Below are 65,304 nucleotides of genomic sequence, written 5' to 3'. Positions count from 1 at the left end.
CAGAGATCCAGGCGGGGATAGCAGCAGCAAGCCTGGGGTTTGTGATGATAAAATCCGAACTAAACGGCGATATCCCCGTAGCCACGGAAGCTACCCCGCGGCTCAAAGAGGCTAGCAGGCGGGCTAACGAGGCGGCGGAGAGAGCGGAAGAGCCGAGGCCGGTGAGAGTGAAGATCGAGCGGGTTGACAACACCGCTGTAGCCATGGAGGCTGTGCCACGGCCCGGTGAAGCCTCGGTGTATCCGGAGAATAAGGGGGAATACAGACGGATGAAGGAGGAATACAGACTGATGAGGGAGAACCTCGGGCGGGAGGAGAGCGGAGCCGAGCCGGGCCCCGCTGGCAGACAGGCGGGGAGTGACGAGGCTGAAGCACGGCACGCGACGGCGGGGGATGGCGCCCGCAGAACCAGGAAGGACGTGCTCGTCCCGAAATACAACGGTAAAGGCGAGTGGGAGGCATACTGCAAGCAGTTTGAGGAGGCTGCAGAATGGAATGGCTGGACGAGAAGGGAGAGAGCCAGCCATCTCGTGATGTCCCTCGAGGGCGAGGCTACGGCGTGCGTGTCGGCAATAGCGGATACAAAGGACTTGGATGTGGTGATGGGGGCCCTGTGGAGACGCTTCGGACGATGTGAAGAGCAGGCCATCGTAGCCGCGGAACTGTGTAACAGACGCAGACGGCAGGGTGAGTCGCTGCGTGCACTGGCAACAGACATTGAGACTCTCAGCCGGCGCGCATACAGCCAGCTACCGACGGAGGCGCTGGATGGGTTAGCCCTAAGCTACTTTGTCCAGGCCATCGAGCCACGGGGTCTAAGCCAGAAGGTAACGCTGGGACATCCAAAAACACTGGGAGCAGCGCTGGAGTTGGCGCTGGAGATAGAGACAGTAGAAGGCTGGGATAAGAGCAGCGGCATAATGGAGGCCGCCCCAGTGGTGAGAATGGCAGCGGAGAGCCAGCTACAAGAAGAGCCAGCGTGGAAGACGGCCTTGGCAGAGCAAGGCAACATGGTGAAAGAGCAAGGCAACATGGTGAAAGAGCTATCTGAGTCGGTGCGCCAGTTAACAGAACAACTGCTCCGAAGCGCGACCCTGCAGCCCACCCCACGAGACAATACCGGGGCCAGGGGGCCCGGGGCCATGCGCTGCTGGACCTGTGGACGCCCCGGGCATCGGGCCAGAGAGTGCCGCGGAGGAGCGTGGAACCAGGGAAACGGCGCGGGGCCCGTCTAAGAGGGGCGAGACGGGCCCCCTACGTCATATTCCCTATGGCCACGTCACCGTTGGAGGGGGCCCAGCGGTACAGACGGGGAGGGGGGGCGTCGCCTTCCCCCGAAGCAGACGACATCGCCGGCGCTGTCAACATGCAGAACGGGCCGCACACGATGAACGGCTGCCATGTTCAGGTCCGCCTGCAAGGGAAGCCCTGTGTCGCCCTGGTGGACACGGGGTGTACGGCAACGCTGGTGAACTACAACATGATGCCAGAGGGAGCGCTTCTGGAGCAGCCAGCGGACCAGCTGCTGAGGACAGTATCCGGTGAGTTGATGCCGATGAGGGGAAGGGGGTCCGTGATGATAACTGTGGGGGGACAGACAGTGAACTTTCCGGTATGGGTAGTAGAGATGGCGGGGCCCTGTATCTTGGGGGAGGACTACTTGACGCTAAACCAATGCACAGTAGACCTAGGGAAGAGCACACTGACGTTTGCAGGGGGGCCGGTAGTCCAGATGGGTCACCCTCCCACCGCTCCAGGGGAGCAACCAAACGTCAATAACATCACTGTATACCGCGTCACAGTTGAGCACGGGCCCCACGCGGAGCCGCAAAAGAGACTGTGTTGGACATGTGGAGAGCCGGGCCACGTGGCGAGGTGGTGCAGAAGCGGTCCCGGGAGACGGACCGGGTATGCGGGACAACGACATGGTCAGCAGGGAGCCTGCTGGGCATGCGGCGAGATTGGACACCTGGCTAGAGAGTGTCAAAAGGCTGTCGGGGACCGGAGGGCAGCGGGAGAAGAGAGACGTGCAGGCGGCGGACAGGTGAGACTCTGCGGGACTTGCCGTTCGCCTGGGCACTTAGCCAGAAACTGCACTGCGCCCCCCACGGTTGCTGTGCGGAAAGCCGAGGTGGAGGAAGACGAGGAGGACTGTCCAGATGTGGATCTGGAGGACGACAGAGCGACCATCAAGGATGTCGACGTGAGTGAGTGGAAACGCAGGCAGGCGGAGGACGCGGAGATCGGTCCGGTGCTTGCGTGGGTGGCGGCCGGACGCCGGCCCCCTGTGAAGGAGACTCACATGTTTTCCGGTGCCACGAAAGGACTGTGGAACATGTTTTCCGACCTGCGGCTAGATGAAGACGGGCTGTTGGAGAGAACAGAGCACGGGGTAAAAGGGAGGCAGGCGGTTGTACCCGGTTACCTGCGAGAGTTGGCGCTTAAGGGGGCACACAAGGGCCCTGGTTCCAGTCATTTTGGGCCCGAAGAGACACTCACCCGCATCCGTGGACATTTCTACTGGGGCAAACAAAAGGAGGATGTGCGAAGATACTGCGATGCGTGTGAGGACTGTGGGGCACAGAGGGGGGACCGTGCTGACTTACACTGCAGTGCATGTGTTGACTGTAATGTGCTTCAGAGGGGACAGAAGCTTTAAAAGGGGGGATGGAAATAGTGGTTGAAGTGGGATAATGTGAGTAAAAAAAAGAAGGAAATAATGAAAACTAGACATTATGGAGTGCCTAATGGGAAACTAGACATTATGGGGGTACCTAATGGAAAACTAGACATTACGGAGTACCTAATGGAAAACTGGACATTATGACGGGGGTGCTGAAAAGAAAAGACTGGTTGTTGGGGAATTATAATTTGATGTGGTGATGGGAAAAATGTTGTGTTGGTGTGTTTTGGTACAGGGGGATATGTGTGGGTTGTGGGTGTTAACGTGGGCGTTAACCTTATTGTTGGGTGAGGAGTATGTAACGTGTTCAGGTAATCCAAGTATTACCTGTAATGTGATGTGCAACCTAAGTGTCTGGATCGCAGCTAGGAACTGATGTGTGTGGGTGTGTTCCTAGGGGGAAGGGGATATATGTGACCAGCGGCCGGGGCGGAAGCCAGTGAGTGCCATGCGGGCGAGGAGACCGGTTGTTATGGGTAGAGCTAGCGGTGTGAAGCTAGCTGCTAGGAGCTAACGAAGCCTGTGAATAAAGACCCTGTACCAACTACAACTCTCCGTTCTTTGGCGTATCAGCGATACGCTACATTATCTATCTATCTATCTATCTATCTATCTATCTATCTATCTATCTATCTATCTATCTATCTATCTATCTATCTATCTATCTATCTCTGACAGAAAGGCGTAATCCAACGACGTTGCCACTTGGGTGGACGTAACCTCGCGTCACCAGGCTCTTCTCGGGGAGAAAAGGGTGGAGTTGCAACCATGCAACTAAATGACCATAAAGTGTGACGCTGTTACAATACAGTAGGTGGCGGTAATGCAACAATTAAGAATGCCAACCGCCATAAAACACCAGAGGAGGAGAAGAAGAAGAAGAAGAAGAAGAAGAAGAAGAAGAAGAAGAAGAAGAAGAAGAAGAAGAAGAAGAAGAAGAAGAAGAAGAAGAAGAAGAAGAAGACTGTTGCCCAGCGACCAATGGCAGGACGTCTGCATGTTTGCTAACGCTAGCTAGTGCTGTCAGATGGAGTAGCAGCATCTGCAGAGCTGCACATGTGGGCTGTTTATCTTTGTGCAAATGCCTCCAAAATGAAAAGGACCTTTGCAACTTGTCCAGAGAGACACGGACGACATCAAACGACAGGTTTGTTAGTAAACTATGGTTGAATGTAGCCTCAACGAGAGACTCATCAGAATGACTGATGAGTCTCTCGTTGAGGCTAGGTTGAATGTAGCCTGGTATCCAGCTCCATATGAATCACAGTTGTCATCAGCACCTACTCTTCATTCAGCACTTTCATTGGGGCTGGTTACCAGGCTAGGCTGAATGCAGTCGCTTGAGTCTTGATCTACGAGCTGTGCTGTGTGAGTTCCTTTGTACCACGCTTCTGTATTTCACTGTGATGTTCTGTCGACACCAGGAAATGAAAGGTACCATGTAACGTTACAGGCGGCTGAACTGAAACAAAGTTTGTGTAGTAGATCCTGTCATCACTCTACCAGATAGGAGAGGTACTATGCACACATGTATCCAGATAGAACAACAAGTCAAGTCAGAGCAATTCAACAGCCCAGTATCATTCAATTCAATATAAGAAAGAAAACTCAATTTCTTAGACTTTTAAACGTTTAAAAAAAGGATCAAAACACAAGTGCTATGTTTTTGTTATCAAATTGGTTTGAACTTCAACAAATTCAATCATTCCATATACAAATTCAGAAAACAGAATTTAAATTAAATCGTCTGCTGGGACAAATCAAATCACTTTGAATCAAAGTCATTTACACAACCAAGATATTTTCTCAAGACTAGAATCATCACAGTCGAGTCCCGAGTCACCAGAAACCTAGCCCCAGAAGTGACCCTACTACTGTACTCTGTATATTATATTTAATATACTCGTGCACATAGCGTTCCAATAGGCAATAAAGGGGAAAGGCTGTTCAAAACGCTCTCCTACCGGTCTCAGACGTCCGATTGCAGACCGAAGATATGATAGTCCTCCTACGGAAGCCAGTAATTTAGCCCACCTCGGCAGAATTTTCCAGCCCATAATTGTTAATACTTGGCCAATAAGTATGTAACATACAAAATAAAATTAACAGTAATATCTTCATTTAATGTAGAATGCAAAGGACATGTAGCTGGCTTGTTACACTCGCATTCCAGGAATATTGTTATTTACCGCGGCTCTTACTGTGGCTGGTTGGATGCTCCAAGCCAGCAAGCAGCACTCTGCTTTGGCTTGGAAACGGCTACCCGCCCGGAGGCACCCTCCCGGTCCTCTGCTCCGAGGCTCGCGCAGTGAGCCAGCCAGCGTCTACGTACTCCACAGCGCTGTATTTACATGATATTGTGTTTGTACACAGACTTATTGAAACGTGACCGGTAGCTTTCAGATTTGTCCGGTAAAATACATAATTATGCGGTGCGGAGCGGTGCCGGCTTGTTCTGCCCCAAATCGAGTGGGATCCATAATGTGGATCACAGGCTATGTCCTGCCTCTCTAGCCTGTTTCAGTGGGAATACGTCACAAAGACCCATTTCAGCTTGTCTTTAAACTGTGTGTACTAGTCATTTGACTCGAATGGCCACCTCTGCTCTGGGCTGTTTCTCTAACCCAGGTTGACAGTCTGCTGCAGGATGTGCAGAAGAGTCGGTGTGGAGCCACTGAAGAGGCGTTTCACAGGTAAACAGACAGACCGACAGACAGACAGACAGACAGACAGACAGGCAGACAGGCAGACAGACAGACAGACAGACAGACAGACAATGTGTCCAGTTAACAAACAGAACATGTGATGTCCATGACAATGTGTCCACTTAACAAACAGGTGTCGAGAATTGCAGACCTCGGCTCAGAAGATGATGGGAACACTGAAGAAGCTGACCAAGGTTAGTGCCATACTGTCATACTTTTAGATTACACTTAAAAGACGTCACCGGAGAAAAAAACGCTGATTTATTTGCACATGATCTCAAACATATTTGAAAACTGAATTAAAATCAACTCTCAATAACTGTCAAACTAAATGAATTCAAATCAACTCTCAATAACTGTCAAACTAAATGAATTCAAATCAACTCTCAATAACTGTCAAACTAAATGAACGCCTGCAAATTGTTTACAGTTTTGGGATATGTGTGAGATCATGTGCAAAACAAATCAGTGTTGTTCTCCTTTTTTCTAAGATTATTTTTGGGGGTATTTTGTCTTGATCAGATAGGACAGTAGGCAGACAGGAAAGGTGGGGAGAGAGAGAGGATGACATGTGGCAAACGACCACGGGTTGGATTTGAACCCGGGTCGGACACGTGAAGAACAGCCTTTGTGGTGCGCGTTCTACCAGGTGAGCCACCAGGACGCCCAGAAGTTCTCCTTGAAGCCTAAATAAGCTGTAAAGAGTTCAGCAGTAGAATGAGCCTCAAGTTCTGCATCACAAAAATGACAAACAACTAATATGACCTGTTTTCTTTGGTCTTTTCCAGACAGTTTGATGTAACCCTACTATATTGTGTTGTGTCTGATCAAAGCTGACTCTTAACCTAAACTGAAACAATAACCTGCTGTCTGTGTTGTCGTCAGGCCGATGAGCCGGCTCCGGTGGGGAACTACGAGCAGAGGAAGCAGGAGGAGGAGAGACGACTGCAGGGCCTCATGGAGCATCTCCACAGCCTCTCTCTGGAGCTTTCACCTCCAGGACCCAGCGCTGCTGCACGGTAGGGGTGGGCCATATGGCCCTGAAATAATATCACCATATTTCAGGCTATTTCTGCCATAACCATATTCTTGACAAAATATGTTATTATTAGTTTGCAAAACATGCAACAAAAAAAGTGTGTTGTATTCACCTTATGTTCAGACGCGGGGGTGGGCCAAATTCTTCCGGGTCGTGTTAACACTTCGGTGGTCACGGCGCAAAATATAAAAGAACGTCAAATAAGAGAGTTGTTCTTGTAGCGGACAGTGCAGGGGGTAAAACAAAGAACGTAGCCTACTACTTTGAGCTCGGTACACAGCAAGCAAGCGAGTATCCACTCTTAGCCAGGTCAGATAACGTTATCATCGACAATGACGAGCACTTTCTTGTAAAACATACCTGGACTCCAACAAAGAAAGCTTCAGATGGTTTTCTCTCATCCGAGCGCAGCTCGAGCCACTTACGTCTATAAGACCTGCAGACGTTAACGTAATTCCCTGGAATGCGAGAATTCACGAGCCAGTTACATGGCATTGCATTCTTAGACATTGCCGTTTGCTTTTATTTGGTATGTTACATACAATTGGCTAAATTATTAGTTAATTCAGAGTTAGATGATATTGGAGCAGTCCGCCTTTTTCTTTTTTCTTTTTGCCGGAAGTCGTCACACGACCACACAACCGGGTTAAATGGGCGTGGCTACATAAGGTGAATATGTTAGCAGAAACGTAACGTAACAGTTTGCCTTCAAATGTTCAAATATGCTTTAAGTATTACCGTGGTTTTTTGATTGATTGATTGAGTTCTTTATTGATAATGAACAAACAGTATATACATATATACATACACAGGCCCACCATTATCAAAAGGATAAAAAACGCAATAAAGCTAACAGCTTATTTCCATTGCGGTCCTTAAGATGACTGTGATAAAATGTGCACTGTTGTGTGTATGCCTGGATGTGTGTAAGTGTATAACAGTATGAGTGCATCAAGCACTTGTCAGAGTCTGCGGGTAACGCGTGGGTGTGCCTGCCACGCAGGGGGGAGGATAATATGGGGAAGTAGGGCACAGTGAATAATCAATAAAAATAAGCATAAAATAAAATAAAAGACAATTAGTACAATTAAAAATATACCCAACAAATCCTAATAAAATACGTACAATAAAATATAATCAAGTAAAATAAATAAAATAAAATCTAATAAAATACAGGATCGATTGAGACACCGGCTCAGTTACTGGCTGGCCGACAAGAGGTCGCCCCCACCTCAAACACTCTGGCTACCATTAAATCCAGGTTCTGCTTCTCCTGATCCAATTCTTGACTTTTACTTTGAAAGAAGGATAGGGGCTGATTGTCTTAATCTCAGCTGGGAGACTGTTCCAGGCTACTGCCGCTGAGTATAGAAATGAATTCTGGCCAATGCATCTTTTGCATTTTACTGGGACCAAATCTGTAGGGCTCCCTCTAGTGCCGTGACCATGTACATCACTGACCTTGGTGAAGTAATTTCTGAGGTATTTTGGGACAACATTGTTGACTATCCTGCAGTGGACCATGCCGAGTTTGATTTGTGTTACTCTCTCATCTACTCTGAGCCACTTGAGGCTGTCGAAATGAGACTGTAGTAGGTGAGTCCTGGGATTCAATTGTAAAATGAGTCTGACTAATCTATTTTGCGCTGTCTGGAGCCTGTTTTTCAGTGACAATGTGATGCTGGTGTACCAGGAGGAACATGCGTAATCGTATTGACATTGAACCAGGGCTCCCGCTAGAATCTCCAAAGCATACCTGTTAACAGAGGTTGAAATCCTAGTGAGGAATTTCACTCTCTGGTTAACCTTTTTGGCTACCCTCTGCGCCATGCTCTCTCCTGATAAGGTGTTGTCCAACACACAGCCCAAGTATGTAACCTCCTCTCTGGCTGAGACCTCTACGTCTCCCACCACTACCCTAAACCCCGGAGACCTCCTCAATTTAATGGTCGAACCAAAGAGGATGGCTTCTGTCGTACCTAAGTGGAGGGACAACCTGTTATCAACCAGCCAGCAACTGATCCTGAGTAGTTCTCGGCTGAGGATCCTTTCTACCTCCCCTTTATCTTGGTGTGAGACCAGTAGAGCAGCATCGTCCGCAAAAAGAAGCAAATCACAATCACAGACAGATTTCATGTCATTGACATATAAAAGCAAGCAGTGGAGGACTCGCACACAGAACTATAGACAAGACAAAGTCTTAAAAGATCAGATCCATTTTATTGTAGGATCGGCACAAATTGGCAGCAAACGTTTCAGTCCTAGTTGGACTATCGTCAGTGCAGCACTGACAATAAAATGGATCTGATCTTTCAAGACTTTGTCTTGTCTATAGTTCTGTGTGCGAGTCCTCCACTGCTTGCTACTGTATCTTATTTGACTGCCGCACCAGAAGCAAGAATCACTAGGACCGATGTCAAGCGCGCAGCTCTCTTCATGCTCAGTAATTGACATATAAAAGAAATAAAACTGGACCTAAAATGCTCCCTTAAGGCACCCCACAAGTTGGCTCTAGTGAAGATGACATGGTGCCATTCACTTCCACCACTTGCTTCCTACCCCTTAGGTATGACTCTACCCACCTTAGCGAAGCACTGTTAAACCCATAGCCTTCATTTTAAATAACAGTATATTGTGGTTCACGGTGTCAAAAGCTTTTTGTAAATCTAATAAAACCATTCCACAATATTTACCTTTGTCTACTTCTGTTCTAATTTGGTCTGTCAGGTACAGCAAACATGTGTCTGTGGAGTGAGATATTCTAAACCCCGACTGAAACTCATACAGGATGTTGTTTGTTGACAGGTATTCATTTATTTGCTCAAAGATGATTATTTCCATAACCTTTGACACCGTGCTGAGGATCGAGACAGGACGGTAATTCCCCGGGTCTAGTTTATTTCCTTTTTTATAGATAGGAATAACTCTGGCTGATTTAAGATCAGTGGGAAAATGCCCCTTGTTTGTTGAAGGAGGAGTTTCACCGGCAGGACGTAGTGCGTGGGAGGATTACGTTATTCTCCTCCTGGAATAGGCTCCCCGAACCGACCAGAGGAGGCACTAGTGCAGCGACCAGGACTCATAACCTGAATCCGGCTTCCCACCCGCAGACACGGCCAATTGTGCCTGTATGTACGCCCGACAACCTGGAGGTAACACAGGGGCTCGAACCTGCGACCCTTGTGTTGCTATACGAGGAATCTACCGGTGTACTAGCCGGACGCCCGTCTGGTCAATTAACATTGCAAAGTCATGTTAGACGGTGTGGCTCTTTTTCCACATGCTTTGTTTTGATCCACAGTCACACCTCCAAGGAAGACAGCGAGGAAGCTGACGACGATGACAGTGACGATGACGACGGTGACGTCAATGATGAAGATGAGAAGAGAGCAGTGAAGCCGCCTTCTCAGTCTGACCCTCGTATCTACACAGCACTCAGCGACTTCAGAGGAGAACAGGAAGGAGATCTTTCTGTTCAGGTGAGTTACTTCCTGTTTCCCGAGATCTCCCCTGCGAGGGCAGCATTCGGCCCACAAGGCATTGTGATGGTTCATCATTTCCTGCACATGGAGCAACATGGCAGAAGAAGTGATAAATAAATGATCACATTCATACAAACAATATTAGGATTTAGTCTTCAATGACATGAACTCATCGGTAACATCTAATAATAATCTACAGAGTATTTGTCACATTTCAAACGCTTATTAGTTGTAGTTGACATTCAACAATTCAACTGTTCAACAGATTTAGAGTTCTCACCGGGCCTGAAAATTCAAACCCCACCCGACCCGACCCGAGTAAGTTGAAGCCCGAGCCCGTCGTGCTGAGTCGGGTCCCGTCGGGCTGAAACTCTAAGCAGATTATCTATAGAGTCTATTAGGGGTGCTCCAAAAAATCGATTCTGAAAGGATCGCGATTCTTAATGCCACGATTCCTGGATCGATTCCAAACTCCCAAGAATCGATTCTTAAAATCGTTAAAAAAAAAAAAAAAAAAAAAAAAAAAATTTTTTTTACAGTGCACCTGAACGCAACATGCAAGATACCGGCTGAATAAGTGTCCAAATGTTCATGTCATTTGTGTACTGTACTGCCACGGTGCCACCACCTCTTGCACTTAAGAACTCTGGTTAATGTATTCCCCCCAAAATCTATAAATCCTTCTCAAAGTCTACAGATCCCCCCCAGCCTATAAATCCATCTTATCTGAAGAACATAAGGGGGGAATTCCCCCCTAGTTTGCAAAATGAATTTAGGCCCTGACTCTAATACAGAAGTTGAATTTGAAGTCCAGCATTAATACATTTGTAATTTTTTGTCTTATATTTACCTTTGTGTTATTGCAATATAAAACTACCGTACATAATTGAGAATCGATTCTAGATTCTGGAATCGAGAATCGATTCTGGAATCGGATCGTGACCCCAGGAATCGGAATCGAATCGGATCGTGGCTTAGCCGGATCGGAGCACCCCTAGAGTCTATGTGACAATTGATGAACATACATGTTACACTAGGTGCAGGTGTGTGGAACAGGTTATGAACATACATGTTACACTAGGTTCAGGTGTGTGGAACAGGTTATGAACATACCTGTTACACTAGGTTCAGGTGTGTGGAACAGGAAGCAACAGAATCTGTTTGTTAAATGTAAACTAATAAGCTATTCATACAACATCTACAGACAAAGACAAACGGCTGAATTGTTGAATCTCAACTAGGGCTGCACAATTAATCGTATTTTCATCGTCATCGCAATATGAACATGCGCAATAAACACATCGCAAAGACTGCCTGAAACGCAATGAATAACAAAAGTGGTTTTATTTACACGCGTCATGCATTCACACTCAGCATCGGATCATTTTGTCTTGTGTTGTAAATCCAGCATACACCTTTCCCTTGCAACAGTGCACCTCTGCCAAAGCCCAAACACGCTGTGTGTAGTTTCAGCTAGAGTCAGTGTGTATTTTATTTCTTTATTCAGTGGGGCATAGGCTATGTTTGGGGTCTATATTAACATTATTAAAGCAGAAAGACATAGGAACTGTATAGCTAATATGCATGCTTTAATATCTGTTTATTTATCGCAAGTTGTATCGTCATCGCTATATTGAACAATGTTATCGCACATCGCAGATTTTCCTCATATCGTGCAGGCTCAATCTCAACTAATAAACTGTTACTATACTCTGTAGACTCTGTGTAGGTGGACTATCCAAATAAAGTGTTACCATCTCGCTAATCTTTTACTACTAAGGCCCCTTTCACTATTTCTATAAAATGGCTTCTTATAACCAGGTCTAACAATTGTTTTTCCATCTTCTCGAATAATCATGAAAAAGAGGTTTTCTGTAAAAAATAAATAAAAGAGACAAAAAGGCACTCTTCAATGTGTTTGCATGACTGCAAAATAAATTGCTTATTTGTTAAGCGGAACTCATGGTCGGGTGTCAAGCTGTCACGCTGCAGCTGGCGAACCTGCCGGCGTGCAGCTCCCCGAAAATGTAATGTAATGTAATGTAATGTGATGTAATACAATGTAATATAATGTGATATAATTAAGCAATATAGCATGAGAGCCAGTGTGTTGTGGCAAATATATCCCGCTGATCAGCTGTTATCTAACTGCTGAGCAGCGGGATATATGCCACAACACACGCAGCTCGAGTGCTATATTGCTTTTATAAAACGGTTTCCAAGTATGATAATATAATAATAATAATAATACTATAAGTCCGACTGGCATGGCATTCTGATAGAGTCAGTTGAAACACTACTGTAAGGCGGGACCTCTAGCAAGAAGATAGACGTGCGGGTGATTTGATTCGATCGTTCTGGAGACTGAAGTTGACATTGGCCAATCCTGGCGCTTGCTGAGAAGCTGAGAGCTTTCTGCAAAGCCCGACACGCAGCTCGAGCGCAGCGCTGCATTCTCAGCGCTTGCTGAGAAGCTGAGAGCTTTCTGCAAAGCCTGACACCAACTAACGTTACGGGGTTAAATGTGGGGTTAAATGCGGGGTTAACAGCCTTTTTTTTTGCAAAGAAGACATTAGCCCGCGTCTATTCTTGTACAAAACATAATTTTCTGCGAAGTATTAGTAAAGTTATAAGCGAAGATCGATTCACAAGGATCTGACAGCTGTCTCCGCCATTTGTTTTTTCTACATTGTCATTTGAGGTAACCAAAGCCTTTTAGTAAGAGAGTTGCCATGGCAACTCATAACCCATGGCCATGGGTTATTGGAGTGGGTTACGGGATTTATACAATGGCTGTGAGCCAATCAGATTGCTTGATTTGAGAGAGCCGTTTTATAATGTGATATAATTAAGCAATATAGCACGAGAGCAAGTGTGTTGTGGTGAATATATCCCGCTGATAAGCTGTTATCCCACGAGGCCGCAGGCCGAGTGGGATAACAGCTTATCAGCGGGATATATTCCACAACACACGCTGCTCGAGTGCTATATTGCTTTTATAAAACGGTTTCCAAGTATAATAATATTATAATAATAATACTATAAGTCCGACTGGCATTTTATTCTGATAGAGTCAGTTGAAACACTACTGTAAGGCGGGACCTCTAGCAAGAAGATAGACGTGCGGGTGATTTGATTGGATCGTTCTGGAGACTGAAGTCGACATTGGCCAATCCTGGCGCTTGCTGAGAGCTTTTTGCAAAGGCCGACAACAGAGCCGTATGCCGACACCAAGTAACGTTACGTCTTATTTAGAAATGCGGGGTTAAGAGTGAGGGCGCGCGAGAGAGGGGTTAAGACATTAGCCCGCGTCTATTCTTGTACAAAACATTATTTTCTGCGAAGTATTAGTAAAGTTATAAGCGAAGATCGATTCACAAGGATCTGAAAACTGTCTCTGCCATTTTGTTTTTGAGGTAACCAAAGCCTAAGAGAGTTGCGCCATCATGCGTCTGGCTGCAAGCGAGTAGCTTTTTGTTTTGACACTACTGTAAGGCGGGACCTCTAGCAAGAAGATAGACGTGCGGGTGATTTGATTGGATCGTTCTGGAGACTGAAGTTGACATTGGCCAATCCTGGCGCTTGCTGAGAAGCTGAGAGTTTTCTGGAAAGCCCAACACGGAGCTCGAGCGCAGGGCTGCCTTTTAGTAAGAGAGTTGCCATGGCAACCAATAACCCATGGCCATGGGTTATTGAACTCGGTTACTGGAATTATACAATGGCTGTGAACCAATCAGATTGCTTGATTTGAGAGAGCCGTTTTATAATGTGATATAATATGATTATAATATAATATAATATAATATAATATAAAATAATATAAAATAATATAATATAATATAATATAATATAATGTAATGTAATGTCGATGGGGAGATAACAGGAGCGAGTGAAAGCTATGACCAAGTATATGCACTACATTCTCTCCTTGGGCTAACTTCTACTCATTGAAATCCTAGTGAATTCACACCATTGACTAATTTTGCTGGGGACTCCCCTGGACCCCCTCATCAAGCTGACATTGGAGCATGTATGTCTAGCTGCCGCCGTGCTGTCCTAAAGTTTCTCACTTGATCAATTGAACAGAGGACATTTTCTTTCATCTTGGCCTTTTTATTTGGTCTTAAAAATGTTGTCCATCATCTTGACTTCAAACAGAAGAGGGCGCTCACATCCTTCAAACAGTGTTTCCACAGTTCTAGTCCTAGTAGAATCATTCTGAAATCTAGGCTGATACAGAGTGAGTGAGCTAAAGAGAGAGTGGTGCCAACTGATGTCCAAAATGATAGACACGTGACTCACATAGCTATTAGTGTGTGTGGGGGAACAGTTCCAGGAAGTACGCTTGAATGCATCAAATAAAGCTGATAATATACAATTTGATTCTTTAAACGTCTTTAAACCCTTTCAAAGTACCTCACAAACGGCCCATTCTGCTGCAACTCTACACTGCTGCTTAACACGTTCACTGCCAATGACGTGTTTTTACGTCAAACTAAATCCAACGGTTGACTGCCAATGACGTGTTTGACGGTGGGACGTTGATCTAACCCTTTTACGTCTCCTATTAGTCCGGGAGCCAAAGGCTGTTTTTTTGATGAACCTTGTTTCGTCTGATAAAGTTTTTTTCTCTGCTGATTCTTGTAGTTTGGGGGTACCTATTCAAAATACAGGAGGGTGCCCGGTGAGCACCCTTGAGCATTTTTAGATATTAACCCCTTAAGTGCCAAAATCCCATAAAAATCGGGATTTATGAGATTTCATGCAAAATCAAATGCATCAAATTTGCTTTCTACAATGTTTATTCATAAAGGAGCAAGGTTGTCATGTATAATGTAGTCTATTTGATTCCCGCGCCATGCCCCCCCACCCCCAATAAAAACATGAAATAAGCAGAGGACTTTTAGTCTGATAAATCACTTTCAGGTGTTGAAGAGGTGCATGTTTGCTCAAGTCAGACCCTTCTCCCCCACTCCCCTCTCTCTGGCACTGTGTGTGTGTGTGTGTGTGTGTGTGTGTGTGTGTGTGTGTGTGTGTGTGTGTGTGTGTGTGTGTGTGTGTGTGTGTGTGTGTGTGTGTGTGCATGTTTCACTGGCTTTGAGGTGCGACACTTTCTGTCTCCACTCTCAATTCCTTGTACAGCCGGGGGGAGGGGTCTAGGTGCACTGCTCAAATCCTGTGTGCACATCTCGGCAGGGAAGTTTCTAGGGTGTGGCCAGGGGTGGCCAGTGCCAATCTAATTGGCCACCCCAAAATCCTGAGGATGCTGGCATCTGTGGCCAACAATACTGTCTTTCAGAGGCTGTAGCGGGCTTATTTTTAAGCTAGAGTGAAGTTAGGCTAAATTTTGGTGAGGGAAAACTTTCTACATCCTTCCTAAATGCCACAATCAGTGCTACCCTTGCTTGAGGCTGTGCCCCACTTGGGCCACCCCAGTCAAGATGGCTGGGACACTGCATCTCGCCTCACACACATCTCGCCTCAAACAGACACACGTCACTTATAGATGTGGCTGTGCTGCTTAAACGTCTTGGGGGTAGAGATATAACGGTGTGAAAATTTCACATCATGATTATCGTGACTAAAATTATCACGATTATTGTATTATCACTGTATTCATAAAGAAAATGCTGAAAATGTTCAAAAAGTACTGAGAGACTCACTGAAATCATTTTACAACATTTTACATTGAAAACTAAGATCCAAAAAGGATTGATACACTCACTGAAATCATTTCTCAAAGGCTGCACGTTTGCATCTGGGAGACTGTTGCCAACTTTGGTTGATGATGGACAGTAGCCTATTTATCATGTTTTTCAAAGCACTGTAATCACGGTACCACGGTAATCACGGTACCACAGTCTTAATGATAATGAAAATTTTAAACGGTACGGTTATTGTAAGGAATTTTATCATGGTTATCATTAAACCAGTTATCGTTACATCCCTACTTGGGCGTATGCACACATTGATGAGTTTTGTTGGGGCTATATGTTCACTGATGGCTGATAGTGGGCTCTCTGGAGTTCCGGTAAGAAATTTCCAGAAAGCAGATGACCTGATGAGAGCCTTCGATCAGATTACGAGTCAGACCAGAACAGCCAGACTTTGGGTTTAGGTCTTGGTGAAACCAATGATGCTGATGATGTCATACATCTGGGCTGAACGTGAGGGTGACTGGCTTCTCCATCTGACCACATTCCAGAAGATGCTTACCTACTACTTTGCAGCTGGCCATGTCAACCATGTCAGGTATGGCCTCTACTATCTTCATTCCATGGAGAAGCTTCCTCCACAAAGCAATTTTCTCCAGGAGCAGCATGTGATGCGACACATTAGTGGAATATGGAATGGCCTGTGGAGCAACCAGTTCATAGAGTCCACTTTCATGAGGTACAGCCACAGTGATGGAGGGATCATTGGATTACCGTGAAGCCATAGGCCGTGAAGATCTGGGCCCTGAGCCACCACATATGCTGCAAGATTGTGTCAGACATGAGGGAGATAGAAGAGGAGAAGACAGATAGGTTCATCTCTATCACAAGGTGGAGGCTAAAGCCATGGGTTAAGCACATGCCAAAGTCAAGGACTTTGTCTGGAAACCTGCCTCCATCCATTGGATCCCAATAAACATCCACGGGAAAGCATCATGAACATCAAGATCACCCTACTAACTGTCTATTGTAGACAGTGCCATAAAGATTGAGGAGGCAATGTTAGAAGATGTTGAGAAGACCTGGCCAGAGGGATCTTACAACACCATCTCAAACAAAGTCTCACCATCTCAAACAAAGTGAAGACAATGACAACAACCAAATCAATCCAAGTTGGCATCTCCACAATTTATGACCTAAATGCCATCGATTCAAGGGTAATCACACTGTTGTCTAGTGACCATGAAGTTGACATAAAGGATGTCCTCGCCTATGAGCTGGTACGAGTCCCAACTGCCATGTTTACCGAGGACGGAATGTGAATTTGTAAATCCAAGTCTACACTGAAGAAGTCACTCCAAGTCAAAATCTCCAGGAGGAATGCCAGTGTTGCAGATGTCACTGTCATTGATGGATCAGCCCTTCTTTGGACCATCCACTGGCCAGCTGATGGCACCATAGCTGGTTTAATCAAAAATGTTATGACACGGCTGACTTTATATCTATCAGACAGTGACGTCTACCTCATCTTAGACAGATGCTATGATTACAGTATCAAGTCCATCACCTGAGATGTCACAGAGACAGGGCTCAGCTAGAAACACCATCTCTTAGCTCTTATGTGAGGAACTGACCCAAGATCGGCTTTTCCATCTACAAGTTGGTGGTGACAGGGGAGATGCCATGTGACAGGGGAGGAGCCATGCCCCATTGAGATCAGGTTGGAAGAAAGAAAGAGCCGATATGATCTACAAAATCATCAGGAAGAAGCTGACACCATCATTGTCCAAAAGGTCCTGAGGTGTGCTGGAGAAGCACATCAAATCTCAGTGGTTTCTGATGACACAGATGTGTTCATCCTACTCCTTCACCATTACCATCAGGAAGGACTGGATGTCCCACACATCATGGAATCGCCCCACAAGGAAAGGGCAATAGTGGACATCAAGTCAACACTGGCCAAGCATTCACAAGTTGTGAAGAACCTTTTACCAACCCATGCCATATTGGGATGCGACACTGTAGCGTCTTACTATGGAAAAGGCTCTGTCATCAAAGTCCTCAAAACTGTACAAACTATCGGATGACAATGTGGTTGCACTGTTCCAGTAGGTCCTCGACCAAGTCACTGCCTTCATCTCAGCCTGTTCCAAACTTAGCTACCGCCATTGAATGAAGCATTCATTGAGAATGTTAGAAGGGCCCACTTTCATGCAATCTTGTGGTGAAATCTCAATGTAAATCTGACACTAGCATTGAATACTGAGGAATTTGGATGCAAAAAAAGACATGCAACAGGTCACTGAGCCCAACCACTCTACCGGAAGATTGCAAACTTGTCCCAGACACATTTTGGAGATGAAAACCCTTCTAACTCCAATAAGTGCAACTGTGTGAAGTGCATGGTTTGCCATGCACAATGTTCTGTGCATGTTTCAGAATAGGATGCTCAAGATCCAAATAGGCTTAACTACCGTGAAGACCATCAGCAAAATGTGCCCTTCACTTCACACCTCTTAATGTGTATCATCTACTCTGAATCTCTACTTGAGATGAGGAAAGGCTCAATGGATGTTCTCATCCAGCACGACCCATATTGTCATAAAAAGTTTGTTTTGCTGGCACGACCTAAAAGGGTTAATATTATGTAATTTGGAATGAAATACATTGTACATGACCTCCTTTATGAATAGACATTGGAGAAAACAAATGTGATGCATTTGATTTGAGTATTTTGCGTGAAATCTCATAAATCCTTATTTTTCTGCGATTTTGGCACTTAACTCATTGAGTGCCATGGACGTCTTTCGACGTCCAATTAAATAGTGACGTAGAGTGCCACGGACGTCTTTCGACGTCCAATGCGTTTTTTGACGGTGGGACGTCGATCAAAGCCTTCCGCATCTCCTGTACAACTATTATAGCTATTGGAGGTCTATAACCTATTTTACAGAACCCTTAGGTGGCGACAGTGCTCTCCAGGTTAACAGAAAGGCAGAGAAAAACAGAGAATAAGTTGTTGGGGAAACGGAAATCGCATCGCATCCGTATGCATCGATATGCATGAAGCGTTTTAACGTTAGATGTGCCTGCAGCAGCAGCAGCCAATCTGCTCCCACAATTGAGCTCCTCCATGTCCGCTGCGACAGTCCATTCGCATGATCAGCCGTGGAGTAGTTATTATTCTCAACTGGAAGCATAGGAGCCGGTGACAAACACACGCGGAAGCTGTAAAAAAGCTGGATGTCGCGCACCCTTCACAGTGCACAGCAAACTCAGCAGAGAGCCACCTCCCATAAGGAGGAGTGTGCAGTTGAGGGGGGGGGGGCACGCAGAGCAGCACACAACACTGACCCAGACAGACCCAGGCAGCAGGGCAGGGTTGGCAAACGCAAGCCAGAATATCCGATGCCCACCAGCAGCAAATCAAGACCAGCAAGAAGCTGCAACCAGCAGCGCACGCAGGGGCCAGCGCTGCTGGTTGCAGCTAAAAATATTATTCTGCCAAACAAAATTCCCTGGCCTTCACTGTTTTATTGAAGGAAATTATTTTTGAGGTGTGACTACATCAGAAAATTAGCTTCAGAGTCAGTGATGTGTTTGAAATGTTTAATTTCACAAAAGGGCCATTATCTCAGCTCCTAGAAAAAAAAGGCTCTTTTTTGTTAAATCAAGCTATCTTCTCCGGCTGATAACTAAAGAACGGAAAATGATATCAATAAACCTGTTTTTGCTGATGATAGAAAAGAGTCTCATCGTTCTTTTTGCGTGTTCATTGTTTACATAGTAATATCACACAATATTCTGTGGGCCTCGAGAAATCACTGAAAAAAGCTCTGAAACTCTGGCACTGGGAGCGTCCGTTCTCCAAAAGTGGCTGGCACTCAATGAGTTAAGGGGTTAATATCTGAAAATGCTCAAGGGTACTCACCAGGCACCCTCCTGTATTTTGAATAGGTACCCCCAAACTACAAGAATCAGCAGAGAAAAAAACTTTATCCGACGAAGCGAGGTTCAACCCCATGGCTCCCGGACTATATACCACTATTGGAGGTATTGAATGTGTATAATCTATTTTACCGACCCACTGAGTGGCGACATGTCTCTCCACAGTAGAAAGAGGCGAGCCAAAACTGGAGGGAAAAGCGCGAGGAAGCCGTTCTCATACAGTAAAATGGATGGCGAAAACGCTTTCACTTTCGCGCTGATGCACAGCGGTGGCAACGGTGGGGGGTTCCAAGAATAGACTGGATGCACACTTTGAAACACGCACCATAAATAAGCCCAGAATCGCAAGAGCTTCATCAGAGCTCTCAACCGGACCGCCAAGAAACGAGCGAAACCCATCCAGCGAGCCCCATCCAGACTGCCAGGCAGCGGGTCTGTGACAAACAAGTTGCTGCTGCCTGGCTCCTCCGCCAAGGAGGGCGGAGGAGAACGCCCACGGAGGGAGGAGTTGGAAGCAGAGGGGGGTTTCCTGCTGTTATGGAGGAAATTACTGTTCAAAACTATTGTTTAGATGTCTGACGTCTTACTGATGCCAAAAATGAATGGTTAAAGTGACTGTTCTATCGAATTTCACAAAAAGCCGTTTATCTCAGAATAAATTTCCAGCCGCTGAAACCATGCTGTATTCAACTGCTAATGCTTACATAACTACTAACTCTACAAACTAACTCTTTTAGACAGAGAAAGCACACATTCTATTAGTTCTTTTGAGATATTGTGTGTTCACAAAATCTTAGCAGAAAAGAATCCTCGGGTCTTGAAAGATGAGCCAGAATCCTCAAAAAAACCCTCTGGCAGAACCTACCTACAGTAAAAAAAAAACGGCTGGCAGTGAATGTGTTAATCCAGAAACTTACTTCCAGGAACTATGGCGAGGTCAAACAAATACAAAAAATTAGAGATGCTGCGATCGAGATTTTTCAATTCCGATCCGATTCCGATATTTTAGCCTCAAAACCGATCCGATTCCGATCAAATTTCGATACCCGATTCGATACCGATTTCGATCCGATACCGATACAGCACATATTTAAGCCTCTCTATGCTGTCTGATAGCTAGCAGGCAACAAACATTTTTAGGGTTAGGTATGTATGTGTGTGCTTTGGTAATATAGTATGTAAACGATTTAGTTCATCTAATTAATTTGATGTAAAACTAAAACATAACAATCAAATACACACTTCTTTTGTAATGGGTGAACACTGGACACAAATAATTATTGTTTCCTCACACATACACCCCCACTCTGTCTCACACAGGACACATACACACACAGCCCTGTCCCTGTCTCTCTCTCTCACACACACACACACACACACACACACACAGCCCTGTCCCTGTTTCTGTCTCTCACACACACACACAAAGTTTGTGCATACATTTCCACTGCCAGATTGGAGGAGTCTTTTGTCATTTTATAATGTTACTTCTCTTCAGTGCAATACGTTTTGATAACGACCTGCTGTACAGCGCCGTTCGCTCAGTCAACTAACGTGTCGTTAACGTGAGTTAGAGGAGAAAGATACCTGGTGTTAGCTAGCTAATTAGCCATGTTAGCTGCCTCAGTGGGTAACGTTAGCCTATAGAGAGTATTTATCTGACATTTATGTTAGCTACTCCTCAAACCTGCGGGTGGAAATGGTTTATGCGATGCGATGTATGTTGAAGCAAGACAACGTTTTGGCCCTGGCCATCCTAGGCTCAACGCGGCCTCTGTGTGCTACTGCTGCTGCTGCATGCTGGATAGAAATCCTGGAGCGGCTTCATGAAATGGAGTGCTTATATCGGAGCCTTGGATCGGTCATTTTCGCTGGAATCCGATCCGATCCGATCCATGTTTTTTGGCTGATATCGCGCCGATATCCGATCACATGATCGGATCGCAGCATCTCTACAAAAAATCAACTGGTCCATTGGAGTGAATGGAGATGACACAACTCTTATATCTCTATGGCTCTGGGCTGATATGACTCACGCAAGGCAACTACACACCTTTATTTTCAGCCACTGTTTGGTGTGTGGTGAAGATCGACCCCTAGACCAGTGGTTCCCAACCTGATGTCACTGATGATGATACTTATGATATTACCAATGTACTGAAATTCTGGGGTCCCTAGATTTTTGTGACGTCAATGTGGCATCACAAATCCAAAAAGGTTGGTAATCCATTTATACAAGTCAGATATTCATTCTGAAAGCTTTCCTGTCCATCAAACAGGCTGATGGAATTTTTCAATGTAACAAGGTTCATAAATAAGCAGGAGAAATGCAGAAAGTTAAGTGATTGGAATAGAACAGTTGTGCATTCTGCAAGTCAAAGGATCAACTTTGTGTAAATGATGAAACGCTAAATATTTCACATCTAATCCTTAGGGCCCGGACACACCATACGCTGAAGCTATGCTGAAGCAATGCTGAAGCTACGCAGCGTGGAGGCAGTTTCATTTCAGCGTCCTTGTTAAGAGGCGAGACCGATCACACCAGCACGCGGGCTGCAGCGATAGTTTCAGCTTCTGTTCTATTTTTCAAGCGTGCTGCACCCGAGCTGCCAGCCACGAAGTCAATGCAAGTTGTGAGCAGGGGGAGGGCAGCGCCGAGCGAAGCGTTGAGGAAGAGAGAGTGCTTCTGGTGTGAGTGGCAAGGCTCCTGCTCGAAGCTTCCGCAAAGTGCTGCTTCCCAGGGCTTAAAATTTGGCGCGGGATTGCGAGAATCGCGCATATTTTTGTAAATTCCTGCAGATTTGCAAGTTAGAATGCGGGAGAAGTCGCGCAAACTGGTTTGTTGCCCTGTGTTTCAGAGGGGCGCGGTGCTGAGGATCATCAGGAAGACGGAAGATGGATGGTGGCTGGCGCAGGACACTAAAGGCAACAGAGGAGTCGTCCCTAAAACCTACCTGAAGGTACACAACCAGTCAACCAGCCATTTTGTGTCTCAAGATGACACTGATGACACCAGTTTATTTCATTGATTTTCACTCCTATTACACTGCCCAGTCACTTCACTTATAGTCATACTATTACACTGCCCAGTCACTTATAGTCATACTATTACACTGCCCAGTCACTTCACTTATAGTCATACTATTACACTGCCCAGTCACTTCACTTATAGTCATACTATTACACTGCCCAGTCACTTATAGTCATACTATCACACTGCCCAGTCACTTCACTTCTAGTCATACTATCACACTGCCCAGTCACTTCACTTCTAGTCATACTATCACACTGCCCAGTCACTTCACTTATAGTCATACTATTACACTGCCCAGTCACTTATAGTCATACTATTACACTGCCCAGTCACTTCTAGTCATACTATTACACTGCCCAGTCACTTCTAGTCATACTATTACACTGCCCAGTCACTTCACTTATAGTCATACTATTACACTGCCCAGTCACTTATAGTCATACTATTACACTGCCCAGTCACTTCTAGTCATACTATTACACTGCCCAGTCACTTATAGTCATACTATTACACTGCTCAGTCACTTCACTTAGTCATACTATTACACTGCCCAGTCACTTATAGTCATACTATTACACTGCCCAGTCACTTATAGTCATACTATTACACTGCCCAGTCACTTATAGTCATACTATTACACTGCCCAGTCACTTATAGTCATACTATTACACTGCCCAGTCACTTATAGTCATACTATTACACTGCCCAGTCACTTATAGTCATACTACTTTACTTTACTTTATTTCATTTGGCAGACGCCTTTATCCAAAGCGACGTACAACAAGTTATTTACAACCAACAAGAATACAGAACAATATAAACAGTAAAAACAAGGCAGTGACAGGATCAGAACAAATGTCAGTTCATGAAGGAATACCGAAAAGGTGAGTTTTTAGTCTTTTTCGAAAGATGGGAAAAGTTTTGGCCGTCCTGACCAAGGGAGGGAGTTCGTTCCACCATTTCGGTGCCAGGGATGAAAAAAGTCTCGAACGGGATGAGCGATTGTTGAGTACATGTAATGGTGGAGGGGCGAGGCGTCCAGCACTAGTGGAGGGGCGGAGGGAGCGGTGTGAGGGCTGGAATCTGACCATAGATTGTAGGTGTAGTGTACTATTACACTGCCCAGTCACTTCTAGTCATACTATTACACTGCCCAGTCACTTATAGTCATACTATTACACTGCTCAGTCACTTCACTTAGTCATACTATTACACTGCCCAGTCACTTATAGTCATACTATTACACTGCCCAGTCACTTATAGTCATACTATTACACTGCCCAGTCACTTATAGTCATACTATTACACTGCCCAGTCACTTATAGTCATACTATTACACTGCCCAGTCACTTATAGTCATACTATTACACTGCCCAGTCACTTATAGTCATCACACAGCCAGCAAATGTGGCCTCCAGTAGAAAGTGTATAGGTGTGTCATCCATTTAATATCTACAAAATTCCAAAATCCACCTGCTTCACACTCACACATCTCCATTTAGAAGCTCTTCAGCACAGCCTCAGCCTGGTGAAGAGCCTTACTCAGCCTGGTGAAGAGCCTTACTCAGTCTGGTGAAGAGCACCTGGATAGCAGAGTGTTCCCCAACTAAGATTTGCCCATCTGGTCTAGGGTTTGAACCAGCAACCTTTCAGGAACAAGCCTGTGTCTCTAGTTTCTAGGTTTCCACCACCACCACCACCATCCATTTGCCAAATACAGTATACACACTTTAGGACATAATGATAATGTTGAATTTTAAAGTACTTAAAGAGGTGACTGGTGAGTAACCATCAGCGCAACTCAAACTTCAGACTGAGGTTTTAGTTTAACGACATCAGTGTATTGTAAAATGCTTAGATCAGCCATTGCCAACCTGTGGCCCTGGGCCCACTTGTGTGAATGTGGGCTGAGAACACATTATTTGGTCAAGTCAAGTTTATTTGTATAGCCCTAATTCACAAGCATGTGTCAGAGGGCTTCACAGAAAATATGTCTAGCAAATTATAGCTGACACAACAGCAGCAAATTACAGTAGTAATAATAACACATTGAACAATCATGGAGAAATATAGAATAGCATGGGTGCCATGCTTTAGGGTAGAATGGGTGCTATGCTTTACAATAGTGGGGGAGGAGGGATCAGGAAAGGGAGGATGTGGGGAGGGTGCAGGGGAGGGAGAGCAGGAAGAATGTGAGAGAGGAGAGAGCAGGAAAGTGATGAGGTGGGGAGGGAATGGGAAATGTTGGGGAGGAGAGGAGGTGGGGAACGGGGAAAGAGAAAGAGAACGGGTGCCATGCTTTAGAATAGAATGGATGCCATGCTTTAGAGTAGTGGGGGAGGAGAGTTCAGGAAGGGGGGGAGGGAGAGCAAGGGGAGTATGAGAGAGTATGTGGAGAGAACAGGGAAAGGAGGGGATGCCATACTTTAGAGTAGAATGAGTTCCATGCTTTAGAGTGTGAGAGAGGAGAGAGCAGGAAAAGGGGGGAGCAAATCAGACAATCTGACTACTCTAGCCATACTGTTTACAGTTGAATGTGGGCTGAGAACACATTATTTGGCCTCCATACTGTTTACAGTTGAATGTGGGCTGAGAACACATTATCTGGCCTCCATACTGTTTACAGTTGAATGTGGGCTGAGAACACATTATCTGGCCTCCATACTGTTTACAGTTGAATGTGGACTGAGAACACATTATTTGGCCTCCATACTGTTTACAGTTGAATGTGGACTGAGAACACATTATTTGGCCTCCATACTGTTTACAGTTGAATGTGGGCTGAGAACACATTATCTGGCCTCCATACTGTTTACAGTTGAATGTGGACTGAGAACACATTATTTGGCCCCCATACTGTTTACAGTTGAATGTGGGCTGAGAACACATTATTTGGCCCCCATACTGTTTACAGTTGAATGTGGGCTGAGAACATTTTTGAGATTTTCAAGTGGGCCATGAGTGGGGAAAGGTTGTGAACTGCTGGCTTAGATGATTAAAACCGCTCACTGTACCAAAACATTTCAGAGTGGTTCTGGTGTCAACGATGATGAAGATGAAGATGATGATGATGATAATGATGATGAGTCAGACGAGGAAGAGGAGGAGCAGGATGGTGAAGACATGGCCGAGGACCAAGACAAACGGAGGTGAGGTTCTCCGTTTTAAAAACTGGAACCTGCTGAGATTTGGTTTTACTGTGTTGTTTCCAGAGGTTCTTAGACCAGTTTTGTCCTTCAGATTATTCTGAGTGATGCGGTCAAATGAAAGGATCCCAGGACTATATTAGTTATCAAAAATACAGCACCAACACGAGGGTCGCAGGTTCGTGCCCCATGTTGCCTTGGTCGGATGTCCATACATGCACAATTGGCCGTGTCTGCGGGTGGGAAGCCGGATATGGGTACGTGTCCTGGTTGCTGCACTAGCGCCTCCTTTGGTCGTTGGGGTGGAATAGCATGATCCCTCCATTTGCTACATCCTGCCGGTGAAACGCCTCGCTGTCCGGTGAAAAGAAGCAGCTAGCGACTGCACATGTATCAGAGGAAGCATGTGCTAGTCTACAACTTGCCCCAGGTCAGCAGAGGGGCTGCAGCAACGACAGGGACAGCTTAGACGGGTGGAATTGGCCGAGTACAACTGGGGAGAAAACTGGGAGGAAACAAAAAGTGATCAAAATACGGAATTAATTTAGATTGAAATTGATGATGTTGGTGTTTTAATGATGTTTTCTCCGAATAATGTCAGTGTTTCCATTCCTCTCTGCTCTCTAACAGCACTGCTTCCCATTCCAACTGGTCTACTGTCAGGAAGGCTCTGACTGAGGTGAGACTCTCTCCACGCACCAAGTGTTCTGCACTGCATTGAGAATTCTTATTGTTTTCACTGTGTGTGTGTGTGTGTGTGTGTGTGTGTGTGTGTGTGTGTGTGTGTGTGTGTGTGTGTGTGTGTGTGTGTGTGTGTGTGTGTGTGTGTGTGTGTGTGTGTGTGTGAAGGACAGATTGATACGACCGATGTGCTCTCTGCCATGGGTGCGATCCCTTCAGGATTCAGACCATCAACTCTTAATAAACTGCTGGAGGAGGAAGGTTAGTACACACACACACACACACACACACACACACACACACACACACACACACACACACACACACACACACACACACACACACACACACACACACACACACACACTTCAAGGAGGACTAACCCCTAAAACAAATTTTTTTCAGCTTTCAACTGTATTATGGCTTTTGAGGTGGTGTGTGAAGGAAAAATCTCTACATTTGAGACTAAACTGTTAGAATTCTACCTGGTACACTGTGTCATTTTCAGGCAGTGAGAGTGCCCTCTAGGGGTTCAAACCTCCTTTTTTTGGGGCCTCCAAAATCGCAGATTTGATTCAGCGTTACGTCACGGTGAACCCCCCCTTTCCAGATACATCCATCTGCATCTCGCCCCGCCCACCGTGTACGTTCTCCCGCCGGAAGTGTACGTGTACAGACCACATACCTACTCCTTAAAAAAATAAAAGACTTGATATCTTTCTTTTCAAATCGGCGTAGGTATTATGATATTCTATGCTTGTGTGCATTAGTGTCTTTAGGATGATTGAATGTTTGCATGATTCATGCCCGATGTTGACAGACAATTCCCCCCAACATTGATCACATTCCCGGGGTTGATCTGGCTAGTTAATCGGCTAGCTATGCTACTAGCTAACGTTAGCTAGCAACTAGGGATGCCTTTATCGATTAGTTTTCCTGTCGATTACCCTTAAATTCTGAAGACGATTAGTCGATTAGTCTATAAGCAAAAAAAAAAAAAAAAAAAAATTAAATTTTTTTTTTTTTTTTTTTTTTAATTTAAATTAATAATAAAAAAAATTAATAATAATAATAATCAGGACGCCATCTAAATTGACCATAATTTAATCTATGTCAAAACATTCAACATGCAATTATTACATGTATTTATTTGCATTATCGTGCACACAGGCAACGACTTTCTCTTCCAGTTTCCAGTCACTGACTGCTTCTCGCAGGTGTGCTGCCAGATTTTCACCGCTATGCCTGTCCTCCATGGGGCGGGTTTGTAGAACACAGCTACAGAGCTGTCCACGTTCGTTGATGAAATGACAGGTTATTGTCACGTATGCTTCTGTTGCAATGGACGTCCAGATGTCTGACGTTATTGCCACACACTGTGCCTCCTCTAACTGCTGTTTAATGTACTCAGTCATTTTGCCATGGCTCACCTCCACTCTGGATGTTATCAAGGTGCGCCCCGGCACGGTGTATGCGGGCTCGACAAAGTTCATCAACTTGCGAAAGCCTTCGCCCTCGACAAAGCACAGTGGTAGCATATCGCGGGCAGTCATCTCAGCGAGGAGTTGTGTGATCGTTTCGGACCGGCGAGGGTCACATCGTCTGCGGGGTTCTGCAGTAAAAGCTGTGATACTGGTCTGCCTGCTACTATCCGCATCATCTCCTCCACGCAAGTTTACGTCGAGATGCTTGTTCTGAAGGTGGGTCCTCATTGCAGTGGTAGAGTGGTTATATGCAAGCTTGAGAGAACATAGCCGACACACAACCTTGTTGTCTCTTTCTTCATCAAAGTATTGCCAAACTTTGCTAGTTTTCTGTCGCGTGGCCATTGTTGCTCCTCCTTTGTTGCTCCTCCTTTGTGTATTTCTCAACTCCTGTCCTCCGTGTGCGGGGAGGGGGGCGGAGGGGCAGTTGCCTTCAGTGACCCTGGGAATTCTACTAGCGCATGGATGACTGACGGTGAAAGACGCAAAAAATAAAAATAAAATAGTAAAATAATTGTCGATTAGTAATTTTCACTCCGACTAGTGAGTGTGTCGACGACTAATCGATTAATCGATTATTTTGCGGCACCCCTACTAGCAACTCGTCCATCCTGTTCCTACCCACGCTAGTATTTTTTTTTAACCTTTATTTATACAGGGGGAGTCTCACTGAGAGCAATGCTCTCTTTTTCAGGAGTGCCCTGTTCACATTCACACACACATTCATACCTGGAAGCTGACCAGTACAACCAGAGTCTATCCTGCCGGTCCCGGGGATTGAACCGACGACCTTCCGGTCACAAGCTCGCTTCTCTAACCATTGGGCCACCACTGCCCGCCACTGCCCGTATGAGCTCCACGGTCGGCCTCTGAGACCCAGGACAGCCCCCTCACGCCACCCACCTTCCATGAATCTGCCCAACTGCTTACCCACTATTAGCACCCCTCCCCAGGCTACGCACAGACCCCCGCCCCGCCAGGACCTTGTCCTCCAGGGACCTACGTTACCCACTGGCTGGACCTTGCTGGCCCAGTGGCCCACACTTAAGCACCGCTCCCGGGGTACAGACAGCCAGCCGTCCCCCGGGAGCTATCAAACGTTAGCTTGCGTGCTAACATCAGTGTTTGGCCGCTGCAGTGCTCGCCTGCCTCGCTCGCACTGACTGCTTTTATTTTTGAAGGAGTAGGTCTAGAAAGTATCCGGTCTGTACGCGTACAGACCGGAAGTGTACGTATACAGACTGGAAGTGTACGCGTACAGACCGGGAGTGTACGCATACAGACCGGAAGTGTACGCGTACAGACCGGAAGTGTACACATACAGACCGGAAGTGTACGCATACAGACCGGAAGTGTACACATACAGACCGGAAGTGTACGCATACAGACCGGAAGTGTACACATACAGACCGGAAGTGTACACATACAGACCGGAAGTGTACACATACAGACTGGAAGTGTACACATACAGACTGGAAGTGTACACATACAGACTGGAAGTGTACACATACAGACTGGAAGTGTACACATACAGACTGGAAGTGTACACATACAGACTGGAAGTGTACGCGTACAGACCGGCACATACAGATCGGAAGTGTACACATACAGACTGGAAGTGTTCGCATACAGACTGGAAGTCTGTATGCGAAGTCTGTATGTAAGTCTGTGTGTTCTCTGAACACTTCTCTCTTGCCTCTGAACCTGGGCGGTCGCAAATCCTCCCTCTCCTGCCTGCACCTTTTTCCCTCTGCCTGCTCACCACGCTGCCGGAGCAAACTTGCATTTGTCTATACGAAATGACAAACATGGATTTATTGGATTTACTGGTCTCTCAACGCAAATCAACTAAACTTTGAGGAAAGCGAGGTCCGGGGAGCCCCCACCCTCTGCCCAGACAGATTTTCGCCGCGGGGTACGGGAAGACAGCAGCGATTGACCCAAGGCTGTGACGTCATGAAAATTGAGATGGGCAGTCAGTGAATTTGAACTGTGAAAAATGGATTATACCTGGATTATATCACGGAAATTTCCACTGATCTGCATAAGGAATGAACTTATGTTGGGATTCCAGAGACTTAAGACAGAGACTTAAGACATAAGACCTGTTCTGTTTGGTCTGTGTGACCTGATAGGAATTCAGGCAACCAAAACATTTTCATCCTAATCTGGACTCGGAGCTGCCAAGGACGCAGCCGAAATTCCTCTCCTGATATCTACGAATGCAACGGCGCTCCTCCACCCTCCACCCTCCCCCTGACACCTGTTGGACTCGAGGCCGTCACCATAGCGACTCGCTATGTTTCGCTCACCATCCGGGAAGACGACTCGCCCTATCAGGCTCACTAGCACACACAAGGACAATTGGACATTCACAGACTCTCAAACACACACGCACGCACACACACACACACACACCCCACCCCCCCACCCCCCCCCCCCATGCCGCCTTGTTCCAGCCTGGCTCTGCAATCTCTCCTCCACGCTTCATCCTCATCCCCCCCTCCTTCCCTCGTTCTCATCTGAATGGGGCCATATAGATGGAGGCTGCTATGAGCGATATGCATAGCCCCCAGTTCCTGTGTGAACGAGCTTCTCCCCCCCAGCCCCCCACTGCTAAATCCCCCGCAATCCCTCTCCCTCCCCCACCTAGTTTGTTTGCAACGGATGTTAATTCCTTACATGTAACAACAAATGTTTATGTATTGTATTATATTCAAGCGTGCCATTATTCCTTTCAATCTAGAAATAATGTAAATAGTCTTAATTCGAGTATTGAATGGTGATTCCCATTCGTGTGTGTTTATGTCTCTAAATGTTGTACGTTGAGGACCGCAATGGAAATAAGCCGCAAGGCTTTATTGTGTTTTTATCCTCGGTGAACTGTCTGTTTTCCCTGTACCTGTGTTGACTTTTTCACCAAAATAAATCAATCAATCAATCAAATTCGCATACAGACCTGAAGTGTATACATACAGACCGGAAATGTACGCATACAGACCGGAATGTTCGCATACAGACCGGAAGTGTACACATACAGACTGGAAGTATACACATACAGACTGGAAATGTACACATACAGACCGGAAGTGTTCGCATACAGACCGGAAGTGTACACATACAGACCGGAAGTGTACACATACAGACCGGAAGTGTACACATACAGACCGGAAGTGTACACATACAGACCGGAAATGTACACATACAGACTGGAAGTGTTCACATACAGACCGGAAGTGTACACATACAGACCGGACCGGAAGTGTTCGCATACAGACCGGAAATGTACACATACAGACCGGAAGTGTTCACATACAGACCGGAAGTGTACACATACAGACCGGACCGGAAGTGTTCGCATACAGACCGGAAGTGTACACATACAGACTGGAAGTGTACACATACAGACCGGAAGTGTACACATACAGACCGGAAGTGTACACATACAGACTGGAAGTGTACACATACAGACTGGAAGTGTACACATACAGACCGGAAGTGTACACATACAGACCGGAAGTGTACACATACAGACCGGAAGTGTACACGTACAGACCGGAAGTGTACACATACAGACTGGAAGTGTACACATACAGACCGGAAGTGTACACATACAGACCGGAAGTGTACACATACAGACCGGAAGTGTACACGTACAGACTGGAAGTGTACACATACAGACCGGAAGTGTACACATACAGACCGGAAGTGTACACATACATACCGGAAGTGTACACATACAGACTGGAAGTGTACACATACAGACCGGAAGTGTACACATACAGACCGGAAGTGTACACATACATACCGGAAGTGTACACATACAGACTGGAAGTGTACACATACAGACTGGAAGTGTACACATACAGACCGGAAGTGTACGCATACAGACTGGAAGTGTACACATACAGACCTGAAGTGTACACATACAGACCTGAAGTGTACACATACAGACTGGATACTTTCTAGACCTACTCCTTCAAAAATAAAAGCAGTCACTGCGAGCGAGGTAGACGAGCACTGCAGTGGCCAAACACTGATGTTAGCTATAGCTAGATAGCAAAGTCCGTAAAGTGTGGCCACTGAGCCAGCAAGGTCCAGCAAGTTGGTAACATAGGTCGCCGGAGGACAAGGTCCTGGCGGGGCGGGGATCTGTGTGTAGCCTGGGGAGGGGTGCTTAATACTGGGTATGCGGTTGGGCAGGTTCATGGAAGGTGGGTGGCTCCCGGAGGTGGTCTCCCCTGGAGAAGGGGCCTCTAAGTCGGGGTAGAAGCGGAAAAAAAGGGGGGAAAGTGACAAGGCAGCCCTTGCCCCGTTACCACCACTGAGGTGCCCTTGAGCAAGGCCCTTAACCCCAACTGCTCCAGTGGAGCTGCTCAGTGGCCAGCAGATGAGACTGTGGTTGTACTGGTGAGCTTCCAGGTGTGAAGGTGTGTGTGAATGTGAACAGGACGCTCCTGAAAAACACAGCATTGCTCTCAGTGAGACTCCCCCTGTATAAATAAAGGTAAAAAAACAACACCACTGATACAGACAGTTGAGCCTTCTCGCTCTAAACAGTCTCTGGAGAGAAGCAGCCTTGTTTTCAAACTGGCAAGTGCATTTGTGCAATCTCATCTCCTCTCCTCTCCCCATTTGTCTTCTCCTCTCCTCTCCTGTCCTCTCCTCTCTTCATCTCCTCTCCTGTCCTCTCTTCTCTTCACCTCCTCTCCCCTCATCTCCTCTCTTCACCTCCTCTCCTGTCCTCTCCTCTCTTCACCTCCTCTCCTCTCCTTTCTTCACCTCCTCTCCTCTCCTGTCCTCTCCTCTCTTCACCTCCTCTCCTGTCCTCTCCTCTCTTCACCTCCTCTCCTGTCCTCTCCTCTCTTCACCTCCTCTCCTGTCCTCTCCTCTCTTCATCTCCTCTCCTCTCCTCTCTCCCCTCCTCTCCTGTCCTCTCTCCTCCTCTCTCCCCTCCTCTCCTCTCTTCTCCTGTCTCTCCTTCTCTCCTCTACTATCCTCTCCCCTCCTCTCCTCCTCTCCCCACCTCTCTTCTTCTCTTCTCTCCCCTCTTCTCCTGTCCTCTCCTCCTCTCCCCACCTCTCTTCACCTCCTCTCCTGTCCTTTCTCCTCTCCTCTCCCACCCTCTCTCCTCTCCTCCCCCCTCTTCTCCTGTCCTCTCCTCCTCTCCTCTACTATCCTCTCCCCACCTCTCTTCTCCTGTCCTCTCCTCTCCTCTCCTCTCTTCATCTCCTCTCCTCCTCTCCCCACCTCTCTTCATCTCCTCTCCTCTATTAATATCTTCTCCCCTCCCCTCCTTTCCTCCTCTCCACTCCACTCCTCTCTAATCCTCCTCTCCTCTCTCAGCTCCAGCTGGTGTTTTGCAGCAGATGCTGCTGGCCAGGCGGCAGCCCAAGCTGATCGTCAAACTGAAATCAGCCAAAAGTCGGACCAGAACCCAGCTCAGGTGAGAGAACCACTGGAGAGCTTTAACACACCCAGTGGATGATGATGTTCAGCCTTCAAGGAAAGATCCACCCTCACATCCACTTAGGCCCAATCCCAATACACCCCTTGCCCCTATCACTTAGCCCTTAACCCTCGTTTAGTGCGTTCACGTGTCCTGGTAGAGTGTCCCCATTCTTGTTGGGACAGAGAGCTAGGGTGAAGTGGTAGGACTATATAGCCCACCAAACAGAGCTTTTTCAGAGGTAGGTTATGAGAAATCTCCCAGAATGCCTTGCGAATCATCGGCAAGATGGTGGCTAAGGCTAAAAGAAAACACAAATGTAAGCATTTTCTTTAATAGTAAAGATTTAAAAAAATATCCTAACCATCCTATTATCTTAGTTTCATGTATTTTCAATGTATTTTCGATCTGCCATTCTCAACCTGTGGGCCGCTACTTAGTTTAGCGCTACAATGGCAGTCTATGGTACTTTTGCCTACTCCCGTTCAGATGCCCAAAATACACATTCCAACAGCGCCAGAAACACTCACATGTACACTCACGTATTCACCACGCCATGAAATAATAATCCAAAATAACGTGAAATGGTAATTTTCTTAGTAAATCCACACCGAGAACTAACAAAGAGTAACTGAACTAACAGAGTATGACCAAAGTTACTTTTTCGTTTGCCATGAGGCACATGTGCTGTGTGCAGTCATCAGCACAGCGCATGCGTCTCATGGCAAACAAGGAACTAACTTCGGTTACTCTTTGTTGAATGACTCTTTGTTAGTTCTCGGTGTATGGATTTACTACGAAATGACCGTTTCACGTAAGTTTGGATTATTATTTCATCGCATGATGAGTACACAAGTCACAACATGTACATGTGAGTGTTTCTGGTGCTGTTGGAATGTGTATTTTGGGTGACTGAATTGGAGTAGGCAAAAGTACCATAGTCTGCCATTGTAGCGCTAAGCTAAGTAGCAGTGAGGGCTCTACCACAGTTTGTACTGCACGCAGAGTGAAGATAAAGGCATGTACTAAACTCTCAAAATGTTGGCGTATCCCTTTAAGGCTGATTTGTGCATCAGAACCCATTTCCATGTTGCATTTCCCCCTTTGATGGATAAGCTGTGTCTCAATAACTTAATAACTTAATGTGCAATTACTGTCTCAAAGCTTTGCTTATATAGATCCATATACAACTGTGCAATATCTGACTTCTAGCCTTGTTTGTAATCCAGTGTGGCTTGCATATACTTACACTGTAGTGTACATAGATATACGATTCTATTTTTTTTCTTATATACATATTTATAATGGTCATTCTACGTCACACCTATTGTTTATAATGTAAATAGCCGTTTGTTTTAGCTTGTATGCATAGTTTGCTTAGCTTTTCTTTTTCCCTGTGTAAGAACATTGAGAGCAACATATACCGGAGTCAAATGACATACTTGGCCAATAAAGCTGATTCTGATTCTAAATAGATTTGATGTCTGGCAACAAACTGGTGGCGTCTGTCTGACTACTGATGATGAATCAGAATCTCCAAGGGTTGTCCCATTTCATAGGGCTAGATTTCAACCAGTACCCCTCCTAACTGTTCTGGGGGGTTAGTCCAAAAGCCTGGGGCGTAGGGGTACAAATAAGACATGGGATTGGCCCTTATTACACTGTTAGTTTATTATGTTGATGTTTGAAGAAAAGTTAAGCTAATAGTTATGAGAAATAAAAACTGTGTTGTTACAGTTTAGAGCTGTCACGATTCCTCGAGTACCTCGAATAACTTGAATAATTAAATTGATCGAGGCCAAAATGATTCGCCTCGACACGCATCTGAGTAATAGAAGAGAGTGGGTAAAATAGAAATTCCGACGGAACCTTAAGGCAACACGTGAGAGCGCGTTACGTCAGTCCGTCACTCTACCTGAAACGTCAACAAACGGGACCACCCGAAAATGTGGCTACACTTTCCCAAGATAGACTCAGACAACACTGGTTGCAACATTTGTGATGTGAATTGCAAAGCTGCCCAGGGAAACACCTCAAACTTGAGGAAGCATGGTCAAACACAAGATATATTTACAGTAGCTAAATGCTGAAGACTGTAACGTATTACTAGATAGGCTGAGGGTGAATGAAGCAGGCACCGCAGCTAATGTTAGCAGCACCTCCTCAGCTGTAACGTTGAGAGAGGCATCGACTACAACATCAGGTAACGTTATTTAATTAGCTAGCGTTAGCTGGATAAGTTGTTTCACTGCAGTTGTAGTTGTTAGATAACGGGGCTTTTCACTGTCTTCACAACGACTGCAAAACAGAGATCGCTAACGTTAACGTTAGCGTTAACGCTAACGTTGCTGCAGTAATTGTCAAGGGTTCAACATAACGTATTTCCTCAGCCTGTATAGTAGCTATCAACATGAAATAAAAAGCATTTGACAGCTTAAACCCGTGGCTTTTTATTTGGAAGGGTTACATTTGCCGTAATCTTTATTAACATGTCTTAAAATGCATTAGAATCTTTTTATTTTTATTTTTTGGGGTTAAAGATTTTTAAGATTTTTTTTAATGAACATTAGAGCAAATATAATACGAAAAGCCAAAGGGTTAAGCTCTCAAATGCTTTTTATTTTATGTTTCTATGTACTACAGAGCCTGAGATATGAAGGCTTTAGTGAATACCGACCGCTCTCTCTGAGAAGTTTGGAGCGTTTTCTGTGAGAAATACAAAGCTCAACCTAACATTAACGTTAGCGGCTAATTTAACAGCGTTTTGTGTGTGTGTGTGTGTGTGTGTGTGTGTGTGTGATCACACTAGCCTGTTGGTGTGTGAGAGAGAAAGAGAGAGTGAGTGTGTGTGAGAGAGAAAGAGTGTGTGTGTCATGCAGCTGTAAGGTAAATGAAGGATGTAAACTAGCTAGTAAGCCATTCATTCATATTATTTAACAGTTGCTGTACACTGGAAGAACTCAAACGTCAGGTTGAAAAGATGAATGGTGCCACTGCCAGTTCTATGCAATTTAAAAATCAAAATGTTGTTTTTTCTAAGAAAGAAACTAATGTAGTTGTTTATTTGAAGAGATTTATCTTATTTTTTGGTGTATATTTACGATAAGCCTTTGAAAACACAAAAAAGGGTTCTTATCCGATTACTCGATTAATCGATGGATTATTCGGTAGAATACTCGATTACTAAAAGAATCGATACTTGCAGCTCTATTACAGTTAAATGGTTCTGCTTATTTTTATTCAGTGTTAGTGCTGGTTGGCATACCAGCTTAGAGGTGCATTATCGCCACCAACTGCAGTCGCATTACAGTCATTTATGGGCTCCACTATATATATATATATATATATATATATATATATATATTATTAATTATTTTTTTTGTGGTAAAATTCGATATACCGGTCTGATACGTTTTTTGGGGAATATCGAACCGGTTTCAAAATTTTCAAACCGACCCATGCCTACGATGGATTTCTCCCTGTATGATTGTTGAAGTTTTGGGACTGACACCAAAATCTGACGTTTACGTTGATGTTTGAGATGACTGAAACATTGTCTGCTGTCACACTCCATTGTAGCTTCTGGAAAGATCTGGGCATGTGTGTTACATGGTTCTGTGTGTTACAGGGTTCTGTGTGTTACATGGTTCTGTGTGTTACAGGATTCTGTGTGTTACAGGGTTCTGTGTGTTACAGGGTTCTGTGTGTTACAGGGTTCTGTGTGTTACAGGATTCTGTGTGTTACAGGGTTCTATGTGTTACAGGGTTCTGTGTGTTACAGGATTCTGTGTGTTACAGGGTTCTGTGTGTTACAGGGTTCTGTGTGTTACAGGATTCTGTGTGTTACAAGGCTCTGTGTGTTACACGGTTCTGTGTGTGTTACATGGTTCTGTGTGTGTTACACGCTTCTGTGTGTGTTACATGGTTCTGTGTGTTACATGGTTCTGTCTGTTACAGGGTTCTGTGTGTTACATGGTTCTGTGTGTTACAGGGTTCTGTAAATAAATATAATATATTATATATATATATATATATATATATACATATATATATATATATATATATATATATATATATATATATATATATATATATATATATATATATTTACTTATTTATTTATCAAAGGAAGAACTATTCTTGCACAAAATATATAAATTCAAGCCCTTTTTTGTTATATATATATATATATATATATATACATTATGCCATGTTGGGTCCTGGAATGTGAGGGAATTGGGCCTGGGAAGGCCTTGAAAAGTTACTAGTTACTTTCATTTGAAAGTAATAGGTTACTTTACAATATTACTGTCTGTGTAGAGTAACTCGTTACTTATTACACTACATTTGCATTACTTTCACTGTAATAACAGCAGTATCAGAATGACATCGTCACCCCGGAACATCCCAAAAAATTATTTCAATCATCTTGAAGTCAGTGTAAACAATCAAAAATTCTAAATGTGATCCTTTTCCTTTGTTATTGTCATCTGTAGTGGTTATTTGCATAATACACAGTTTGATTAGGAAATTATTTAAATATGTGCTTTGATCAAATAAAAAAAACTCAATTTGTAACTTGAGTTACTTGACAAAGTAACTGGTATAATATTACTGAAATCCTATAAGTAATAAGTTATATTACTGAGTTACTGCTAAAAGTAATATATATATGTAATATGTTTCTTTTGTAATGAGTTACCCCCAACACTGGTTAATGGTATGATTCTAGTTTGTTTTAGCCTGAGCATGCTTTTTTCTTTTTCTTTTGTGTGAGAGGACATTGAGAGTTAAGCCAACCGGAGCCAATTTCCTTGTATGTGTACATACTTGGCCAATAAAGCTGATTCTGATTCTGATTCTGATTCTGATGTGTCCCCTGTCAGTGTCCTCCCAGACTCTCTGCTGCACTGTCTGAGCTGTGTCCACCTGCTGGCTCTGCACAGACAGCTGCTGGCTGACACACTGCTGATGGACAGGCCCACCATGCAGAGTGCAGGTAAACAAACGCCAAACAAAACCATCAACAAACCAGGTAAACAAACTCCAAAAACAACAACAAAAATAAACCAACACTCTCTCTCTCTCTTCTCTCTCTCTCTCTGCCCTCTCTCTCTGCCCTCTCTCTCTCTCTCTCTCTCTCTGCCCTCTCTCTCTCTCTCCCTCTCTCTCTGCTCTCTCTCTCTCTCTCTCTCTGCCCTCTCTCTCTCTCTCCCTCTCTCTCTCTCTCTCTCTCTCTGCCCTCTCTCTCTCTCTCTGCTCTCTCTCTCTCTCTCTCTGCCCCCTCTCTCTCTCTCTCTGCCCTCTCTCTCTCTGCTCTCTCTCTGCTCTCTCTCTCTCTCTCTCTCTCTCTCTCTCTCTCTCTCTCTCAGATGTGATGTGCAGTCATGTGCTGTCTACCTTCCCTGTGTTGTTGGACCAGTCAGACCTGCTGGATGCTGTCAGGGTCAGTAGGCAGAGCTTCATACTGGCATACATACATACAGTATTCAGCTGTCAGGCTGCCCTGTGATGATGCTTGTCAGGGGGACGACAGAGAACAACTTCACGGTGCTTTGGTGAACCTGACTCTTTTCTGACAGAATATTATGTCGACTTTGCCAACTTTGAATACAGAACAACAAGGAACAGCGACGGCCGGTGTTAACTTGCCCCTCCCTGTAGTGTCCAGCAGCACTGTTCAGCACAGCACTCCACATAATAACGTAACGTTGACTTGTTTCATAATCCTTGAAACGGGTGTGATTCCAGACTCGATGAGGAAAACCTTTTGAAAATGTGATATCCATACTCTATGGCCCCTATCGTTGCATCAGCGCTGTTTCTAGGCCGAGCGCCAGGCGCAGCGCAAATCAGTGGGCGTGGACCAGCGCACTTGCTATCTTGGTATCGGCGCTAAACTCAGCCTCAACCATTATAACCACGCCTTTTAAGCGTAAAATTATGCATTGTCCGCTCATTGGAGAATTGCAGTGAAGAGACACACGCTTGCCTTTTAAGCTCCAATTCCTGGACAAATCCGGTAAAACCAACAAAGCCAAGCGCTCTGCCGCCCCCCCCTTCCTTCATCCAGTCTGTCTATCTCCATATATAGGCTATTATTCCATATTATTATGCTTCTCAAACCAATCTAACTGCAGTTTAAATACTGCAAGCATGTAAATACCCTACACTATAGCAAGATCAAAGTGAAAAGAATGTTCTAAATGCATCAGCTAGAAAAATATAGCCTATTAGATTGGTGAAAGTTTGTCCAGAAAGATATCATTTTCTCTCACCTGCTGCAGGAAGGATGATGCAGATAAATATAGCCTACATTATGTAAAGTCATTGCATAAATGTGTTTTTATTGTAAAACTAAATGTGAAGTAGGGCCAAGTTATTGGAGCGGACATCACAGTATAGCAGATGACAGTAGAAGCCGTTCCGAAGCGCGTTCCGCTGTTACTTCTCTAAATCACGTTAAATCGACAAGGGATATTTATAGCCCCAGTAGGACATATATGTTTCACATAGGGTGGTGTTTTCATTTCGATGTTTTATTTGGTCCAATATTGAAATGTTCTACAATTGGAGTTTGTGTTACCATTACACATTATTTAGATCCTCCCTTAACTCATTCACCGCCAAATACGTCTTTGACGTGTTATCAGAAATAGCCATCCACGCCAAAGACGTGTTTGACGTGTTTTTGGTTTTATTAGAGCAGCGCGTGCAGCAAACACTTTCCCAGCCTCTGACATGTCATCTGGTCCCTATCCTCAAAGGGTAGCCGACAACACGCGATCAAACACATACCGCAGCTGTTGTTTGAAACGAGAAAGAAGGAGGAAAGGAGGAAAAACAGAGAAACGCGCTTCCTTGTACAGAGGAAAAAACGCCATTGAAACGCCTCTCGGCGCGCTGCACTGCTGCCTTGCTGCAGGGCGAACCTGGATTGCCTAGTCAAACCCGTGACGAACATGATCGATCCGGTTCCAGCAGCGCCTGGTCCCAAAGCCAAGCCGCGGACCCGTTTTGATTGGAGTTCATTATGTTAAAGTAAAATTTTACTCAATATGTTAAATTAACTGTAGACATTCTAACATTTTGACATCAAAAAATCTAGCCTGACATCGCCAGGCCAATTCGCAAATGCGAATGAGTCTGGAAATTCTCGGTTCAATTTTGATTTCCAGGCCTAGACCAAAATGCAATCGAACACAATTGGACCTACAACCAATCAGAGCAACGAAATGTATGACATAGCTCACGCACTTCGAACCATCTCTGGCTCTCCTCTGTCAGTCAACGTAACAATATATTAGTAAACGGTTGTGATTGGCCCGACGGTTAAACATGAGCTCGCAGATTCGTCAGGTTCCCAGGCTACAATAAATCACTGCAACATTCATATTCAGACATTTAGAAAACAACAGGGCTTATGGGAAATGTAGTCTTAATGTTCAGAAACACTAGAACTTTACTACTGGTGTGAGAACAATCGTCTCCACCATCACAGTTAACAATGATATATTGATGCTTCAAAATGCTACAGCGGCTGGCCAAACTTTGAGTCCATCTGACACCTCCTACAGCTCTCAGCAAACTAGAAAGCAGGTTCTTTTACTACATTGAAGCAGGTCATAGAAAGGCTTTGGACTGGGACCAACACAGATGCATGATATTAGATTTTATAGTGACGCTATCAGCACATTGTGAAACTGTTATTTATTGCCAAAGCTTGTACTATTTTGTAATAAACATGTTGTCAATAACAGAGGGTGATTTGTTCAAATGTAACTAAAGGTGACAGATGCTCACAAGTCATTCTTTGCAAGTCAAGTCTCAAGTCTCTTATGGATGAGCCTTCTATCATCTGCTGGATGCCATCCGGTTAGCTTAGAACACTGCATAGCTAAAAGTAAGGAATTTTATTATCCTCACTCCTTTTATCTATTAGAATACAGTATAAGCATTGATTAGTTGACATTGATTAGTTGACATAACTGACTTTCGGTCCATCAGCACCGGTGCTTCCCAGGGCGGTGTCCTCTCTCCCTACTTCTTTGGTCTACACCAACAGCGGGACCTCCAGTCACCAGTCCGTCAAGCTCCTGAAGTTTGCGGACGATACCACCCTCATAGGGTGGTATCTTGTCCCACCTGAGAACAATGGAAAAAATGTATTTCAAACTACAGTAGTTTTATTATTTTTTACTTACAAACTGCCAAAAATGAGCCAACGAGATACAGCAGTGATACTTGATGCATGTATCTCTGTATAGAGAGATGGCGGCATCTCTGTCTGTGGAGAGATGGCAGCATCTCACTCTACATGAGACCACTGTGTTTGAAACAGCTGGAGGCCTAACTTACTGTATGGATTTTTAAAGTCAATAACATTCCTTTACTTTATATGTACTGTTTACGGCAGTGGTTCTCAATGTGCGGGTTGGGACCCCACAGGAGGTCACAAGCTCATTTGGGAAGTCGCAAGATTATTACCGGTAATTGGATAGGAAAAAAGCAAATTTATTTGAGACAAATTTATGTTTTTTTTCAGATGTTTTTGTAAAATATTGCATAGTTTTCTGCCTCTGTGATAATTACATGAAACAACCTGAAAAGAGGAAATCATTCTTTAGTTGAAGTGTTCACCACTCTGCATATGCAGCCAGTGACGTGCGTTGTCCCGGGCCAAATAGGCACTGCTTATGGCACTAGCTTCACTTCTTATTCTTTTCAGCAAAAAGTATGCTGGCCTACACAGCCCAGAGAGAACTGAGAGCTCACCATGGGTTTTAAGTTACACTCAGAGACATTAAGGACGCCCTAATGTCATGTTTAAGATGTATATCAAATACTCCACTTTGAACACTAATTTGTGCCTGATGGTTTTCTCCACAAAAAAAGGTTAAATGACTTTGCCTCCTTTTCCCTCATTAAAAATTCCAAAGCAACCAATCAGGGTTATCTAGGACATAACTAGCCAATCACAGCATACCACCAATGGATTTAACTGCTGAATACTGGACAGGGATTGGCTCCAGTGATGTCATGAATCATGCTGGTTGAAAACTGCCTTTTCAGTGAGCTCAGAGAAACGTTCCACTTTCAGCAGATGATTGTGTAAACATGCAGTCTTCTAGTGTCAAACTCTGCACACACATCATTCTGCACAGTGAAGCTCAGACATCCAACTGAAGGAACAAGAAGATCAACAGATTTTTGACTTTAGTCTACTTGACAGCCCATGTTGTGAACCAGGAAATGTTGAGTCCCCAAAACCTTATGTTAGAAATGTACAGTATGGGTCCCCATCATATAAGAACAGCTGGATGCTAAACTTGCATATGTTGAGAAATTTGCATAATTAGCATAATCAACTATATGGACAATATTTCAGCAACTTCTTGGCTGATTTGGACAATATTGGAGTGGTTTGGGCGGTTATTGAGGATGCTGAATCCATTTCTGGCATTGTCAAAATTCAAAATGGCTGTTTAAGCCAGAAGTGGCCACATCTCAACTCCCGGTGGGGCTGATGATGATGTTTCAGCCAAAAGACGTTTTAGAGGACGCTGAATCGATTGGATTGGACAGATAAATCATTTATTTGAAATAACTGAAATAATTTTATTTTAATTCACAAACCATTGGAGGTAACAAAGGCTAGAATATTATGTCTATTGCTAATTAATATGCTCAAAAAAAGAGAAAGGGGAGTATATTAGTGAAAATCTAGGTAGAACTGGTAGAAAACGGGACTCCTGGAACTTGTTTTAAAGACAAGTATACTAAATGATCAGAGCAGAAAACAACACATTACAACTGGAAAGCTTTCATCAAGCAGGAGCACCTTGTTCTTCTAATCTGCACTGTTACAAACATCCTCATCATCATTGTTACGAGTCAATGTTTACATGTGTGACCTCAGTTGCTATAGGACCAATCAGTGTGACGTCACTGACACCCAGTATTGCAGAACCCCGCCACAGTTAACTAGTATGAGTTGTGCCAAACAAACGTTAATATCTCAAAAACTATACATCACATCGCTTATATTTTGACATTCTGAGTGAGAGCAGAATTAGCTCAAGAGTTTGATGTATAATATATGCATGTCGTGTTGAAGTTGTGTGAGCTGTGGCAGTTTTTAAAATGTAAACAGGGTCAGCTGGCTAGAGTCAGATGCTCAAACTCAGGCTCCATAGGGTTCCATTGCCGGTGCCACCCAGTGACGAGGTTTGTTTACCAAAATGCTGCTCGGGTGATCCCTCGTATACACATGCTGTAACTGTCCTGTACATAAGTTCACTCTGGGTGCAGTATTGTGAATGAGCCACTGTGAGGCGCTGAAGCGATAGGGGAGGATGCATGCTTGCTTCATCAGTCTGAGAGGTGTGCCCCTCTTGCTTGTGCCTACAGGTTGGTAGCAGAAGCCTATACCGCCATAAATTCAGGGATTGTGGGAGGGGAACTAACCAGACATATGTTGAGTTTGCTCGCGAGAAGGGGCTGCTTTTCGAAAAGTGGTGCCAGTCCAGTAGAGTGCGTGATTTTGTGCAGCTGCGGGAGTTGTTGCTCCTGGAGGAGTTTAAATTCTGTTTGCCAGAGCGCATTGTAACCTATTTAAATGAACGAAAGGTTTCCTCTCTTGCTGCAGCTGCTGTCCTGGCAGATGAGTTTGTGTTGACTCACAGGAGTGTTTTTTGTCCTCCCTGGCGTCGTGAAGCCCCGGTCCGTGAGGATCAAAGCCTGCGTCCTGTTCAGCGTGTTCCTTCTGCCGCAGTGGAAAGCCGGGTGTGTTTTTATTGTCACGAGCCTGATCACCTCGTTGCTGTCTGTCCAGCTCTTAAACAGAGGGAGAAGGACAGAACCCTCACGAGCCTGATCACCTCGTTGCTGTCTGTCCAGCTCTTAAACAGAGGGAGGGGGACAGAACCCTCACGAGCCTGATCACCTCGTTGCTGTCTGTCCAGCTCTTAAACAGAGGGAGGGGGACAGAACCCTCACGAGCCTGATCACCTCGTTGCTGTCTGTCCAGCTTTTAAACAGAGGGAGGGGGACAGAACCCTCACGAGCCTGATCACCTCGTTGCTGTCTGTCCAGCTTTTAAACAGAGGGAGGGGGACAGAACCCTCACGAGCCTGATCACCTCGTTGCTGTCTGTCCAGCTCTTAAACAGAGGGAGGGGGACAGAACCCTCACGAGCCTGATCACCTGGTTGCTGTCTGTCCAGCTCTTAAACAGAGGGAGGGGGACAGAACCCTCACAAGCCTGATCACCTGGTTGCTGTCTGTCCAGCTCTTAAACAGAGGGAGGGGGACAGAACCCTCACAAGCCTGATCACCTGGTTGCTGTCTGTCCAGCTCTTAAACAGAGGGAGGGGGACAGAACCCTCACGAGCCTGATCACCTCGTTGCTGTCTGTCCAGCTCTTAAACAGAGGGAGGGGGACAGAACCCTCACGAGCCTGATCACCTCGTTGCTGTCTGTCCAGCTCTTAAACAGAGGGAGGGGGACAGAACCCTCGACTCGCCTGATCACCTCGTTGCTGTCTGTCCAGCTCTTAAACAGAGGGAGGGGGACAGAACCCTCACAAGCCTGATCACCTCGTTGCTGTCTGTCCAGCTCTTAAACAGAGGGAGGGGGACAGAACCCTCACGAGCCTGATCACCTTGTTGCTGTCTGTCCAGCTCTTAAACAGAGGGAGGGGGACAGAACCCTCACGAGCCTGATCACCTGGTTGCTGTCTGTCCAGCTTTTAAACAGAGGGAGGGGGACAGAACCCTCGACTCGCCTGATCACCTCGTTGCTGTCTGTCCAGCTCTTAAACAGAGGGAGGGGGACAGAACCCTCACGAGCCTGATCACCTGGTTGCTGTCTGTCCAGCTCTTAAACAGAGGGAGGGGGACAGAACCCTCACGAGCCTGATCACCTTGTTGCTGTCTGTCCAGCTCTTAAACAGAGGGAGGGGGACAGAACCCTCACGAGCCTGATCACCTGGTTGCTGTCTGTCCAGCTCTTAAACAGAGGGAGGGGGACAGAACCCTCACGAGCCTGATCACCTGGTTGCTGTCTGTCCAGCTCTTAAACAGAGGGAGGGGGACAGAACCCTCACGAGCCTGATCACCTCGTTGCTGTCTGTCCAGCTCTTAAACAGAGGGAGGGGGACAGAACCCTCACGAGCCTGATCACCTGGTTGCTGTCTGTCCAGCTTTTAAACAGAGGGAGGGGGACAGAACCCTCACGAGCCTGATCACCTCGTTGCTGTCTGTCCAGCTCTTAAACAGAGGGAGGGGGACAGAACCCTCACGAGCCTGATCACCTGGTTGCTGTCTGTCCAGCTCTTAAACAGAGGGAGGGGGGACAGAACCCTCACGAGCCTGTTGCCCTCATTCATGCTGTGCCACATGCCGTTCAGTCGGAGATGGTGGGGGGGGGGGGGGGTGGATGGGGGTAAACTTGATGGTGATTTTGTTATGCAGGGATTTGTCTCTCTGGCTGACAGTGGCGTGGGCGGGGTGCCGGTTACCATCTTGTGCGATACTGGTGCAAAGCGCTCTGTGGTTCGTCGTGGTATTTTGCCTTTTTCTAGTCACTCGTACTGGATCAGACCTGTGGGTGAGAGGAATTCAGATGAAGGGGGTGCGTGTGCCCCTACACAGTGCTCATCTTTCTTCCCCGCTTGTGTCGGGCCGGGTTCAACTTGGTGTGTGTGCTGAGTTACCAATACCTGGCGTTGACTTGATCCTTGGTAATGATTTGGCAGGAGGAAGTGTGTTTCCTCCCCCCGATGTGGCTGAGACTTGTGTGTGCTCATCCCCGGCCCGCCCAGCATGTGCTGTTGCGCGTGTCCAGGAAAAAGAGAAGGCGCAAGAGGTCACGTGTATCAGGGAAATAAATAAGGGTGATTTAAAACGTCAAGTTTGGTGTAGTGTTAGGATAACATGTTGACATTTTGTGTTGTGTGCTGGCGTTTTCTTTTTTCCTTTGTGCCCTCAGGGGAGTGACTGGTCTCATGTGAGCATTTAAGTGAGTATCAAACATTTCTTGGGGGAGAAATGTTTGATCTTAAGTGGGGGGGTGTTATGACCCAGGGGATCATATGTGTATTTTGTATCCTGATGTGCTGTGTTCTCCCTCCCTGCCTGGTGTGGAGCTCTCCACAGTGTACTCTTGACTTCTTACTGCAGGTGCGGCTGGTGATTGGTTGGAGACTGATGCAGGCCGGCTTTAAAAAGAGGGCTGTGTCGAGGCCTCCTCACTCTCTCCTTTCCTGCTCCCAACCAGCCTGTGCCACACCAAGAGCTAGCTTAGCCACTCCTTTGTTAGCCTAGCTGGTAAATGGGTCATTGTAACCTTGCTCACCTTTGATCTTAAAAGCAGTCCTTATGACAGTATGTAGGGGTGAGAAGCCCTGATTTTTCTTTAGTTGTTTTCTCCTGTGTTTACTATTAGTTCATCAGGTAAGGTGCCTGTTGTTTGTTTGGGGGGTTTTGTTTGCAGGTAAGATTAGGCCTTTAAAATAGATTGTGTTTATTATTTTGGGTATGCTCACCCTGATGGTCTCTACTGTCATTTCTCCATTAAAACATTGATGTGGACTGCAAACCTCTGTGGCATGGTCATCTTTGGGAGAAGGGAAAGGGGGGGAGTCGCTTTTTTATGTTATGTTTGGTGTCCCCTAGGCCGGGCATAACAATGACATACACCAATAAAATATTAACTCCGTCAAGTCGTTTTCTCCGGGTGCAACGCGGGAGAGTTGTGCATCTGCCTTCTTTACCGTCACAATCATCAACCTCATCCTCACTGTCTGCTCTGTCTTCATCTTCTTCTCCAGACTCTATGTTCTATTCCTATGAGTGTGTGAGCAGGTTTCAACATGTACTATGGTGCAGCAGCACAGTAGCTGGTACAGGCCTGCTGTTGTACCTGGTTTTGAACCAGCTGTGAAGCTCCAGCTGATCATTTCCACAACAGCTGGCCCCTTTTCTTCTAATGATGTTCAGCAGAAGTATTATGAATGAATCGCTGGTCCCTACTCTATCCCGAAGCCTGATTCCTCTCATAGCAAACCTAGAAAAGATCATCACTGATTGATCATTGCCGCCCTGAATAATCATTATAAATTACTAGCTTCACTTCTTGCAAGCCGTCTGAAAAAAACATAACCTATATTGTAGATGAAGCTCAGTCTGGGTTTTTAAAGAATAGGCATATTTCAAATAATGTGTGTTTGCTACTTGACTTAATAGATTACTCTGACTTGGTTCCAAATTAGAGCGTTATTCTTTTCCTTGATTTTTACAAAGCCTTTGATACCATTGAGCACGACTTAATTTGTCTTTCTTTAGAAAAACTTGGTTTTTTGGTGATTTCTTTTGCAGAAGCATCAAAAATGATATAAAAACAGTAATTGTTCTATTTAATTGTCACACGGAACTTCCCCTGGATTTGACGTAAAGCGCGGGGTCTGGCAAGGTGGCTCAATGTCTTGTGACCTCTTTCTTCTGGCCACTGAACTTTTATCTTGTCACATTAAGAACAGCAGACTGAAAGGCCTCACAATCACTGATAGAGAAACTGTAATTAGCAGCTAGAGGATGATATGACCCTCTTCCTAAAGGATGCTTCCCACATTCCCTGTGCTCTCAATGTTATCACTGTGTTCTCCAAAGCTTCTGGGCTTTCTCTCAACTTCAAATGTGAACTAATGGCTGTAAAGAATTTCAATCTATCTGAAATCTGTAATATCCCTGTAAAGGATTCGGTCATGTAGCTTACTGTACCTACCTTATTACAGTACTTACCTTATTGTCAACAAGGTTGAACACTCCAGATGCTCCCCAAACTTTACTCCCATTATAGATTTATCTCTCCTGTTTTGTCAGTTTCTTTTTTGCTTGTTTTCTTTATTCATTGTAGCTTTTATCTTTGTATTGTATTATGTTGTTTTTATAATGTTACTTGGTTCATATGTGAAGCACTTTGTAACCTTGTGTTTTAAAGGTGCTATATAAATAAAGCCTTACTTACCATTATTGATAAAAGTAGACTTGAGTGCCCACCGCCCTGGTGGGGTCGTCCAAAAGGGCCTTTCTGTGTGGAGTTTGCATGTTCTCCCCCTGCCCCCCTGGGGGTTTCCTTCATATAGGAACCCCTCACCAAAACATGCAATATCCAGGTTGCTGAAGTGGTGCCTCCTCTGGTCATTCGGGGTGCCTGTTCGGAGGGAGAGGAACTGGTTGGAATAGCGTGATGCTCCCACGTGCTATGTCCTACCGGTGAAGCTTCCCCTGTCAGGTGAAAAGAAGCGGCTGGTTACTGCCCATGTCTCGGAGGAAGCATGGAGCCAGTTTCGGCTCTCCCCGGATCGGCAGAGGGTGGAGCAGCAACCAGGATAAATAAATTAAAATTATAACGGTGGATAAAAATGGGTTAAAAAATCGGGAAAAATATATATTAAAAGAAAAGTAGAAAGAAAGCTCGACTCATGACTTCAGAGAGATTTCTCTCTCAAAGGGAGAAAGAACTCTGCTAACTGGCGGAAGGTATCTAGAGAGTCACATGCACTGCCTTGACAATGCATCTAGACAAGTAAAATGATTGACCAGATGCTTTTTAACTTCCTTTGGAAGAATCAGACTCACTACATCAGAAAGTGAGGTATCCAGACCATATTTCAAGCAGAAGGCCACTCATGCATAATCCGATCATCCCCTGACGTCAGTCAAGTTCTAGCATAACGTGGTCAGTCAAAGTCCTAGTATGACGTCTGCTACGACGTCAAATATGACGTCAGTTAATCCTCATATATATAGCAAGGGTTCTACGCCACCTCTCTCTCTCTGGCCGATCATAGCAGCAGCTAGCTTCACGGCAGGCCATCTCCCTTGAAGCCGTCCTCCGAAGCGGTGTTTTGCACCATATCTGCAGACCGAATCAGCACCCCCAAGTCCTCTCTACCCGTGGACAATCCCCGCAGATCTCTCAACGCTCCCCACTCCTGGTATGTCGGATCCCGAGCCAGAACAGTCCATGGGCAGCGACGACAGCTCAAACAACGATACCCTGTTGGGGGAAAGAGAGAGAGCCAGAGAAAGCCAGGGCCAGTCAGAAGGCCAAGTCAGGGGGCCAAGAAGGCCAAGTTAAAATGGTGAGGCGCCAAGGCGGCCAAGTAGGCCAAGCCGGGAAGCGCCTTAAGTCAGGTAAGGCGCCATGGCGGCCAGGAAGGCCAAGCCGGGAAGCGCCTTAAGTCAGGTAAGGCGCCATGGCGGCCAGGAAGGCCAAGCCGGGAAGCGCCTTAAGTCAGGTAAGGCGCCAAGGCGGCCAGGAAGGCTAAGCCGGGAAGCGCCTTAAGTCAGGTAAGGCGCCATGGCGGCCAGGAAGGCCAAGCCGGGAAGCGCCTTAAGTCAGGTAAGGCGCCATGGCGGCCAGGAAGGCCAAGCCGGGAAGCGCCTTAAGTCAGGTAAGCCCGACCGAGTTGGGAGCGCCAGCCGCAAATAGCTGTAAGTCGCAAAAAAGGTCGAACGCCGGAAAAGTACAATCGCGAGGCGCCAAGGCGGCCAGGTAGGCCAAGCTGGGAAGCGCTATCGCGAGGTGCCCGACCGAGTTGGGAGCGCCAGCCGCAAATAGCTGTAAGTCGCTAAAAAGGTCAAAGGCCGGAAAAGTACAATCGCGAGGCGCCAAGGCGGCCAGGTAGGCCAAGCTGGGAAGCGCTATCGCGAGGTGCCAAGGCAGCCAAGTAGGCCAAGCCGGGAAGCGCCAAGTTAAACATTAATGTATCAAGATCGAAGGCCCGACCGAGTTGGGAGCGCCAGCCGCAAATAGCTGTAAGTCGCTAAAAGGTCGAAGGCCAGAAACGTACCATCAACTACCGGCGCCTGCAGATCTCAATTAACCTCCGGTAATCAGATCTTCCTTTTGGGGGATCTCCTAGCCTATGCAGGTGCCCTCCTCTTGCCTCAAGAGGAGCGCCACTGGCCAATGGAGTCATGCGCCAAAGTATTTGCCATGCATGCCGATTGCTAAATAAAGTTTGTCAAATCCTACCAACTGGCCTCTCATGATTGAAATGTATTCATATGAACATGGTGGTCTCAACTTCTTAGACTTAAACACTCTAAATAACACATTCAAAATGAATTGGCTGGAAAAAAAACATCATTATGGAATTTCATCCCTCACTCAATCTTCTCTCGCTTTGGTGCTCTTGATTTTTTCCTAAATTGTCATTATAATGTTGATCAAATTCCAGTGAAACTGTCTGCCTTTCACAGACAAGCATCGATGCTTAGGTCAATGATTTTCAAACATAATTTTTCACCCCACAAATATTTTATTTGGAACAACAAAGATATTTTGAAGAATAAATCTTTGTTTCTTCAGCACGATAACATCTTACTTGTATCCAAATTGTTTAATCCTGAAGGTTTTCTTATAAGAGGAATTCCCTTCTGTGTTTACGTTTCCTGTCACTCCTAATGTGCGGTGGTATTTGGAGCTATTCCATCAGGAGTCAGAATGCTGTTGAAAGGATTCTCATCTCCTTTACAGCAGAGTTGCCAACTTTGGGTACCTGCTGGAGTGAGATTTTGATGGCATGAGTCATACGTGCACTTAATCACGTGTACGTGTCTCAATTCACCATCAGGCTTTAAACAAGTAGGCTACTATACCGCTTCGTGCACACACACACACACACACACACACACACACACACACACACACACACACACACACACACACACACACACATTGATATTAGTGAAATGTGGTCATATTCACCCAGCTACACACGACACAACCAAATAGTCAAAACACAGCAAATATACAAACACACAGAGACAGATTATGATACAAAGGTTATCTGAGGACAAAGCCGTACACCCCCCCCCCCTCCCACACACAGGTACGCACGCACCGCACGCACACACGCACACATGCACACCTCCCGTGTTGACACAAACCACATTTTTGGACAGGTACAGGCACGTACACACACATTACATTACATTACATTACATTACGTCATTTGGCAGACGCTTTTATCCAAAGCGACTTACAATAACACACTTTTTGTCAGCAATAGAGCAATCAACTATGGAGCACAGTCTATGACAACTACAAATCCTGAAGGAACAGTGGTACGAGATTTAGTTTAGGATTATTTATTTTATTTTATTTTTTACAAACACACACACACACACACACACACACACACACACACACACACACACACTTTTCCTTCCTTCTCTCTATTTCAAGCACCATCATGTCATTAAATATGTTGACATGGTTGTTGTTTGAACTACCTGTATGTTGTTACAGTAACATCATGTTTTTTGTTTTGTATGTTACAAGCTGTATTTTCTCTCTGTGTACAATGTGCTTTGTATGTTTTGTATGTTACAAGCTGTATTTTCTCTCTGTGTACAATGTGCTTTGGCAACACTGTTATTCGTCAGACCAATAAAGCCTCTTTGAATTGAATTGAATTGAATTGACAACTAAAGCTAAGTTCACACTAGGCGCTCCGAGCGCTTGGCGAGCTGATTTTGTTGCTCGGGGACAAACCCCTCCTGATCACAGGCAAATCATGTTGTCTCGATGCTCGCTTGTTAAGTGTGAACTGTGCAAAGACACAAGCGGGGAGCTCCCCAAGTACTCGCTGATGAGCCCATCATAGCCCAGCCTGCCAACAGCACCAGCCTTACACCCTGCATGTAAGAAACATAAAACTGATTAGAAATGGGAGAAACCATAGCATGAGTGGGTCAAATCAAAGAGGATCCCACAGCGGGACCACTGAGCCCGGGCAAGTGGTCTGACCTCCCAAGAGGGTCTTGGACCACAGGTTGGGAACCACTGCTCTAGAAGAATGATTATAAACTTTTTACATGTTTGAAGCCAAAGTCTCCTAAAATAGCATCACATTTAATTTGATAAAAGTCTATTAGTGAAATGTGGTCATATTCACCCAGCTACACACGACACAACCAAATAGTCAAAACACAGCAAATATACAAACACACAGAGACAGATTATGATACAGAGGTTATCTGAGGACAAAGCCGTACTCCCCTCCCCCACACACAAACGCACGCGCACGTGCACACACACACACACACACACACATACACCTCTCTCCCGGAAATGTTTTGACAGGTACAGGCACGCACACAGAGAGGCAACTACACACTATCACCTGAATCTCCACTCTACATCCATACATACATTATGGTTATTAAAATGATCTTGAATGTTTATATCTTGTTGCCACTTCTTCTTCGTGCTCGAAGAGGAAGTGTGACTTTCAGAGCTGTTTGCACCATGTTCACAGGAAACAGGAGCTTTGTGAAGCTTTGTGGTTTCCTGTGTTGAGCACATGATGCTTCACTTCAGATGAGACCAGACTTATGGCCTCTATAGTGAACAGGCAGAAGGCCTGACAGCTTGAAGCAGATTGACTGAAGCTTGACCCACTGTTAAAACACACCGAGTCTACAAAACAACAAGAGTTTATCAACACCCTCCTCTTACAAAGTCCAAGTCCTATTTGTCCCTAAGGATTAAATTCCCTCTTGTGAAAGTACAGTGTTCACTTTGATTCACTTCTGTCTAGATTGTATCCCATAGTAAAATAACAGAAGTGAAAGTGCATTCCGGCAATCTGCAAAGCAAATGTCAGCTAATTCTGTGGATCTAATACAAGAACATTTTTGAAGACAGTGGAAAAACTGAGAGGAGAGGAGAGTAACCCCCATCCTGTCAGTTACCTCATTCCCTTGTTATTTTGTTATTTTACATGTTTTACACACTTAACAGACGCTACAACATTATGACAGCACAAACAAAACAAAAGACAAAAACTACAAATAAAATAAGTACAAATATACAAAAAAGCAAATAGAAATACATGTGATCTTGGTAGGATCCCTTCAACATCAATAACTATTGTCCCACTCCTCACTATGGTCTTCACGGGTCCAAAATGACCTGGACCCTGATGGACCTGGGAAATGTGTTCCCGGACCCGGATTGGACCCATCTATTATTAGAAAGCTGAGACCCGGACCCGTATAGAAGCGAGCATACCGGACCCGTACAGAACCGATAAAATACCGGGGCTTGAGTGGTGCGGATGTCAAAGTTGCTTGCTAATTGCTATTACAAGTTGTATAAATGGAACTTTAGTGCATCTTTCTTACCTAACGTTAACGTTAATGTATCTCTGGCTGCTGCCAGACAGTGCCTGACAGTGACGTCAAGCATAATCCATTCAATGAGCCTCGCCAAGAAAGTTTGTAATAAAAATAAATCCATGTTTTCTGTGATTGTTCTTGTTGATTGAAAAGCCATGGTTAACATTAATCCACTCATCGTTTGCTGTCACAGATCACATACATGATACATTCGCTTGTTTTCAGCTTTGAAGTTGTTGCCATGTAGCATAATAACAGACGCAATGATAACTTGACTGTTTGTCATTTTGAACTATGAACTACTAGTGGACCCGTGGGAGTTAGACCCCTCTGGTCTGGAACAGTGGTCTCCAAAACCTCCTGGACTCAAATTCATCATCAATCACTGATGATATATCACTTATCTATAATAACAAGGGCAAATCTGGCCCAGGACCATGTGCGTCATGTGGCAACCATGGGCTTGTCTGGGTTGTGTCTAGATGTGGTACAGCCACAGATGGAATGACACAACATCGTGGCAATCGTTATTCCATTCTATGTGTTACTCCTTGTATAGTGTCATTATGAAAGCAAAAGTATAACACGGTGAGCTAAATAACACATCCTCCTCAATATTGTGTGTGTGTGTGTGTGTCTCAAGATTCAAGATTCAAGATCTTGAATCTTGTGTCTGTGTGCACGCGTGTGTGTGTGTCCTTTTTATGGATCAGCCAAAACATTTTTAATGCAAAGTCATATTCTTCCAAACTTAGTGCTGTAGTCTAACCAGCAGGAGGCCATTGATGTGTGACGTGATTTTGGTGAAGCTACAATGTACGACAGTGAAGTTATAGAATATTTTTGTAGTCTGTGTTGCACTCTGTAGACGGTCCCTCAGCACTCGGCTCACAGTCGGCTGCACAGAGAGACCAATTATATTTGTCCAGCTTGTCCAGGAGTAGAGGACGTTCAGGTGAAAATGAGGTTTTAGCTTGTGGTCTACCCTAACCTGACATTGCCAGATGGGGGCGGTATTGAGAGAATCTAGCTTGCTTGCAAGGTTAGGTCTACCTTACTAAGGTGGGAAAGAGGCGTGGTTTGTGTTCATTACAAACGCCTTGCTTCTGAGCTCTTGATCTGAAGTGTGAATCTGTCAATGTATTTCCAACTTTAGCGAATGTGAGCGGAGCTGTGTGTTTTTCAAAGGGAAGGCAGACGAGCCAGGCAGTATTTACACTGTAAGTAAGTTGCATAATTGTCACAAACAATCTTGTCATTCAGGCAGTTACAGCACTGAAAATGTTTTGCACACACGCACTCGCACGTTTAAAAATAAATACGACCTTATTACCCATTTACACACTGACAATGAAACTTTCGTCAGTCATTAACAGAGATGGGCAGTATTTGAAATACATGTATTTAAAATACGTATTTCAAATACATTTGTGTATTTTGTAATTTGTATTTGGCTGGACCGAGAAAAATAAGATGTAATTTGTATCAAGATACTTTCAGACCTTGTATTTTGTGTATTTTAAATACATAAAATACTTTTTTCTTTAATTTTATGTCATTCTATTCTCGACACATTCTTACCATTGACACAGGTTTAAACTGTGGAGAAAAAAAAAGTGACATGTCACTTCTACTCCGCCTCTGATTGGCTTACCCTCAGAACAAACTCAACCACAAATCAGAGGCAGAGGGTGGGTCTTGAGTCAGATTTCACATCACTTCTTCGTCTAGTATGAAGCCTTGTATTGGTGGAAATTCCCCCAGAGATAAATTACTAATATAAATTGATGATTAGATATTGCATGCACTGGCCTATCTGCAAATGAAACGATTTACTGCATATTCAAACCAGTGTATCATATTAGAAAGACACAACTAATTATCTTCTTAATTAAAATTGGCAAAGTGGGTGGCAGTGTGTGTGTATGGGTCATGATTGTGATGTCATCAGTGATGTCATCCGTGATGTCACTCGGCCAATTGAGATGTCTGATTGATTGATTGATTGATTTTATTTGATGTATTGTAACAAAGAAAACATGGAACAGAGGACATGCATCTCGGAAAACATCATCAAGGATTAAAACACAATAAAGTCAAAGACTTGTTTCCATTGTGGTCCTTGGTCTAGGACAGACAATACAAACAACACGAAACAAGCATAAGTACAAAGAATGATAAAAGAGAGACATAGACTATAGACTACTATACAATACTAAAATACAAAACAATGCTCAAATACTAAAAGTAATAAAAATACATAAAATAATATAAAATTAAATGAAAGAGAACCAAGACAAAGTGCATCTATGCTGTGACATTACCTAAAAGCCAGGATTTGACCTTCATTTTAAAAGAAAGCTGGCTGGTAGTAGTCTTGATCGGGAGGGCTAACATGTTCCAGTTTACAGCTCCACTAAACCTAAAAGAACATTTGCCCATGTTGGTTTTGAACCTGGGCAGGCAAAGATCTGCTATACTAGCTCTGGTTTGATGAGCATGAGCGTCACCACTCCTCTGGAAATGATCCTTAAGTGATGTCACTCGAGCAACTCTGATGTAGTATGAGCCGATGGCGCACATTTGCACGATGGCACCAAGGTGGGTGGGCGGTGTCTGTCTGTCTGTCAGTCATGATTTTGGGAGCCCGTGGAGCCGGCGATTTCCATAACTGCAGCCATGGCACATCATCTCCAGGGATACTGTTATGATGTCAGATATCTAGGGCTAACATGGTCAAAGTTCCAAAACTTGAGGTTAACATGTAGAAATGCTGCCTGTAAGTCAAAAGCTCTCACAGAAGGTGATTAACAGCTGAAGTGAGGGAGAAATTAGATGTGCTGAAAAACAGCTAAAACTGAAATGAAAGAACTGTAATGTGTTAGACGGTACACAAAGGAGAATACTGTCACAGAGGACTAAGAGATGATTTACCATCTAAGGAAACCAGAAAATGGCACATTTGAGAAGCTGGAATCAGAGAATTAGGACATTTTCCTTACAGAAATGTCTCAAAATGATGAATAGATGATCAAAATAGGCAATTAATGTAATATTTGGCAATTAATTGATGGATTGCAGCTCTTTATTAGTTTTTATAAAATGTATTTTTATGTATTTTCAAAATACAAAATACGTATTTGTATCTCAAATACATTTTTCAGACCAGTATTTTGTATTTGTATTGTGATAAATTTTTTGAGCAAGTATTTGTAATTTGTATCAAAATACTTTATGATGTATTTTCGCCCATCTCTGGTCATTAAAGTTTTCGGAACAGGTTTGATTTTCTGTCTTTTTTTCCGTATGAGTCAAAAGGCGTTTGCGAGCTGTTTGACCCGTCTGTGTCTGTTTTTGAAAGGAGGAGAGAGACAGCGGCCGAGCGGGACTCTAGTGTGAGCAGAGAGGCAGCAGCTCGCTCACTGGCCCCTCTCTGCTCTCTCTTCCCGCGGGGAGCGGTGCTGCTCGCCCACCCTGCCCGCTGTGCGGGCTTGACATTACAATTGCTCGAGTGACCATTCATTGATCACATCATGGAGTGCTCGAGTGACATCACTGATGATGTCATAGACATTGTGACATCATTACTGACCAAAATCATCACAATTCTCACAATGTGGGACCAAAATTTCAGACAGACAGACAGACAGATGCCACTTTGGCTATTTGATGTATGATGATGATGATGATGATGATGGGGGTATAAGTAATCAGTTATGTATATATATATAAATAAAGAAGCAAAAAGAAAAAAAGAAAGAATTTGGGTGTGTCCTGGAGACTTGGAGACCACGGGGAGGTGTGACTCCCACGGGTCCACTAGTGTATAGAATGGGTGATGTCACCTCCCCAGTGATGTCACTCGAGAACTCAATGATGATGTGTCAGTAGCCCCGTTTACATGGGTCCAAAAATCCTACTTATAATCGGATCGATAGATCAGTCGGATTCAAAATGTCTCATATAAACACCTTAGCCAACCCGATTCACCCGGATCGTTTTACATTTCCGATTGTATTGAAAGAGGTAGTCTACGTCGATTGATAATCAGCTAGATGCCGCATATAAACGGATGAATAGAGTGGATTCGGTTGATAGAGTGGATTATTCATTCTGCGCATGCGCTCCCTAGTGCAGAAGAACTGGACGGTGGTTGAGACAAACTTCTTAACTCATTGAGTGCCAGCCACTTTTGGAGAACGGACGCTCCCAGTGCCAGAGTTTCAGAGCGTTTTCAGTGATTTCTCGAGGCCCACAGAATATTGTGTGATATTAGTATGTAAACACTGAACACGCACAAAGAACGATGAGCCTCTCTTCTATCATCTGCAAAAAAAAGTTTATTGATCCCATTTTCCGTTCTTTAGTTATGAGCCGGAGAAGATAGCTTGATTTAACCAAAAACAGCCATTTTTTTCTAGAAGCTGAGATAATGAGCCTTTTGTGAAATTAAACATTTCAAGCACATCACTGACTCTGAAGCTAATATTTTCTAATGTAGTCACACCTCAAAAATAATTTCCTTCAATAAAACAGTGAAGGCCAGGGAATTTTGTTTGGCAGAATAATATTTTTTAGCTGCAACCAGCAGCGCTGGCCCCTGCGTGCGCTGCTGGTTGCAGCTTCTTGCTGGTCTTGATTTGCTGCTGGTGGGCATCGGATATTCTGGCTTGCGTTTGCCAATCCTGTCCTGCTGTCTGGGTCTGTCTGGGTCAGTGTTGTGTGCTGCTCTGCGTGCCCCCCCCGCCTCAACTGCACACTCCTCCTCCGTATGGGAGTGTCTCTGGTGGCTTTCTGCTGCGTTTGCTGTGCACAGTGAAGGGTGCGCGACATCCAGCTTTTTTACAGCGTTCCGCGTGTGTTTGTCACCGGCTCCCATGCTTCCAGTTGAGAATAATAACAACTCCACGGCTGATCATGCGGATGTGCTGTCGCAACGGACACGGAGGGGCCAATTGTGGCAGCAGATTGGCTGCTGCAGGCACAGCTAACGTTATGCCTCATGCATATCGATGCATACGGATGCGATGCGATTTCCGTTTCCCCAACGACTTCTTCTTTGTTTTTTCCTCGCCTTTCTGTAATCGGGAGAGCACTGTCGCCACCTAATGGGTCCCTAAAATAGGTTTTACACATTCAACAGCCACCATACTTTCACAGGAGATGGATCTGGCTTTGATGCACGTCCCACCGTCAAAAAACGCAATTGACGAACATACTCGTCCTTGGCACTCTACGTTACTAAACCAATTGACGAACATGCTCGTCCATGGCACTCAATGAGTTAATTGAAACCCTGAGAGCGGTACATTCTTCTTCTTCTCCTGGCCAAATATCTCTGGAGGATGATTAACTGCTGAGACCGTAGAGACGTAAATGACAGCACGTGTAATTACATAACCTGCGAAAGTGTGCGATTATTATTATTTGTTCATGTCTTTTTGAGTGTGTGTGCCTCCTCTCAGGGGCGTCATGCAAGCCAACAATCTGAGGGGGCGAACTCTGGCGCCGCCCGAAGGGCGGCAAAAAATTTGGGGGGTTGGAAGCCAGATTTAGAGGAATATCTCATTTTAAATTAACAGACTGAGCAGGTGTAACCATAAGGCTATTTTCCAAACTGCTCAGCCTCCTGGAAAGATCCATAATCACCAGACTAAGTACATTGCCACTGCCCAGGCTCAATGGACTTGACAAAAAAGGGAGACCACATGTTTCAAAGCAATGTAACACAATGTTTATTTTGGCTGGTATTGCCTTTTCAGAAGGTAGAAATCTTTCCTCTAGAGCAGGGGTTCCCAACCTTTTTTGTGCCAAGGACTGGTAGATACATGGGAAAAAAGTTGCGGACCGGTTGTCAATTCTAATGGTTTTAGTTATATATATTTACTCACCAGGTGGCGACAAAGGGTAAATAACAGCCTTTTGTGTTGTACTGTATGTAGCCTATACAGTATTTATGTTTTTGTTTTAACTACAAACATACATAAACGTAAACTTGAAACTATGTTTCAACTACCATACACAGCCTATAATATTATAGCCTATGTTTATTAAAAAAATTTTTTTTTTTTTTTTTACCTCTCAAAAATCTGAGGGGGCAATTGCCCCCTCAGTTACAATGGGCATGACGCTTCTCTAAACTAACGTTACACACGACGCAGCAAACACACGTTTCTCTGCCATCACACTGGGCATCAACACTAGCGTAGCGGGAGACTTCTCCCATGCACTCCCGCAAATAAGTAATGTTACGAGCAGCAAGGTTCACAAACATAACATCTTACCGAGAGAGAGGGAGAGAACATCCATGATCGCTAACAGCTAGCTATGCTAATAACTAGCTAGCCATTCAGAAACGCATGTAAACAGCCGTGTGATTAGTGAGAACGTCAGTAAAATAAGGAGAGAGCTTCAGGTGCTTATGCAGAACTAGTGCACGTTTAAGTGCACAGTGGGTAATGACCCGCTGTGATGAAGAATATAACGAGATTAACAAGGTTGAAAACAGAGAAAACACTGTCACAGCTGCTTGCAGCAGCACCTCCAGGCTTCTAACGCTAACTAGTCTGTCACATGATGCCTTCATGGTCCCTCGATAAAGTCTGCAGATGCACGTTACCTCGTCTCTCTCTCAAGAAGCGTCATGTGAGTGTGGCGTTTAAGGCCATCTGTCGCTACAAAAAAAATAAACGAGATGTATTATTGTATTACTTGACAGACATGTAACTAACTTTGCAGTCTGAGCCATCTTCTATGTGCTGTAACAGTGCAGTTTCTATTTTTTCTAGTGTTTCTTTTTTTACATGTTTGGGACAGGCAAATGTCTCAAAATGTTTGTTTTTTTAAAGATAATTTTATTTCAAATTGTTTTATTTATTTAGTTTTAATATATTTTAAATTGTAATATATTTCATGTATTTTATTCTGTGATACGTGAAACCGTGGTATTTTTGTCCAAGGTTATCATACCGTCAAAAACTCATGCCGGCACATCCCTAGATACCACTTGTTTATTATATCGCAATCACAATCGCAAATCGCAATATTGTCCACCATAATCGAATCGCTAATCGCACCTTTCCCCCAAATTGTGCAGCACTAGATCCATTTTTCCAGAGGTAAACAGGAAAAGTGGTAGACGGAAGTGCACCTCTTCTTCTCTGCAGGTAGTGGGAGAGAACGTTTGCGCATGTGTGTAATCGGTTTCAGCTGGGGCCATGTATACGCGGATTGAACGTGGATCGCTTTATTTAGCGTTCATGTTTTATTAATTAATACACAGGACAAGATGTTACTATCCCTTGTGCCAAAATCCGAGGAAAAACACATTTAGAAGCCCAATCCAGAATAAAACAAGCTAACAGGCTAACAAACTAATAAACAAGACACAAATCACCAGTTACCTACCCTAGCCAACAGCAGTATGAAGCATGTCATTGGGGTTTTCAAGTGGGCACCTTCCTTCACCGACGTTTCGTTAAGTTAGGCCCACGACACCTCAAGAAGGCTTAACGGTGTAATCCAGCGTCCTGGAAACACCCCCCTCCATGCTACCACCGCACAACTGCATATTACCTCACTATCTAAGCCTAGCTATCCAGGTCGGTTCGGTATGACATTCCTGACTACACCACCACTGTCAATGATTCAGCCCTGTTGATGCGGACCGTCAATCATGACCAACAACAAACAATCCCTAACTACACCACCACTGTCAATGATTCAGCCCTGTTGATGCGGACCGTTAATCATGACCAACAACAAACAATCAATCTGACCTTAGCGAGCTCCCCAGCTAGTATGTTTCCTCCTTATCCACAGCCATTCACTTGCTCGTTCTGCTGCCTGAGACATGTTGCTAACCGCAAGTTTCAGGCTCCGTCCCCGAATGCCCAACTCAGTTAGTAAGGCAATAACGGACTTTGCCACAAAACCACGGCAGCCCACCTCTACAGGCCGCACTCGAGCCCTCCAACCTCGCTGCTCTGCCTCTGCTGCCATTTCAGCATACCTAGCTTTCTTGCGCTCATAAGCCTCCTCAACTCGATCTTCCCACGGGACTGTGAGTTCGATAAAATAAACTCTCTTCTCTACCTCAGACCACAGTAACAAGTCCGGACGTAGCCGGGTGCTAACTATATATGCTGGGATGACTAGCTGTTCATTCAAGTCAACCCTCATTTCCCAGGCTCCACCTACACTTAGCTGCCCTAACTTGTGCCTGACCTTAATTGGTCTAATCTTTTCTCCCTCACGTACAAATTTGATCTGTCTAGTCTCTTTGCTAGCAACTAGAGAATTTACTTCTAGCCGCTTTTCCTCAACTGCAGCTGCCAAACATTTCAACACCTGGTTGTGACACCAGGTGTATCACCCCTGGGAGAGACTGACCTTAGACCCTGACAGTATATGCCTCAGTGTACATACACTAGAACACAACGGGCAGGCACCATCCTCGCCCAACCACTGATTTAAGTTCTGGGGAGATGGCAGCACATCATAAGTAGCCCCTAGAATAAATCTAATTCTGCTGGCCTCCATGCTCCACAACTCTCTCCACTTCAACTTTCTCTTTTCTACACTCTCCCAGTTCACCCACTGTCCTTGCTTTGCCTGCGACACTGCCTTAGTACATCTTACTGCCTCCTCTTGCCTATGTACTTCTTCAACTACCATCTTCCTCTTTTCTATTACTGATGCCTTGTTCCACACAGGTTTCCCTATGCACAACCCTAAGCCTCCACGCCCATGCTGCACATGACCTATGATATCCCTGTGTCTAAGAGCTGACTGTGCTTGCTGTACTGCCTCCTTTGGGTTCCACTTCCTCCCTGTTTTAACTGTGGGCGCTACACTCCTAACCACTGGATCCTTTGACTGAGTCAGAGTCATTTCCAGTCTAACCTTAGCACACTTGAACTCCTCTGTCAGGCTAGATAATGGCAATTCCAATATGCCTTTCCCATATAAGGCTACACTGCTTAGGCAGCGTGGGACTCCGAGCCATTTTCTAATGAATGAGTTAATCATCCTTTCTAGCTTTTCTACCTTTGAAAGGGGAACCTCATACACTGTCAGTGGCCACATCAACTGAGGCAACAATCCAAACTGCAAACACCACAACTTTAACTTTCCTGGGAGCCCTGACTTGTCTATACTTGAAATACCTTGAATCATTTCCTGCCTCACCTCCTCAAACTGTCCCTTATCACTGAGACTTGCATCATACCATCTTCCCAAACTCTTGACTGGTTTCTCTAACACTGTATACAGATCAATCACATTCGTATAATCCGACTGATTTCAAACAGATTGAGGAAAACAATCCATGTAAATGGGGCTAGTGAGTGATGTCAACAGTGATGTCCCCATCTGATGTCATCATTGCTCGAGTGACATCACATCATCATTATGTAATTAGGATAATCATCATTAGGTAATTAGGGAAATTAATCTGCCCTAATTAGCTAATTAAGAAATCTGGCTCCATTAGGTCACCCGCAGGGGTGCTCTTTACACTTCCTGAAAGTTTCAGCCCATTCACACGTAGAATGGCATAGCTGTGGCCGAACAAAATTCTGCTCTGTTTTGGGGAATTTTTGACCATGTTGATCAATTCTCGAGTGATCAAAATGGCTAAATCTAATTCTGGCACCAGATCTGTGCAAGACATGGGATCAACCCCAGCATTTAATATGAAATCATAGACTTTATATGATATCATAGACGTTCAGCACCCGAAAGCTCACTGACTCCAGAGTCTCTGCATGTTGTGGCATGTGGCCACACCTCAATCACATCAGTGTCAAGGCAGGTATTGCCATGTCTTTAGTATTTGGCCTTTGCCCATTATGGGCGTGGTTAGAGAATGTTGTTGCGCATCATCTACTGTAACAGCCACGACCCCTGTTCACTTCCTCTTTTGTGCATCATAAAGCTGTAGGCGATCTGACAACAGGCACAGACTGATTGAAAACTCTATCTATGTTCTCTTCATTAAAACCAGGCCAGATGTCCATCCCATCTCTCTAGGCCTCTAGAGAATGCCAGGTAAGATCTGTGCAATTAATGATTTAGGTGTATAATGTTGCTCTTCTCATTATATGTTTGTGTTATTGCATTTATGGGAGAGAAAACCATTATAAAATAATTCTAAGTTGCAAAATTCTCTGCCTTAAAATAAAAATAAAATAAAAGAACCCACTGACTGCCCCCCTGCAGCTACCGTGGCCAGAAAGAAGATTTTGAGACATTAATTTGCAGGCAATCAAATGCATTTGCACTGTAAAATGTTTCTTTATACCTAGAATAATATGTCTGAAACTGCGGTGGTGGTCGGATGACCTGCCCTTTACTTGACCCTGTTTTGAATTTGAATTATTTTATTTTGAACAAGGGATGTTTGCACATACAAGTTGCACAAGGTGCATAAGTTACATGCATAAGTTACATAGTGCTGTCTGGTGGAAACATCATATCTGCAAAAAAGATATTTTTGATTTTAACATAGTTTAATAATAGCAACATTAATAACCAGTAATATAACATCTGTCGCTGGGCCAAAATACCTGAAACTTTTACAGGTTATTTTGGGGTACCTACTCAATCTTAAATCCATTTATGAAAATAAACAATCAAAAATGGAAAGAAGGAGCTGTTAGGAATTTAAATTACAAGATTTAATGGGAAGTAATTGTACCTGTGTACTGCAAAGAGTTTAACAAACAGAGTACATCTTCAAAAAAGTGATACGGGCAACTAAATCAAATATATACTTTTTAAAAGGCTGAATTTGGAGATACAAGGTCACCGCCGGACAGCGACAATAGGTTACATAAGGAACATGATAAGTTAGAAGAAATATACAGACAGATATAAAGATATCAACAGTATTAACAAGTGTGGCAAACCAGCAGGTTATATAAAAAACACACCTTTTCAGGCTCCACCTGGCCCCTTGTTGAACTAACATCTTTCTTAAAAGAACTTACCACTCTATTCCTTCAAAAGTTGTAGCTGTCATAGATTATGTTGCATAGTTGATTTCTCTATTGTTGACAAAATGTGTTATTGTAAGTCGCTTTGGATAAAAGCGTCTGCTAAATGACGTAATGTAATGTAATGTAATAATGTTATATTTTGGCTGATTAACTGTGACAGCTTTGTTTGTTTGTTTGCGGGTCATGTGGGTCAGTTCAGGGCCGTGAGCAGGTCACACTAGAATCTGGTGTTGGGTCAGTTCAGGACCATGAGCAGGTCACACTGGAATCTGATGTTGGGTCAGTTCAGGACCATGAGCAGGTCACACTGGAATCTGGAAGAGAGAGAGGGCAAAGACAAAGAGAGGGGGAGACAGAGAGAGAAAGACAGAGAGAGGGGACAGAGACAGAGAGAGATAGCTGGGGAGACAGAGAGAGATAGCATTCATTCTTGTATTATTCATTCATTCATTCATTTGTCTTGTAGTATAGTACGTTTTCTAATTCATGTTTAGCTTTTCATGTCTAAACGCTTGCTTTGGCAATATGTACAGTACAGTGTTACGTCATGCCAATAAAGCCAGTTGAATTGAATTGATAGCTGGTAAGACAGAGAGAGGGGCAGAGAGAGAGGGGGGAGAGACAGAGAGAGAGGGGGCAGAGAGAGAGAGAGAGAGGGGACAGATAGTGGGCAGAGAGATAGAGGGGGAGAGACAGAGAGAGGGGGGCAGAGAGAGGGGGACAGAGAGAGAGGGGGCAGAGTAAGAGAGAGAAACGGGGAGGGGCAGAGACACAGAGAGGGGGAGACAGGGAGAGGGAGAGAGAG

At 44.7% G+C, this 65,304-nt stretch overlaps 1 protein-coding gene across 1 annotated transcript; it reads left to right on the top strand.

Annotated features, from left to right (window-relative positions):
- Positions 1 to 5,302: 5,302 nt before the first annotated feature.
- Positions 5,303 to 40,489, top strand: LOC310789173 (nephrocystin-1-like; the record flags this gene model as incomplete). Its single annotated transcript, XM_083650762.1, has 12 exons — positions 5,303 to 5,376; positions 5,522 to 5,582; positions 6,274 to 6,407; positions 9,729 to 9,906; positions 22,370 to 22,471; positions 26,293 to 26,370; positions 26,546 to 26,633; positions 27,784 to 27,903; positions 33,203 to 33,302; positions 38,192 to 38,304; positions 38,678 to 38,751; positions 40,484 to 40,489. Coding segments are annotated over 12 exons (1,128 nt in total), but the record flags the coding sequence as incomplete, so codon positions are not given.
- Between the last annotated feature and the right edge of the window lie 24,815 nt (positions 40,490 to 65,304).

The sequence above is a fragment of the Poromitra crassiceps genome (genome assembly GCF_964638095.1).
Source record: "Poromitra crassiceps genome assembly, chromosome: 14".
NCBI classification, from domain to species: Eukaryota; Metazoa; Chordata; class Actinopteri; order Beryciformes; family Melamphaidae; genus Poromitra; species Poromitra crassiceps.
This window is presented reverse-complemented; position numbering and strand designations above follow the sequence as displayed.